This window comes from Pongo abelii, chromosome 1 (genome assembly GCF_028885655.2).
Source record: "Pongo abelii isolate AG06213 chromosome 1, NHGRI_mPonAbe1-v2.0_pri, whole genome shotgun sequence".
NCBI lineage: Eukaryota > Metazoa > Chordata > Mammalia > Primates > Hominidae > Pongo > Pongo abelii.
Window position 1 is genome coordinate 176971765 of NC_071985.2, and position 72089 is coordinate 177043853.

At 39.8% G+C, this 72089-nt stretch overlaps 1 long non-coding RNA gene across 2 annotated transcripts; it reads left to right on the forward strand.

Annotated features, from left to right (window-relative positions):
• The first annotated feature begins 3942 nt into the window (after positions 1-3942).
• Positions 3943-43804, forward strand: LOC134760893 (uncharacterized). 2 transcript variants are annotated; one of them, XR_010138947.1, is made up of 4 exons: positions 3943-5748; positions 9855-10046; positions 23029-23078; positions 43356-43804. It is a non-coding gene; the product is annotated as an uncharacterized LOC134760893 (long non-coding RNA). The 2 variants fall into 2 exon arrangements; XR_010138946.1 differs by lacking the exon at positions 9855-10046.
• Positions 43805-72089: the final 28285 nt, after the last annotated feature.

Sequence of the window (72089 nt, forward strand, 5' to 3'; positions counted from 1 at the left end):
TGAGATTACAGGCATGAGCCACCATGCTCAGCTTGTACCTCTTTAAATTTTGCATTCTAGGCAACTCTCTTCCCTCATTCTTGTCCCAACCCTGAGCGTTATCTTGATAAGGTGGCTCTCTTTACCTGAGGGTGAATCTCAGAAAGGGATTTAGTTAAGAACTGTCGGTTGCCGTTTCTAGCAGTTGAGGGAATGGGTTAGTCCTGGAAGAAGGAATCTGGGCAGCATGCTACAGTATCCACTAAACCTCTGTGGAAATGTTTGGCAGTCTTTAACAAAGCTAAGATACACTTAACTTATGATCCTATAAGTCTATTCTTAGGTATATTTCCAAGAGAAATGGAAACCAAATTGTTCATAAAAATACCTGCACAAGAATATCCAGAGCTGCCCCAAACTGGAAACAACCCTTTTGCCCAGCAAAAGATAAATGGAGAAACAAATATATTCAAACATTTTAACACTGCTCAATAATACTTGAATTTCATGGGTAGAGCTCTCAAACACTATGCTAAGCCCCAAAAAACTGGGTAAAAAAATACCCAGAATTCTGTATGATTCAATATGAGGTGCTAAATAAGCAAAACTAATTTATGATTGAAAACAAATTTTGGGATGACTATCTCTGACATGGAAGATTGTCTGGTAAAGGGCATGAGAAAGCTTTCTGGGCACAGGAATGCTCTATATTTCTTTAGAAGTGTCGATTACACAGATGTACACATTTGTCAAAAGTCATCATACTCTTAATATTATACATTTTACTACATGTAAATCTAACTTAAAAAAACCCATTTTTGTCTAATTGGGAAGATGCAAATTTTTAAAGCTTTGATTTGGCTAAGAGGTTAGGATTCAGATTAAAAGGATTTTATAGCATTTCTCACACATATTAGAACATATTAGTGATACTGCCCAACCAGGGAAATAGAGAAAGTTACTTTCTTTCCATTCATTAACCTGTTTTCAGGTTAGTAAGTATTAAAGACTGCCTCTGTATGGCACCTGATCTCCTAAAGTACAATTTTTACAAATTTGGAAACTAAACTTTGAGCAATTATAGATAGCCATAGAAATTCAAAGTCTGCTCAGAGTAATTAAGGCTTTGATATCAAAAAAGGACTTCTTGGTGTGATGAAGCGCCATAGAACATGGACAATGTATATAAAGAGAGCCAGAACAGGCTAGATGATAGACTTTTTTTTTTTGGCTCTAAGTCCGTTTTCTTTTCTTTTCTTTACTTTTCTGAGACAGGGTCTCACTCTGTTGCCCAGGCTGGAGTGCAGTGGAATGATCACAGCTCACTGCAGCCCCACCTCCTAGGATCAATCAGTTCTCCTACCTCAGCCTCCCAAGTAGCTGGGACCACAGGTGTATGCCACCACACCCAGCAATTTTTTTTTTTTTTTGTATTTTTTGTAGAGATGGAGTTTTGCCATGTTGCTTAGGCTTGCTAATTTCTTAAACCAATTCAACTGTCAATATCATTTGTAGGATGGTTATATATAATTGTTTTTAAATTAGCCACATAGAAAATAATAAGTACTTCTATTCCATAGTGTGGTTTGGCCACTCCGAAAAAGTCAATTTTAAGAAATATTACCAGGAACGTCACTGGTGAGTAAACTATCTTTGATTATTCTTAAAAAGGTAGCAGACAAAATCACACAAAAATCTCTTACAGAATGTGTTATTTAATAAGATTTATTTCTGTCTGAATTCATTTGTTTGTATTGCCTTGAGTTTTAAAGAATTTTAATTTAATAAAGTAAAAACGAACCAAAATGATAATATTATATAAAATTTCCCAAATTTCACTAAATTCTCATCCCACAAATCACCCCATTTTATTTCCTGTTGTTAGTGTCACTGAGAATTCTTCTCAAAGTAACCATGACTATTTGTATTTTCTATGGCTAAATCGGGCAGCAGGAGGGAGAGGGAGATGGTTTGTCTAAAAGCTTTCTACAAAAATGTGCTCCAGCTTTAACAAGCATAGGAGTTCTCATTGGAGAGTGGTCAGCTGCATTTGAAAAAGTAACTCCTTTGTAATTTTTTTGTTAATTTTGTCAGAAAAGTTGATTTTCTTTCCATTCGTTAATTTATTCCAACTTTTTATGCTTAAAATATTTATTGAGCACCTACTATGGGCCTCTATAATACATGGTATGCATTTTACACCATATTGTATATGATATTGTATTTGCTGATACGGTATAAAGAAAAATAAGTCATCATTGACTGAATTCAAGGCACTTGCATTCTATGGGGAGAATAAATTTGAACACAGCAAATCAACACAATATTAATTTACTTTAACACATTACTGTTAGGGTTACTTTGAAAAATGATGTTAGAGCAGAAAGAACAAAATCTGAATTTTGATGAGAGTAGGGAAATGTCCTAATTTAAAGATTCATACCTATATCATTCATTCTTTCATTTCAACCCCCCAGTTAATTAGCAGCATGGATTATGTGTTAGGTTTTACCCTTCTCCTTCAACCTCCATCTTCTTTTCTTGCAGCTCTCTTGGGTATTTCTGAAAAACAGAAAATGCACTTAACCAAAAGATTGTGCTACTAAGTTTAATTAATTTGAAACACTTTTGTTTTTATGTTTGTCCCGTAGAGCTGGCAAAGTCTTCTTTATGAATGTCATGAAATCTCAGATTTAGCTGGAGTCCTCCACCTGATATTTGGAGATGACACTGAGGAGCATATTTCCATCAGTTTTTATCTATGCACAGTGATTCTCCTGACAGAGATCAAGCCCATCGTTTCTGGTGCTTCATCTTCTGTTTTTAAGGAATCCACTTTCTCTATCAGTAGCTGCTGGTCTGCCTTTTAGTGCCTGAGTGTGACTGAAATTCTCAGATTTCATACTGTGAGACTTTCCCTTACTTAACCAGGAGAGAAAAGTTTATTTCTTTAAGCTCTCAGTTTTCATTGTTCTTTCTTTCTCTTGGATTTCTCCCAGTTTCTTCCTTTACTGCCAGACATAGGGTTATTACTTGCCTCCAGTGGAGGCATTTCTCACCCCAATCTGCTGATTTATTGTCCCTTCAATTTTTTTCCATAGCACATTCGATAAAATTAATAATTGCAATCAATCAGGCTCAGGCTATGTGCCAGGAATTGGCCAGTTGTTTTTATAGACAATATATTTAATCCTAACAATGATCCTGCAAAGTAGCATATTATTACCTATGTCTAATGGTAAGAAAGCTGAGACTCAGAGAGGTTAGGTAACTTGTTACAAAGTGAGCAAACAGATAACCAAGACTGGAACCCAGATCTCTTGACTCCAAATGTTAGATTTTTCCCAGTCTACCATTTTGCTTTGTCTTGAAGCATAGTGCCAGGAACTTGTTAGGTATTTAATAGGTGTTTGTCAAATTAATGTATAACTACATATGTGGAATCTCCTATATACCTTTTTTCTATAGTGAAATTCTAAAAGTATCTGTAATTGGTAGCTGGTAATGGTCTTGCTCACTAGCTATAAACAGCTAGAAACAATGAGTAATATATATGATACATCTGTTTTCACACATTGGATGATACAGGATCATGTTCCACGAGAGAAGGTAAACAAATGGGGTGAGCCCTATAATCAACTCAATTTTCAGTCTAGGAGCACTTTCTGGAATGTGGCATAGGGAGGGGAAACCCAAGCAAAGCTTGAAAGTTTCACTGAGTTGAGAAAACAAAGAGAGGAGTTTGGGAAGGCCTAAGTGACTTGAACTGCAAGGTAGAGTATCAGAGAAAAGGGAGATAAGCCCAGAAAGAGATCCAGAAATATACATAGGAGTCCCTGTGAGCCTTTGGCTGGATATTATCCGGTGCATGCATAGAATGGGACTCTCTGAGGTCAAGTGAAGAACAAGTATCTGGCAAAGAATTCCTAATGAGGGAGTGTAAGCCAAATAATTCCTAGAGCCAACAAAGGGCTGGGAGTTCTGACCAATCAGAATACAGAAATCTTGTTGACCCTCTAGGGCATTCTGCAGAGATTCAAGAAGGTTCATGCCATGGTAGCAGAGTAAAGGACAGTCTAAATCTAGACTTACTCTAACAAGGTTTAAAAACAATATGTGAAAGCAAAAGCTGATTCACAAGCAACTTAAATGTTGAACAAAACAAGCTGTCACATTCTTTAAAGGAAGACAGCAAAATCTAGATATTTAATAATGTAAAACTTACAATGTCCAGCATCCAATAAAAAATACTAGATATGCAAAGAAACAGAAAAATGTCACCCATATCTGGAATAATAATCAGTCAGTAGAAATGAATCCAAAAGTTATAGAGATGATGTAATTAGATGACAAGAACTCTAAAATTGCTATTATAAATATTTCGAAGTATCTAAAGAATAATATAAACACAATGAGTCAAGAAATAACCAAATGGAAATTCTAGAGATGAAAAATGAAGTATCTGAAATACAATATTCATCTGATGGACTTAACAACAGAACAAAAGATTAGCAAACTTGCAACTAACCAACTGAAGACATGTAGATAAAAGAGGCATAAGACAAAAAATAAACAGAGCCTCAATTACCTTGAGAAAATATGAAATAGTATAATATGTATATAATTAGAGACCCAGAAAAAGGAGGGAAGAAAAATTATTTAAGAAATAATTGCCATTTTTTTCCCCAAGGATCTCAACAGGACAAACACAAAGAAAATATCAAGGTGCATCATAGACAAATTATTGAAAATCAGCAATAAGGAGAAAACCTTAAAAACAGCAAGATAAAAAGATGCATTATGTGTAAAATTAAAAAAGAAAACAATGATTGCTGAGTTCTCATCATACCAATGCACAAAAGACAACAGAACAATATCTTTAATGTGTGAAAAGTAAGAAAAAAATGTCAAACTAAATTTTACATTCAGGAAAAATATTCTTTGAAAATAGAAGACAATGAGATTTCTGATTTGTGGTTATCACTCCATTCTCATAATAAGAAAAAATCTGAAAAAACTGGAAATCCACAACTCTTCTTAAAATTGAGGTAACAGGGCAAGCCACTACCTTGAATCTTAGAGACAGGAGGATACAAAGAATTCAGCTTAAAGAAAGAAGGAAGCCTTGGAGGAGAAGCCTGGTGCTGGAGCCTGTACCACTTTCCACAACATCAACTGTGCTACTGTATAATAACGGGGCATTATAGCCAAAAGAACTGTAAGCCTCAGACCCTATTTAAGGAAGAGTCTCCAGGGAAATCTAAAAATAACAGGGAAGACTAAAACAAGGACACCCAGAGAAAATGTTAGCCTCTGATATGTACAGCTATAGCAACTGGCAAACACAATGTAACTCCTAGCCAGATCAACATTAAACCTCACACAAAAGGTCTATTTACTTCATTTCCTTCTAATTGATACATCCTCTCAGGCTGTCAACAAGAAACTAAAGATGTGAAAATGCAAAAACTCTGTCTGAAGAGAGAAAGCATGCATTAGACTCAGACTGGCAGAAATTTTGAATGATCAAACCAGATATTTAAAATAACTATGATTAAAATGCTAGCAGAATGGAAAAAGTAAACAACCTGCACAAATGGAAGGCAAAACAAAGACATTTTCAAATAAGCAAAAGGTGATAGAATGTGTCATCCACAGACCTGCACTATAAAAAACAGTAGAAGAAGTTCTTCAGTATGAAAATGAATGATACAAGATGGAAACTGAGATCTACAAAATGAAACATCATTGGAAATAGTAAATACATGGGTAAGTATAAAACATTTTTTTCTCATTTAAAAAGAGTATCTTTAAGGGCAAATTAATTATTTAAATAAAAATAATAACTGCATTGTACAGTTAATAACATATGCAGAGGTGAAATATATGATGAGGATCACAAACTAAGGCAGGCAGAAATGATAGTTTACTCTTTTAAGTTTCTTACATTATATATTATTTGATATTTGATGAATATTATTTGATGGTAGTCTGTGTTAAAAGAGGCATACTGTAAATCCTAACGAAACTACAAAATAAATAAAACTAAATGTTATTGTTAATAAACCACTAGAAAAGATAAAATGTAACACAGATCCTGCATAATTCATCCAAACAAAATCAGAAAAAGTAGAAAAAAGAAACCACAAAACCAGGTGGGATAAACGGAAAACTAACAAGATAGTAGATGGAAACAAAACTTATTGGTAAAATGGTAAAAATATATCCGTATTCTAAAAGAAAATAACCTAAGTGAAATTGCCAACATTTTATAAAACCATTTATTCACTGAACATCAAAAATGGAGAGCTCTTATCCAAGTCTAAATTGATTTAAATTGAGGATGCTGTCCATCATAGTCTTCTCATTTTCCAGGGTTAGTTCTGGATGGTACTGCTGCCTCCAAGCAGCATCAAGATTTAGGAGGGCTAACAGTGATCGGACATAACAATAGGTGAGCTTTGGGTCTCTTTACTGGAGTACTGGCCAAGGGCAAAGGAATGTAGATAAATATTAACTATGTAATAAATGATCCATTATAGAAACAAAAACCAAAGCAGCTATATCCATGTTCTATCTTGCATTTTATGTATATATGTGTGTGTATATATATATAATATAAACAAATTATTTTTTTCTTTTTCCCTTACTCTTAATATTTTATATGAGCAGTGTTGGTGGTAGTTGCCTTTTTAATTTAGTTTTTTTAGGTCATAGAATATCTAGGTAGAATTGTGAATCATGGAAGTGGTGGCTGACAGGGCTTTATGCTTCTCAGTTTTTGAAAATGATGAGAGAATTTTTGTATGAGGAAGAGGTACATCACGTTGTGCAGGGCCATGATTCTGTTATCAATGGAAGTTAAATATGGCTAAAAGGGTGAGAAAGAATCTGAGTAACTAAAGGGCTAGACTGCACCAACTGCTGACTGCTGTCAGCTCCTTTCCAAGTTTTCCATGCTCTGTTCTGTATCACAGGGGCTAGGCTTCTGCAAACTACACTTCCCAGACTTCCTTGATGGTGGGCTTCCCTTTCTATTTCACCGGTGGGAGGTAACAGCAGCAGATTGCAAAGCAGAGCTAGAATTGGGGCAGGGAGACAGATAGAGAGGAAGGTCATTGCTCTTCTCTTTATGCTTTTGCTGTTGCCACTGGCAGAACTGAGTGGTATGTACTCCAGCCACCTTCAGTAGATCTGGCCGCAGTAGATCTGGTGGGTGATTGCTAGTGATGGCCAGAGGTCATGGGCTTCAGTGATATCAGTAAGTCGGGCAGTTGTGATTACAGCAGCATAAGCAGTAGCTGCTGTATGACCCCGCAGCAGCAGAGTTGGCAGTTAGCATTCCTAGGCTCTGCTAACACCACGGCTCTGCTAACACCAGCCCTACGGGTGGTAGCAGCTTCCTGAAGTTACTAATCTCTGGGATTATTTACAACCCCCTTTTGGCTTCCTTTGCTTTCAAATGCTTTTGGAACCAAGTGCCTGCATCAAATCCTCCCTCTCAACCCTTGTTTGAAATAACTAGTGTAGTTTTCATTTTCCTGATCAGACTCTCCCTGATTTAGGGGACAGGAGAGATTTAAGCAAATATAAGCTCCTTCTAAAGGGTTTCCTAATATCTCCACTGCAGGATAGGCCAACTCGTGAGGTACTTACCACACCCCTGTCTCTTTGGGCATGTCAGGTCCAGCTACCCCCAACTCTCAGGTCTTTGAGTATGTTCAAACAGACAACACGTGCCTAGGATTCAAATTGAAGCTGGGACATGTTCAGTAGGTATTAAGGTGGTTTATATTAACCTTAAATGTCCCTTTTAGTTGTAATATTTTCGAATAGTGGTTTCCATCCTGTGGATCATTGTGGGATGTTAGAGATTTTTTTTGGAAGGGATTCATAAATCCATGTGGGCACAAGAATTTGTATACTGGAAAAAACGTAGTTTCTCGAAATATTATCTTTTGTAAAACAAGTGTATGAATATAGTTTTAGGATTAGTAAAATATAAATTTATGAAATACAAATTTATGTATATAAATGAATACACAGCTGTTTTTGGTAATTGCAATTTGAAAAATCAACATAGACTAATAATATTATTTTTTCTTCTTGTGATGGGGGTAAATACAAAAATTATTTTATTTTTAAAAAGAAGCACTTTTACCTGAAAGGGTTGTAAACCATTATACTAGAGCTCTGACTTTCAAATATGGCATAGTTTCAAATTCAAGTGACTCATTTTAAAAGTTCTAAAGCCTGCAGTGTTTGGAGGACAATTTTCTGGAACCAATCTTTGCTTAACAAGAGTTTACTTTTTTAAACTATGATATTACTAAGTAACTCGGATTTAATATACTTAGGTCATTTAGGAATTCCATCACAAACGGGCTTTTATTGGCAAGATAATTAATTTTATGGACATGCATAGTTTTTGTTTCCTCCTTAACAGAAAATTTTAATTATATCTTAAGAATCCAGGGAGCAAATTTTGAGAATAGCAGTAAAATACGACTTTAAGGTGAGCTTAAGTTATAGTCCCTGGTTTTCTTCCAGCTGTCAACACAAGTGCTGCCATTTTAGGATGTTAGATTAACTAACATGATTACTTCTGCCATAAAAATTACTAGTGACAATGCATCGTGGTTGAAAGAAGGGAACCTAACATTTATTGGTGGCCTCCTAAGAGCAGGATGCCAAACCAGGTTATATATATGAAACTTAACAGAAGCTCCAAAATTGCAATAATTTGTCCAGGAACATGTAGTTAATAGCTAGCCAAGGCAGAATTTAAATAGATATTTGTTTGGTTAAGAGCTAGATTTGAAACCAAATGCCTGGGTTTGACCTCAATTCCTCCAATAATGATCTATATGACCTTGGTCTAGTCATTACCTCTAGCTTCAGCTTCCTTATCTGTAAAATGGGAACAGTTACACTGCCTCTATCATAGGGTGGTTTCAGAATTCAATGTGACGGCCAGGCGCGGTGGCTCACACCTGTAATCCCAGCACTTTGGGAGGCCGAGGCGGGAGGATCACAAGGTCAGGAGATCGAGACCATCCTGGCTAACATGGTGAAACCCCGTCTCTACTAAAAATACAAAAAATTAGCCAGGCGTGGTGGCTGGCGCCCGCAGTCCCAGCTACTCTGGGGGCTGAGACAGGAGAATGGCATGAACCCGGGAGGCAGAGCTTGCAGTGAGCCCAGATTGCGCCACTGCACTCCAGCCTGGGCGACAGAGTGAGACTCCGTCTCAAAAACAAAAACACAGAATTCAGTGTGACAATGCACATTAGGCACAAAGCATATTGACTGACACATAGTAACTACTCTAAATGTTAGCTCTTACTATTTTTATAATGCTCCCATTTTCCTTAAAATTAGAGTTAGTAAAATTGATGTTTAGACCTAAGTCTATCACTAACAACTAAAGTTGTGTGAGTTTCAAAAAGTCACTTTAACCTCTAAACTTCAGTTTTTTAATCTGTAAAATGGAGATAATTAATAATTATTTTCCAGCCTCTTTTGAAGGATATTATACAAGAATTAAATGAGATTAAGGAGGCAAAAAAATAAAATGCTTTGTGCACAATTGTGAGTTTATAAATATATAAATATACATTATACTAAATATATAGTTGTTTTTGAGAGGTTCACCTTGGCTTAGAGTTTATCTGATTTAAGAATAAGGTGTTGCCTCATTTAAGGTTTTGATTTATTTACATATTTTCATATGTAATTTTAAATGTCTTCAGGAAAGGGTGTGCATGCTCTGTTTGAAACCCATTGCCGGTTTCAATATTTCTTCCTCTTCCCAGAGAAAGGCTCAATTTAGCAGCAGAGCAAACTGGACGTTTTCTCACCATTTGTTTCACCAGAGAAAGGAAGGGACAGCAACTTGGAGTCTGGAGCTGACGCAGAGGATGTTTCTTGATATCTTCAAATTGAACCTGTCTCACTTGACAGATTTATGCTGCCAGAGTGGTTCTTCTAGTAAGAAGCCCCTTGTCATCAGACACTGCATTTCACTTGGTGATTTTCCAGACTCCTCAAATCTTTTATGGAAAGAGGTAGATCATGGATATAAATATAAAAAATAAAAATAGCAACTTGCCTTTCAATTGAGTACAACAATTTATTCAGCATAGTAAAAATGAATTAAATTTGTGGAAGTTATCCCATTAGATTATCTTTTAAATGATTAATATAAAGCCAGAAGATGTACTTCAATTCCAAAGGCATAACCTGTTAATCTCAAAATTCTACAATTTCTCTTTATCTCTCCTTTTTTCTTGACCCCTTGGGTTCATTCACCGTCCTTGCTTTTCCAGGCTGCTGCCATTCTTCTAAATACACTTTCTCTAGTCTTCTAGCACCTTCACATTCCAGTGTCCACCTTGTTGCCTTGTTGCCAGAGAGACCTTTTTCAGATACACATCTGAGTATGTTATTCTCTTTCAATTTCTCCCCATTACCGTCAACCACAAAGTGCACACCTTTTGCATAACAGTGCTCACAAGAAATACTAGCTTCCTACATCCTTTCATTGCCTAACCTGGCTCTTAAAGCCTCCACAGTCTGTTTTCCATCTGCTCTTATATTTTTATTTTCTTCTGCCCTTTTCCACTTTACAAGTTCCCAGCTATCCAGGACATCTTTATGTTCCCCAAGGATGAGTTAAACGTTCATATTTCCATGCCTTTTTTCATTTTTTTCCTATCTCTTCCCGGACTAGAAAGTTTGTATTCATCTTTTTAGAATCAGCCACCTTGTGCTGCATCCTTTGTGAAGACTTATTTGCCAGTCCCTGACAACCCCCCTTTCCCGCCTGTAGATTCAGCTCCCCTACCTCTGCGCTTTCATAGCATCTAGTATTTACACATCTCTAAGAGTACACTTGGATATTAGCCTGTAGCATTTGCGCACATGGCTGTCTCTCTCAATGGACTGTGAGCTCCTTGAGGGTAGAGACTGCCTGTCTTATTTTATTTTTTGAGTCATTAGTGACAAATATAGTGCCTGGTACATGGTGCTAGTAGACTGTAATGGCTCAACAGTTAAACTACAGATTCAAAAAGACCTGAGTGGGAAGTCCAATGTTAGTACTTACCAGCTAAGTAATATTGGGAAAGTCACCTGATTCCTCTTGATTTTAACTTTTTTCATCTGTAAAATGCAGACAATAACAAAATACCTATCTTATAAGGCTGTTGCAAAAATTAAATGAGTTAGTATGTGTAGACCTTTCCTTTTTTTTTTTTTTTTTTTTAGACGGAGTCTCGCTCTGTTGCCCAGGCCGGAGTGCAGGGGCGCGATCTTGGCTCACTGCAGGCTCCGCGCCCCGGGTTCATGCCATTCTCCGGCCTCAGCCTCTCGAGTAGCTGGGACTACAGGTGCCCGCCACCTCGCCTGGCTAATTTTTTTTTGTATTTTTAGTACAGACGGGGTTTCTAGGCTGGTCTCGATCTCCTGACCTCGTGATCCTCCCGCCTCGGCCTCCCAAAGTGCCGGGATTACAAGCGTGAGCCACTGCACCCAGCCCTGGTATGTGTAGAACCTTCAAAGCAATGTCTGGCATAGTAACTCTGTACTTTGTATTGGCTTTTGTTTATTATTATTATTATTGTTGTTGTTATCTCTTACAATTGTTGGGAAGATTACATAAGATTGCTCATACATGGGAAATGTTTAGCATGGCAACTGGCTTGGAGTACATGTTCAATATAGTTTAGATGTTTTAATCATTATTTTATTATTAAGAATTGTTGAAGAGATGATCTTCCTGTTTTCTTGTCTGTTGCCCTTTAGACACCATCTCTGGAAGTTCCACTAACTTCAAAACTCACTACATCCAAAATTTATCTCACAATATTCCCCTAAAACCTGTTCATGTAAAAATGCTCGGCAGAGCAGCTACATAAATATTTTCTTCCTCTCGTCCTGTCCCCTTCCCTCTCTTCTTCCTCCTTCTCCATCCCTTTCTGCTTTTCTCCCTAATTATCCCATCACCTTTATCTTGGTGTTCTAAAATTACTTTAATCTCTTGCCTCTCCTTCCCCTCAACACAATATTTCACTGATTCCCATGATATTTTTGAAAGGTGTCTGGGTTGCATGTATTTCTGTGTCATTCTTATGGCCCTTTCTTTGCAGAGTTTCACCTGCCACCTGGATCGTTTCCTATTTTTCTGCAGCCACTTCAGGGCGGGGACCCAGTATCACGAAGCTGCAAGGTAAAAAGGATCAAACCTTAACTGCCTGCATGTGCTCACAGGAACATAACTGAGTGAGGCTCACCAGCAACCAGGAAGTGAGCTGAGCCTAACATAGGGGAGAGATCCTGTCTCATCTGCAGAGAAGAGCTGCTATATAGGAAAGTATCTGCTCATTGCTGCCGTGTGGGAATGCTGGTATTGCTGGACTTTCTGATATTTTAGGAGAAACTGCTGATCTGTACATGAAGTCTGATATATAAATGATGATACTATATTTATATATCTATGGATAAATAAATAATGTCAACTGGTTCCAGAAAACAACAACAACAACAACAACAACAACAAACCACTGTGTGGGCTAAACAAGCCTGCTGATTAGATTTGGCACATTGACAGAGAGGTTAAGGTGCCTAAGTGCCTGAAAAACTTTTGTGTTTTTGTTTATGAGAACAACTTCAGCAAAGTTTCAAGATACAGAATCAATTTACAGAAATCAGTAGCATTTCTATACATCAACAACATCCAAGATGAAACCCAAATCAAGAATGAGGTCCCATTCACAACAGTCTCACACACACAAAATACCTAGGAATACAGCTAGCCAAGAAGGTGAAAGATCTCTACAACAAGGTTATAAATCACTTCTCAAAGAAATCAGAGATGACATAAACAAATGGAAAAATATTACATGCTCATAGATAGTAAGAATAAATATTGTTAAAATGTCCATATTGCCCAAAGCAATTTATAGATTCAGTGCTATTCCTAGCAAACTACCAGTGACATTTTTCACAGAATTAGAAAAAAAAAAACTATTCAAAAATCCTATGGAACCAAAAAAAAAAAAAAAGAGCCTGAATAGTGAAAAATATGTTAAGCAAAAAGAACAAAACTGAAGGCATCACATTACCTGACTTTAAACAATATTACAGAGTTACAGTAACCAAAACATCATAGTACTGGTACAAAAACAGACACATGGACCAATGCAACAGAATAGAGAGCCTAGATATAAAGCCACACACCCACAATCATCTGATCTTTGACATCTACAAAAACAAGCAATCGGAAAAGACATCCTGTTGAACAAATGGTGCTGAGATAACTGACTAGCCATATGCAGAATATTGAAACTGGACCCCCGCCCCCCCCTTTTTTTTTTTTAACCGTATACAAAAACCAACTCAAGATGGATTAAAGACTTAAATTTAAAACCTAAAACTATAAAAAACCTAGAAGAAATCCTAGGAAAAACTGTTATGGACATAGGTCCTGGCAAAGATTTCATGACAAAGATGCCAAAAGCAATTGCAACAAAAAGAAAAATTGACAAATGGGACCTAATTAAATTAATGAGCTTCTGTACAGCAAAAGAAACAATCAACAGAGTAAAGAACAACCTACAGAATGGGAGGAAATATTTTCAAACTGCATCTGACAAAGTTCTAATATCTAGAATCTATAAGGAACCTAAACAAGATAACAAGCAGAAAACAAACAATCCCATTAAAAATTGGGCAAAGGACATGAATAGATGCTTTTCAAAAGAAGACATACACACAGCCAATAAAAATGAAAAATGCTCAACATCACTAATTATTAACGAAATCCAAATCAAAACCAAAATGAAATATCATCACACACCAAACAGAATGGCTAATATTAAAAGGTTAAAAAATAACAGATGCTGGTGAGGCTGTGGAGAAAATAAAACACTTACACATTCTTGGTGGGAATGTAAGTTAGCTCAGCCATTTTAGAAAGCAGTTCGGCAATTTCTCAGATAACTTAAAATAGAACTACCATTTGACCCAGCAGTCCCATTATTGGGTATATACCCAAAGCAATGTAAATCTTCTACCATAAAGTCACATGCATGCATATGTTCATCACAGCACTATTCACAATAGCAAAAACATGGACTCAAATGCTCTTCAACAGTAGACTGGATGAAGAAAATATGGTACATATACACCATGAAATACTACACAGCTATAAAAAGAACAAGACCATGTCCTTTGCAGGGACATGGATGGAGCTGGAGGTCATTATCCTAAGCAAACTAATGCAGGAACAGAAAACTAAATACTGCATGTTCTCACTTACAAGTGAGAACTAAACACTGAGTACACATGAACACAGAGAAGGAAACAACAGACTTTGGGACCTACTTGAAGGTAGAGGGTGGGACCAGGGTTAGGATTGAAAAACTACCTACTGAGTACTATGTTTAACACCTGGGTGATGAAATAATCTGTATAACAAACCTCCATGATATGCAATTTACTTATATAATAAACCTGCACATGTTCCCCTGAGTCTAAAATAAAAGTTAAAAAAAAAAGAATCAAGATTTTAGAAAATAAAATGTTTGATGATGGCCTAATAGGAACAGCTCCGGTCTACAGCTCCCAGCATGAGTGACACAGAAGATGGGTGATTTCTGCATTTCCATCTGAGGTACTGGGTTCATCTCACTAGGGAGTGCCAAACAGTGGGTGCAGGACAGTGGGTGCAGCGCACCGTGCATGAGCCGAAGCAGGACGAGGCATTGCCTCACTTGGGAAGTGCAAGGGGTCAGGGAGTTCCCTTTCCTAGTCAAAGAAAGCGGTGACAGACGGCACCTGGAAAATCGGGTCACTCCCACCGTAATATTGTGCTTTTCCGACGGGCTTAAAAAAAGGCGCACCAGGAGATTATATCCTGCACCTGGCTCGGAGGGTCCTATGCCCACGGAGTCTCGCTGATTGCTAGCACAGCAGTCTGAGATCAAACAGCAAGGCAGCAGCGAGGCTGGGGGAGGGGTGCCCGCCATTGCCCAGGCTTACTTAGGTAAATAAAGCAGTCGGGAAGCTCGAACTGGGTGGAGCCCACCACAGCTCAAGGAGGCCTGCCTGCCTCTGTAGGCTCCACCTCTGGGGGCAGGGCACAGACAAACAAAAAGACAGCAGTAACCTCTGCAGACTTAAATGTCCATGTCTGACAGCTTTGAAGAGAGCAGTGGTTCTCCCAGCACGCAGCTGGAGATCTGAGAATGGGCAGACTGCCTCCTCAAGTGGGTCCTTGACCCCTGACCCCTGAGCAGCCTAACTGGGAGGTACCCCCCAGTAGGGGCAGACTGACACCTCACACGGCCGCGTACTCCTCTGAGACAAAAATTCCAGAGGAACGATCAGACAGCAGCATTCGCAGTTCATGAAAATCTGCTGTTCTGCAGCTACCACTGCTGATACCCAGGCAAACAGGGTCTGGAGTGGACCTCTAGCAAACTCCAACAGACCTGCAGCTGAGGGTCCTGTCTGTTAGAAGGAAAACAAACAAACAGAAAGGACATCCACACCAAAAACCCATCTGTACATCACCATCATCAAAGACCAAAAGTAGATAAAACCACAAAGATGGGGAAAAAACACAGCAGAAAAACTGGAAACTCTAAAATGCAGAGCGCCTCTCCTCCTCCAAAGGAATGCAGCTCCTCACCAGCAACGGAACAAAGCTGGACGGAGAATGACTTTGAGGAGTTGAGAGAAGAAGGCTTCAGATGATCAAACTACTCTGAGCTACAGGAGGAAATTCAAACCAAAGGCAAAGAAGTAAAAAATTTGAAAAAAATTTAGACGAATGTATAACTAGAATAACCAACATAGAGAAGTGCTTAAAGGAGCTGATGGAGCTGAAAGCCAAGGCTCGAGAACTACATGAAGAACGCAGAAGCCTCAGGAGCCGATGCGATCAACTGGAAGAAAGGGTATCAGTGATGGAACATGAAATGAATGAAATGAAGCAAGAAGGGAAGTTTAGAGAAAAAAGAATAAAAAGAAACAAACAAAGCCTCCAAGAAATATGGGACTATGTGAAAAGACCAAATCTACGTCTGATTGGTGTACCTGAAAGTGATGGGGAGAATGGAATCAAGTTGGAAAACACTCTGCAGGATATTATCCAGGAGAACATCCCCAATCTAGCAAGGCAGGCCAACATTCCGATTCAGGAAATACAGAGAACACCACAAAGATACTCCTCGAGAACAGCAACTCCAAGACACATAATTGTCGGATTCACCAAAGTTGAAATGAAGGAAAAAATGTTAAGGGCAGCCAGAGAGAAAGGTCGGGTTACCCACAAAGGGAAGCCCATCAGACTAACAGCAGATCTCTCAGTAGAAACTCTACAAGCCAGAAGAGAGTGGGGGCCAATATTCAACATTCTTAAAGAAAAGAATTTTCAACCCAGAATTTCATATCCAGCCAAACTAAGCCTCAAAAGTGAAGGAGAAATAAAATCCTTTACAGACAAGCAAATGCTGAGAGATTTTGTCACCACCACCCCTGCCCTAAAAGAGCTCCTGAAGGAAGCACTAAACATGGAAAGGAAAAACTGGTACCAGCCACTGCAAAATCATGCCAAATTGTAAAGATCACCAAGGCTAGGAAGAAACTGCATCAACTAACGAGCAAAATAACCAGCTAACATCATAATGACAGGATCAAATTCACACATAACAATATTAACTTTAGATGTAAATGGACTAAATGCTCCAATTAAAAGACACAGACTGGCAAATTGGATAAAGAGTCAAGACCCATCAGTGTGCTGTATTCAGGAAACCCATCTCACATGCAGAGACACACATAGGCTCAAAATAAAAGGATGGAGGAAGATCTACCAAGCAAATGGAAAAACAAAAAAAGGCAGGGGTTGCAATCCTAGTCTGATAAAACAGACTTTGAAACAACAAAGATCAAAAGAGACAAAGAAGGCCATTACATAATGGTAAAGGGATCAATTCAACAAGAAGAGCTAACTATCCTAAATATATATGCACCCAATACAGGAGCATCCAGATTCATAAAGCAAGTCCTGACTGACCTACAAAGAGACTTAGACTCCCACACAATAATAATGGGAGACTTTAACACCCCACTGTCAACATTAGACAGATCAACGAGACAGAAAGTCAACAAGGATACCCAGGAATTGAACTCAGCTCTGCACCAAGCAGACCTAATAGACATCTACAGAACTCTCCACCCCAAATCAATAGAATATACATTCTTTTCAGCACCACACTACACTTATTCCAAAATTGACCACATAGTTGGAAGTAAAGCTCTCCTCAGCAAATGCAAAAGATCAGAAATTATAACAAACTGTCTCTCAGACCACAGTGCAATCAAACTAGAACTCAGGATTAAGAAACTCACTGAAAACCACTCAACTACATGGAAACTGAACAACCTGCTCCTGAATGACTACTGGGTACATAATGAAATGAAGGCAGAAATAAAGATGTTCTTTGAAACCAATGAGAACAAAGACACAATGTGCCAGAATCTCTGGGACACATTCAAAGCAGTGTGTAGAGGGAAATTTATAGCACTAAATGCCCACAAGAGAAAGCAGGAAAGATCCAAAATTGACACCCTAACATCACAATTAAAAGAACTAGAAAAGCAAGAGCAAACACATTCAAAAGCTAGCGGAAGGCAAGAAATAACTAAAATCAGAGCAGAACTGAAGGAAATAGAGATACAAAAAACCCTTCAAAAAATTAATGAATCCAGGAGCTGGTTTTTTTGAAAGGATCAACAAAATTGGTAGACCACTAGGAAGACTAATAAAGAAGAAAAGGGACAAGAATCAAGTAGATGCAATAAAAAATGATAAAGGGGATAGCACCACTGATCCCACAGAAATACAAACTACCATCAGAGAATACTACAAACACCTCTACGCAAATAAACTAGAAAATCTGGAAGAAATTGATAAATTCCTGGACACATACACCCTCCCAAGACTAAACCAGGAAGAAGTTGAATCTCTGAATAGACCAATAACAGGCTCTGAAATTGTGGCAATAATCAATAGCTTACCAACCAAAAAGAGTCCAGGACCAGATGGATTCACAGCCGAATTCTACCAGAGGTGCAAGGAGGAACTGGTACCATTCCTTCTGAAATTATTCCAATCAATAGAAAAAGAGGGAATCCTCTCTAACTCATTTTATGAGGCCAGCATCATCCTGATACCAAAGCCAGGCAGAGACACGATCAAAAAAGAGAATTTTAGACCAATATCCTTGATGAACATTGATGCAAAAATCCTCAATAAAATACTGGCAAACCGAATCCAGCAGCACATCAAAAAGCTTATCCACCATGATCAAGTGGGCTTCATCCCTGGGATGCAAGGCTGGTTCAACATACGCAAATAAATAAATGTAATCCAGCATATAAACAGAACCAAAGACAAAAACCACATGATTATCTCAATAGATGCAGAAAAGGCCTTTGACAAAATTCAACAACCCTTTATGCTAAAAACTCTCAATAAATTAGGTATTGATGGGACGTATATCAAAATAATAAGAGCTATCTATGACAAACCCACAGCCAATATCATACTGAATGGGCAAAAACTGGAAGCATTCCCTTTGAAAACTGGCACAAGACAGGGATGCCCTCTCTCACCACTCCTATTCAACGTAGTGTTGGAAGTTCTGGCCAGGGCAATTAGGCAGGAGAAGGAAATAAAGGGTATTCAATTAGGAAAAGAGGAAGTCAAATTGTCCCTGTTTGCAGATGATATGATTGTATATCTAGAAAACCCCATTGTCTCAGCCCAAAATCTCCTTAAGCTGATAAGCAACTTCAGCAAAGTCTCAGGATACAAAATCAAGGTACAAAAATCACAAGCATTCTTATATACCAATAACAGACAAACAGAGAGCCAAATCATGAGTGAACTCCCACTCACAATTGCTTCAAAGAGAATAAAATACCTAGGAATCCAACTTACAAGGGATGTGAAGGACCTCTTCAAGGAGAACTACAAACCACTGCTCAAGGAAATAAAAGAGGATACAAACAAATGAAAGAACATTCCATGCTCATGGGTAGGAAGAATCAATATCGTGAAAATGGCCATACAGCCCAAGGTAATTTACAGATTCAATGCCATCCCCATCAAGCTACCAATGACTTTCTTCACAGAATTGGAAAAAACTACTTTAAAGTTCATATGGAACCAAAAAACAGGCCGCATCACCAAGTCAATGCTAAGCCAAAAGAACAAAGCTGGAGGCATCACACTACCTGACTTCAAACTATACTACAAGGCTACAGTAACCAAAACAGCATGGTACTGGTACCAAAACAGAGATATAGATCAATGGAACAGAACAGAGCCCTCAGAAATAATGCTGCATATCTACAACTATCTGATCTTTGACAAACCTGAGAAAAACAAGCAATGGGGAAAGGATTCCCTATTTAATAAATGGTGCTGGGAAAACTGGCTAGCCATAAGTAGAAAGCTGAAACTGGATCCCTTCCTTACACCTTATACAAAAATTAATTCAAGATGGATTAAAGACTTAAACTTTAGACCTAAAACCATAAAAACCCTAGAAGAAAACCTAGGCATTACCATTCAGGACATAGGCATGGGCAAGGACTTCACGTCTAAAACACCAAAAGCAATGGCAACAAAAGCCAAAATTGACAAATGGGATCTAATTAAACTAAAGAGCTTCTGCACAGCAAAAGAAATTACCATCAGAGTGAATAGGCAACCTACAAAATGGGAGAAAATTTTCGCAACCTACTCATCTGACAAAGGGCTAATATCCAGAATCTACAATGAACTCCAACAAATTTACAAGAAAAAAACAAACAACCCCATCAAAAAGTGGGTGAAGGATATGAACAGACACTTCTCAAAAGAAGACATTTATGCAGCCAAAAGACACGTGAAAAAATGCTCATCATCACTGGCCATCAGAGAAATGCAAATCAAAAGCACAATGAGATACCATCTCACACCAGTTAGAATGGCAATCATTAAAAAGTCAGGAAACAACAGGTGCTGGAGAGGATGTGGAGAAATAGGAACACTTTTACACTGTTGATGGGACTGCAAACTAGTTCAACCCTTGTGGAAGTCAGTGTGGTGATTCCTTAGGGATCTAGAACCGGAAATACCATTTGACCCAGCCATCCCATTACTGGGTATATACCCAAAGGACTATAAATCATGCTGCTATAAAGACACATGCACACGTATGTTTATTGCGGCACTATTCGCAATAGCAAAGACTTGGAACCAACCCAAATGTCCAACAATGATAGACTGGATTAAGAAAATGTGGCACATATACACCATGGATTACTATGCAGCCATAAAAAATGATGAGTTCATGTCGTTTGTAGGGACATGGATGAAATTGGAAATCATCATTCTCAGTAAACTATCACAAGGACAAAAAATCAAACACTGCATGTTCTCACTCATAGGTGGGAACTGAACAATGAGAACACATGGACACAGGAAGGGGAACATCACACTCTGGGGACTATTGTGGGGTGGGGGGATGGGGGAGGGATAGCATTAGGAGATATACCTAATGCTAAATGACGAGTTAATGGGTGCAGCACACCAGCATGACACATGTATACATATGTAACTAACCTGCACATTGTGCACAGGTACCCTAAAACTGAAAGTATAATAATAATAATAATAAAAATGTTTATGAGAACAAATGCATCCAGGTCTTTTTAGCCTCCTATCTACTTCCCAGGCCTTTATTCAATTTATTTCTTCCTCCTGGATTTTTCTCTATTATTTAATCTCATCTTCAAAGCCCTTCTTTCATAACTTTTATACCAGTTGAGAACTTTCTCTATGGTGAGAAGGTGAATTGATAAGAAGGAAATCTAAGGAGATAACTGGTGAAGTAACAGACAAAACCTGGTAGAAAATAGAAACAACAGTTCCTGAAATATTTTGAAATATCTAGTCTTCTGTTTGGTACTATTGCACTCGGAGGAGAGTTGCAGCTAACTTTTATGTTAATTGAATTATAAAGCATTTTACATTTCATTAGTGTCTAACTAGATTGTGGGTTCCTCAATGGCAAGGAACTGGCATTAAATACGAATTATATCCAGGGCTCCTATAGATCACCAGATAACTGGATATATAAACATCAACAAATAATTAACTACAAGTCAGTTAGGACTGACCACTGGTTAGTTTTAGTTAGGAGGAGAATCATATTAATACACAATTGATATAACAATATTAGCTTTAGTTTATTAGCTTTAGTTAGGAGGGGAATCATATTAATGTGCAATTGAAAAAACAATCTTTCAATATAGGGCTAAGGCTTTTGCTTTGCCTGTAGATCTACTGACTGGAATGGCCAGTTGACTATTTCTCTCTTTTTAATTCTTTTTCTCTTTAATTTTTAAATTTTATTTTATCATGGTAAGAACCCTTAACATGGGATTTACCCTCTTAACAAAATTCTAAATGTACAATACAGTATTGCTGTATATTCCTGTATAGAGATAATGTTTTACAGCAGGTCTCTAAATTTCTTCATCTTGCATAACTGAGACTTTATGCTCATTGATTAGCAACTCACAATTTCCTGCTTCCCTTAACCCCTGACAACCACCATTCCACTCTCTGATTCTATGAGTCTATTTTAGATACCTCATATAAGTGGAATTATGCAGCCTTTGTCCTTCTGTGATGGGCTTATTTCACTTAGCTTAATATCCTCAAGGTTCATCCATGCTGTTGCATATTGCAGGGTTTCTTTTTCTGACGGCTGAATATCAGTCAGCTCTTTTGAGTGATTGTACCCATAACCTCTACAATTTTAAGGTTCTTTAAAGTGAAGCAAGCTATAAAGGCACTTGGAGGGAATTTGAATGTTTAGGCTCTTAGATTTTTATAATTTTCCTCCAATGTTTTACCATGGTCTTTTTCATGACTAATTTGACAAGTGTCTTTTACCAAGTTGACTTTAATTACTGGTCTTGATACAGTGGTATTAACTATTTGTATTGAGATAGTTGTATGAACTTTATCATATAAATACAAATGTCTTTATAAAAACTCATGTTTTATCGTTTCTCAGCCTTTTGGCTAAGATCAAGTGTAAAAACTCACATTTTATTAGCTTACATGATATTTCATTCAATCTTATTACATTAAAATATACAACAAAGGACTATGAGGACAAATACAACTGACTTTTGCTTAGCATATCACTGTACTGCTGGGAGATAAGATTCTGGCATGCTGAACACTAACCCAACAGCACTAAACACCCTCTATTCTGTAGGCATAACTTTAAATTTTTTTACAAAATGAAAGGAAGCTATTGGATATTCTATCAGATCATTAGGTGAAGGTTCAGGTAAGAGAGTATGTACACGACTATTGGTTGGATTCAAGCAGCGCTTATTGGGTTCTTTACAATAGTAATATTTTCTCACCCATGTATATGTTCAGTGCAATTTCCAAGGTGCATTTTCTTATATTATCATATAAGAATCCCTATGAATAAAACTTTTTTCCCTTTTGACAGATAAGGAATATAATTTTCAGAAAGGTTAAAGTGACATCCCTAAGATCATGCAGCTTGAAAATAACAGAGTGGAGTCTAGAAACCTGTTCTGGTCTGACCTCAAGTCCAGGGCTCTTTCTGCTCCCCTAGTACTTCCTCTCTATACCAGGCAGTTGGCTAAATGAGCCTTAAAGACCTGTTCAGTTCTAGCATGCTCTGATTCTATGATATATTAGCAATATCCTATATACATCATCCATTGTATTGCTAGGAGTTAGCTGTGCCTTCATATCTCTGTGGCCACTGGCAAGATATGGAAAAGAGGAGATTAAGTGGAGGGGCCAATTGCTTTCAGATTGGTTGGGTAAATGTTTCACAACATCTTTGGGTTTGTCCCTCTCTCCTTTGATGAATGGCTCTCGCCTCTTTTTGACATATTGATCTTGAGTGCTGGGTATTTTTCTCTTACCAGATTTGCTGCCAGTTTTCCATCCATCCCCCGGGGCTGAGATGAGGTGAGAGGTAAGTTGTTTGTAAGTATGACTTGACTGAGCAGTGCAACCAGGCTGAACGTTTAGAAAGCCCTTCTGTACTTGGAGCCTGCTTTCATGTCTTGAAAATCCTGATTTATTTCAGGACAGGGAAAATCTGAGCTGGCATGCAAAGTGGAAATTAAAATCTTAAAACTATGTATGAAAATTGAATATTCCAAATGGCCTGGTTTAAACATCACTCCGCATCGTTGATCAAATGTAAAAGTTCTTGAAATGAAACAGGGATTTATGACTAGGTATAGGACTGGAGAAAGGCTTGACGAATATTTATGGGTAACTTCAAGGAATTCCACTCACTGCACTTTAGTCTGATTTTTGTACCCTCAAGCCTCTGCTTTGGATTTCAAGCCTGCAAATGCTTATAAATTTAAAAATATTTTGGTTTGGCTGTATTCTTTTAACTTCTGAATTTTGTCAAGGAGTGGAAGAGAGACTATATATATTTATTTCCACACATTTATCACACTGCATATAAGTATATGCATATATTTTTCTTTAGATTTATGTCTGTGACTTTGAGAAGAGAAACCTTGCTTTAATTGTCTCTGCACAACCTGACCTAATATAGTGCCTGGAAAATAGGAGACCCCTATACGTGCTCTACTGACTCATATTTGTTAGTTACATTTGTTGAACACCTCCTTGTGCTAGGCCCTGTGCAAATTACCGTGGGATGTACAGAGACAAATGGAGAGAGCAGGAATTTAAAAAATGACCTTAACTTTAAAACGTAAAGGAATAAAATTTTAAAATGCAAAGCATAAAACCATCCAGCCTTACAAATCAATTCCTTTTTTGTAAGCTTCAGTCAACAGCCCTGCAGGTGAGCAAATGTTGATCATTTCATATACATATCTTAGGTTTGTAAGGAAGAGGCAGGGATGTCTATTTGAATTTTATTCTCCCTTTGGCTGGAGATGAATAAGATTTACACATACAACCTTTGTTGTTGGACAGGTTGGTGACAGTGGTGTAAGCGTCATCAACGAAATCCAAGACACGGTTTTAGGTACTTCCACATAAATTATCTCAAAAGTTCTGTAAGATTGGGAATTTTACTTATTTATTCATTTATTTATTTTTAGATGGGATCTTGCTCTGTTGGCCAGGCTGGAGTGCAGTGGCATAATCTTGGCTCACTGCAACCTCCACCTCCTGGGTTCAAGCAATTCTCTGCCTCAGCCTCCTGAGTAGCTGGGATGAGAGGCAGCTGCCACCACGCCTGGCTAAATTTTGTGTTTTTAGTAGACGGGGTTTTACTATCTTGGCCAGCCTGGTCTTGAACTCCTGACCTCGTGATTCACCCCCCCCACCCTTTGCCCTCCCAAAGTGCTGGAATTACAGGTGTGAGCCACTGCGCCCAGCCAGGAATTTTCTTATATATTTTTTAAATGCTGTTCCTCTTCCTGAAATACTTACCTTCTACCTTCCATCTGTTAAACACTCTCTGTCTTTCAGGTGACAGCTCCAGGGGTGCCCCTTGTATGATGCCTCCTCTTCTAACTGCATGCTGGTTCATAGTCTCCTTCCTTTCTACTCATGTAATGCTTTGCATATTCCTCAAGCATGGCACATATGCCTCTGCATGGCAAATAGTCTTTTCTGAAGGTTGGACTGTGAGCTCCTCAAAGCAGCTTACTCGTTCACAGTAAATACCATTCTTCCATGCAAGTGCTCAAACTGGGGCTCTGGGAGCTTTTCCTGCCACCTTTCCAACCTTGCTACTACTCATGCAATGAGTCATCAGGTTCTTTGCATTTTACCCCTAAATACAAATTGAAGCCTCCAACTCTTTCCACTGTGGCCATTTAGTTCACGTCAACCTTGTGTCTCTTCAGAGAGCTCCTGGCTGGCCCCACTATTTTAACTCTCCTAAAACTCTCTCTTTTTTCCCTGCTGAAAACTCTTCTGCAAATCCCCATTACAGCTAAAATAAAATCCACAGATCTTAACATCCCCTACAGATCCCTGCATGATCTGGTTCCTTCCTGCCTATCCAGCTGTATCTTGGACCTCAGCTCCCTGACCTCCAAACGCATTGGCATCTTCTTTGTCAAGTGCATTTGTACATCACATTTCTTCTGCCTAGAATGTTCTCTGTCCCACTCTTCACATAGCTAGCTCCTGCTATCTTCAGATCTTAGCTCAAATGCCACAATCACAAGTGGGCTTTACTGGACCCGTGAGATTTTCTTCAGAGGAGTTTATTTTTTTCTTTATAGTATCTATCAGAATTTTTATTTACTTATCTATTTATTTTTGCTTAAAGTCTGTCTTCTTCCCTGGAATGTAAGACCCATTGGGAGAGAGATGCATCAGTCATTGTTTTTTTTTTTCATATATATATATACTATATATATATATACACACACATATATATATACACATATATATAGAGTACTAACTTAGTACTCTATATATATACATATATGTGTACATATGTGTACATATATGTATATATATATATAGTACTAAGTTAGTGCCTGAGAGTACAGGAGACATTTACTAAGTATTTATTAAAAAATTAAATAAAGCAATGGATAAAAATAAAATTCTTCAAGCATGACTATCACACCACTGCTATTGAATAGACCCCTTATTTGTATTTAGTGTGTTTCTCCCTAGTAGAGGTAATTAAAATATATATTTAGTTTTTGTTTTTTTCTCCTATAGATAGGTCATATATGAATATATATATCATATATATCACACATATATATGATATATATATCTCATATGTATGAGATATATATATTATATATATATGAGATATATATGATATATATATATATACTTTCTGTATATGGGCAGACTTTTACTCTGTTGCCCAGGCTGGAGTGCAATGGCGTGATCTCGGGTCACTGGAACCTCCACTTTCTGGATTCAAGCGATTCTTCTGCCTCAGCTTCCTGAGTATCTGGAACTACAGGTGCCCACCACCATGCCCGGATAATTTTTGTATTTTTAGTAGAAATGGGGTTTCACCATATTGGCCAAGCTGGTCTCAAACTCCTGACCTCCAGTGATCCACCTGCCTTGGCCTCCCAAAGTGCTAGGATTACAGGCGTGAGCCACCGTGCCCAGCCTATATTTTTATAGGTTGTGAATATCCTTTTATTCTCACCTTTCCCTCACCTAACAGTAACTGTAAGGTGCTAATTGGCCCACCTATGAGCACCTAAAACGCTCCATCTGAAAATGCCCACCTCCTGCCCATGCACCTGTAAGTTGTCCATCCCTGCACTCTCTGGCCTCCCACCCTCTAGGGGAGGCCTGCTTCCTTCACTTTGGTGAGAGCTGCTGAGCAAGCCATTGTAGCCCCATTTTATATACAAGGAAACTGAGGCAAGCATACAGTGAAACAATTTGGCTGAGCTAGAACAGAGTCTCAGGACTACCTGTCAAAGAAGATAGATGGACTAGTCAAGGGAAGTTAGGGAGGAATTCAAACCACATGCCTGGCCTAGGCTGACAGTGAGGCTTAATGCAGGTAACCACACTTCACATCTTGTGCCAGGTTTGAAGTGCTCTGGTGATCTGCAAAGAGAGCCTCAACACAGCCAACTCACTGCCAGAAAAGAAATTCTCACTCAGAATATTTGCCAAACAACATTTTTATTTGAAAGAAACCAAGCCAAATAAAAACACATAGTATTTTCTTCTCATGCCTTTCCTTGCCTGGGATATTTATTTATTTACTTTTCTTTCATCCTCCTGACCACCTCTGACATTGTTTTTATTTTGAGGAGATTTAAAAATAACTTCCCTGTACTCATTCATCTTGCTGTCCTGAGATAGAGGGAATTTTCACATTTTCCAGCCAGTTTTAATGTAGCAGAAACAATCAGAGGTGCTGCTGTGACTTTTTGGTGTATTAGAAAAGGGGAGGGCTGGGGCAGGTGGGCTTGGCCAATAAAATACAGCTGGGGAACAGGAAACTGCAGAGAGATTTCCCAGACTTGCCCTGTGCTGGAGCCCCATTGTGCTCTCCTGTGAAGCTGCACCAGGCCTCTGGGCTGAATTCCCACCTGGGCTTGAGAGGGCCCTCCCATGTTGGTCCTTCTTGCTCCCTAGTGCAAGACTTCCTTTGCCCACAACGACACTGCCTCCCATGTATAGGACAGTGCTATCGCTGTGACTCATTTCTGCATCTTGATTGCTGAGATCACTGATCAGGCTTGTGAGAAAACAGCATCAAATCTGAAGAGTTGTGTCCTCCCCGCACCACTCCCCGCGCCCCCACCATTATTTGCTCACCTTTGAAGGTAATCCAGAATAGGAGTCCCTCTGAAGCAAACAGAACATCCATCAAAGACCCTAAAGAACATAAGGTAATTGGCCGGGTGCGGTGGGTCACATCTGTAATCCCAGCTCTTTGGGAGGCCGAGGCGGGTGGATCACGAGGTCAGGAGTTTGAGACCAGCTTGGCTAACATGGTGAAACCCCATCTCTACTAAAAATACAAAAATTAACTGGGCATGGAGGCATGCGCCTGTAATCCCAGATACTCAGGAGGCTGAGGCAGGAGAGTCGCTGGAACCCAGGAGGTGGAGGTTGCAGTGAGCTGAGATTGCGCCATTGCACTCCAGCCTGGGTGACAGGGCGAGACTCCATCTCAAAAAAAAAAAAAAACAAAAAAAAAAACAGGAAAGAAAAAAAGGAACATAAAGTAATTTATTACAGCTTGATTTCTCTTTATTTCATTGTTCCAAGCATGATTCCCTCCACTCCATCTGCAACCTGATGTCCAGATCATCTTCCCAGTCATCCTCCCTGAAAGGCATTTCTCAGAATGTCATACAAGCTACTTCCATGGTTTTTCTGTGGGCCTTTGCTTATTGCTGTTTCCTTGCCCTTGAATGGCCTTCTCCAGGGTTTTTGTGTTACTGCCCATTCCTCTAGGCTCAATTCAAATTAAACCTCCTCCACCATAAAGCCTTCTTGGAGGAAATGAAGTGTAAAAGCCCATGCTCTAGAACTGGGATTACCTGGAGATAGTCATTATTATTATAATTATTATATACATGTTCATGGTGATGATGATGGTGGAGGTGAATTCCAAGTTATTCACTTGCTAGCTGTACAACTTAGAGGTATTTGCTTAGTCATTGTCTCAGTTGCCGTATCTGTAAAGTGGGAATAATATTTATGTCTATTTCATAGGACTTTTGAGAATCCTTACTGTGTTAAAAGATGTGAAGTAGTTAGATTAGTTAAGTGCTCAATATCATCTTCTCTATAAAATCAAGCTGATTTGGACTTCCATAATAATTCTTACAGCCTTCATGCATTTCTTAAATAAATACTTTTCAGGGTTACATGTGCTAGGCACTCTGCTAGGTACTCTGTGAGGAAGATAATCACAGTGTAGGATGCCATGTTTATAGTATTGTATGTTTGACTCCTGTCCTTGTTCTCAGGCCGCAAAGACTGTCTATGAAGATAGGCAATTCCATTCATTCTGAAGTCCTCACATAGTAGTTATTCAGTGAATGTACCCTGGGTTGGGTTAAATTTTTCTATGGATTAAAGATCTTTCATAGAGATGGGCCCTGAAGGAGCCATATTTTACCAACTGATCATCCCTCATCTCATAGGAGAGGTGTATGTGTTTAATGGCATTACTTACTTTGAATAGAGACATATATCACTTAAAGATAACATCAGATATCACATGAAACTCAAAGATTCTGTAAAAGAATAGCACATCAATAACACAACTACTAACACCACTATCACCATCACTATTGCTATCACCATCACCACCATCATTGTCACCCTCACAACCATCACCAACATATACACCAACACCACCATCATTACAATACTACCACCACCCCCACTACCATCATCACAACTATCATCATTATATATACCACTATCACCATCACCACCATCATTATCACTACCACCACCCCCACTACCATCATCACAACTATCACCATTATGTATACGATTATCACCATCACCACCATCATGATCACTACCACCACCCCCACTACCATCATCACAACTATCACCATTATATATACCATTATCACCATCACCACCATCATTATCACTACCGCCACCCCCACTACCATCATCACAACTATCACCATTATGTATGCCATTATCACCATCACCACCATCATTATCAATAACAACATCCCCACTACCATCATCACAAGAATCACCATTATATATACGATTACCACCATCACCACCGTCATGACACCACTACCACCAACCCCACTACCGTCATCACAATTATCTCCATTATATATACCATTATCACTATCACCACCATCATTATCACTAATACCACCCCACTACCATCATCACAACTATCACCATTATATATACCATTATCACCATCACCACCATCATTATCACTACCACCATCCCCAATATCATCATCACAACTATCACCATTATATATACAATTATCACCATCACCACCATCATTATCACTACCACCACCACCACTAACATCATCACAACTATCACCATTATATATACCATTATCACCATCACCACCATCATTATCACTACCACCAACCCCACTACCATCATCACAACTATCACCATTATGTATACCATGATCACCATCAACACCATCATTATCACTACCAGGACCCCCACTACCATCATCACAACTATCACCATTATATATACCATTATCACCATCACCACCATCATTATCACTACCACCACCCCCAATACCATCATCACAACTATCACCATTATATATACCATTATCACCATCACCACCGTCATTACACCACTACCACCGCCCCCACTACCATCATCACAACTATCACCATTATATATACCATTATGACCATCACCACCAACATTATCACTACCACCACCCCCACTACCATCATCAAAACTATCACCATTATATATACCATTATCACCATCACCACCATCATTATCACTACTGCCACCCCCACTACCATCATCACAAGTATCACCATTATATATGCCGTTATCACCATCACCACCATCATTACCATCATCACAACTATCACCATTATATATGCCATTATCACCATCACCACCACCATTATCACTACCACCACCCCCACTACCATCATCACAGCTATCACCATCATATATACCACTATCACCATCACCACCATCATTATCACGACCACCACCCCCACTAACATTAGCACAACTATCCCCATTATATATACCATTATCACCATCACCACCGTCATTATCACTAACACCACCTCCACTACCATCATCACAACTATCAGCATTATATATACCATTATCACCATCACCACCATCATTATCACTATCACCACACCCACTACCATCATCACAACTATCCCCATTATATATACCATTATCACCATCACCACCATCATTATCACTACCACCACCCCCACTACCATCATCACAACTATCACCTTTATGTATACCATGATCACCATCAACACCATCATTATCACTACCAGGACCCCCACTACCATCATCACAACTATCACCATTATATATACCATGATCACCATCACCACCATCATTATCACTACCACCAGCCCCACTACCATCATCACAACTATCACCATTATATTATACCATTATCACCATCACCACCATCATTATCACTACCACCACCCCCAATACCATCATCACAACTATCACCATTATATATACCATTATCACCATCACCACCGTCATTACACCACTACCACCGCCCCCACTACCATCATCACAACTATCACCATTATATATACCATTATGACCATCACCACCATCATTATCACTACCACCACCCCACTACCATCATCAAAACTATCACCATTATATATACCATTATCACCATCACCACCATCATTATCACTACTGCCACCCCCACTACCATCATCACAAGTATCACCATTATATATGCCATTATCACCATCACCACCATCATTATCATCATCACAACTATCACCATTATATATGCCATTATCACCATCACCACCATCATTATCACTACCACCACCCCCACTACCATCATCACAGCTATCACCATTATATATACCATTATCACCATCACCACCATCATTATCACTACCACCACCCCCACTAACATCATCACAACTATCACCATTATATATAACATTATCACCATCACCACCATCATTATCACTACCACCAGCCCCACTACCATCATCACAACTATCACCATTATATATACAATTATCACCATCAACACCATCATTACACCACTACCACCACCCAAACTACCATCATCACAACTATCACCATTATATATACCATTATCACCATCACCACCATCATTATCACTACCACCACCCCCAATACCATCATCACAGCTATCACCATTATATATATCATTATCACCATCACCACCATCATTACACCACTACCACCACCTCCACTACCATCATCAGAACTATCACCATTATATATACCATTATGACCATCACCACCATCATTATCACTACCACCACCCCCACTACCATCATCAAAACTATCACCATTATATATACCATTATCACCATCACCACCATCTTTATCACTACCACCAGCCCCTCTAAAATCATCACAACTATCGCCATTATATATACCATTATCTCCATCACCACCATCATTATCACTACCACCACCCTGACTACCATCATCAAAACTATCACCATTATATATACCATTATCACCATCACCACCATCATTATGACTACCACCACCCCCAATACCATCATCACAACTATCACCATTATATATATCATTATCACCATCACCACCATCATTACACCACTACCACCACCTCCACTACCATCATCAGAACTATCACCATTATATATACCATTATGACCATCACCACCATCATTATCACTACCACCACCCCCACTACCATCATCAAAACTATCACCATTATATATACCATTATCACCATCACCACCATCATTATCACTACTGCCACCCCCACTACCATCATCACAAATATCACCATTATATATGCCGTTATCACCATCACCACCATCATTACCATCATCACAACTATCACCAGTATATATGCCATTATCACCGTCACCACCATCATTATCACTAACACCACCCACACTACCATCATCACAGCTATCACCAATATATATACCATTATCACCATCACCACTATGATTATCACTACCACAACCTCCACTAACATTAGCACAACTATCACCATTATATATACCATTATCACCATCACCACCATCATTATCACTACCACCACCCCCACTACCATCATCCCAACTATCACCATTATATATACCATTATCACCATCACCACCATCATTATCACTACCACCATCCCCACTACCATCATCACAACTATCACCATTAAACATACCATTATCACCATCACCACCATCATTATCACTACTACTACCCACACTACCATCATCGCAACTATCACCAGTATATATAACATTATCACCATCACCACCATCATTACACGACTACCACCACCACCACTATCATCATCACAACTGTCACCATTATATATACAATTATCACCATCACCACCATCATTATCACTACCACCACCGACACTACCATCAGAAATGTCACCATTATATATGTCATTATCACCATCACCACCATCATTATCACTACCACCACCCTGACTACCATCATCAAAACTATCACCATTATATATACCATTATCACCATCACCACCATCATTATCACTACCACCACCCCCACTACTATCATCACAACTATCACTATTATATATACCGTTATCACCATCACCACCGTCATTACACCACTACCACCACCCAAACTACCATCATCACAACTATCACCATTATATATACCATTATCATCGTCACCACCATCATTATCACTACCACCATCCCCAATACCATCATCACAACTATCACCATCATATATACCTTTATCACCATCACCACCGTCGTTACACCACTACCACCGCACCCACTATTATCATCACAACTATCACAATTATATATACCATTATCACCATCACCACCGTCATTATCACTAACACCATCTCCACTACCATCATCACAACTATCAGCATTATATATACCATTATCACCATCACCACCATCATTATCACTATCACCACCCCCACTACCATCATCACAACTATCCCCATTATATATACCATTATCACCATCACCACCATCATTATCACTACCACCACCCCCACTACCATCATCACAACTATCACCATTATGTCTACCATGATCACCATCAACACCATCATTATCACTACCAGGACCCCCACTACCATCATCACAACTATCACCATTATACATACCGTTATCACCATCACCACCATCATTATCACTACCACCAGCCCCACTACCATCATCACAACTATCACCATTATATATACAATTATCACCATCACCACCATCATTACACCACTACCACCACCCAAACTACCATCATCACAACTATCCCCATTATATATACCATTATAACCATCACCACCATCATTATCACTACCACCACCCCCAATACGATCATCACAACTTTCACCATTATATATACCATTATCACCATCACCACCGTCATTACACCACTACCACCGCCCCCACTACCATCGTCACAACTATCACCATTATATATACCATTATGACCATCAGCACCATCACTATCAATACCACCACCCCCACTACCATCATCAAAACTATCACCATTATATATACCATTATCACCATCACCACCATCATTGTCACTACTGCCACCCCCACTACCATCATCACAAGTATCACCATTATATATGCCGTTATCACCATCACCACCATCATTATCACTAACACCACCCCCATTACCATCATCACAGCTATCACCATTATATATACCATTATCACCATCACCACCATCATTATCACTACCACCACCCCCACTAACATTAGCACAACTATCACCATTATATATACCATTATCAGCATCACCACCGTCATTACACCACTACCACCGCCCCCACTACCATCATCACAACTATCACCATTATATATATCATTATGACCATCACCGCCATCATTATCACTACCACCACCCCCACTACCATCATCAAAACTATCACCATTATATATACCATTATCACCATCACCACCATCATTATCACTACTGCCACTCCCACTACCATCATCACAAGTATCACCATTATATATGCCGTTATCACCATCACCACCATCATTACCATCATCACCACTATCACCATTATATATGCCATTATCACCATCACCACCATCATTATCACTAACACCACCCCCACTACCATCATCACAGCTATCACCATTATATCCACCATTATCACCATCACCACCATCATTATCACTACCACCACCCCCGCTAACATTAGCACAACTATCACCATTATATATACCATTATCACCATCACCACCATCATTATCAATACCACCACCCCCACTTCCATCATCACAACTATCACCATTATATATACCAGTATCACCATCACCACCATCATTATCACTACCACCATCCCCACTACCATCATCACAACTATCACCATTAAACATACCATTATCACCATCACCACCATCATTATCACTACTACTACCCACACTAACATCATCGCAACTATCACCAGTATATATAACATTATCACCATCACCACCATCATTACACGACTACCACTACCCCCACTATCATCATCACAACTATCACCATTATATATACCATTATCACCATCACCACCATCATTATCACTACCACCACCGCCACTACCATCAGAAATGTCACCATTATATATGCCATTATCACCATCACCACCATCATTACACCACTACCACCACCCCCACTATCATCATCACAACTATCGCTATTATATATACCATTATCACCATCACCACCATCATTATCACTACCACTACCCCCCACTACCATCATCACAACTATCACCATTATATATACCATTATCACCAGCACCACCATCAGTATCACTACCACCATCCCCACTACCATCATCACAACTATCACCGTTATATATACCATTATCACCATCACCACCATCAGTATCACTACCACCATCCCCACTACCATCATCACAACTATCACCATTATATATACCGTTATCACCATCACCACCATCATTATCACTAAGACCACCCCCTCTACCATCATCACAACTATCGCCATTATATATACCATTATCACCATCACCATCATCATTATCACTACCACCACCCCCACTACCATCATCACAACTGTCACCGTTATATATACCATTATCACCATCACCACCATCATTATCACTACCACCACCCCCACTACCATCATCACAACTATCACTATTATATATACCATTATCACCATCACCACCGTCATTACACCACTACCACCACCCAGACTACCATCATCACAACTATCACCATTATATATGCCATTATCACCATCACCACCATCATTATCACTACCACCATCCCCAATACCATCATCACAACTATCACCATCATATATATCTTTATCACCATCACCACCATCGTTACACCACTACCACCGCCCCCACCATCATCATCACAACTATCACCATTATATATACCATTATCACCATCACCACCATCATTATCACTACCATCACCCACACTACCATCATCACAACTATCACCATTATATATACCATTATCACCATCACCACCATCAGTACACCACTACCACCACTCCCACTACCATTATCACAACTATCACCATCATATATGCCATTATCAGCATCACCACCATCAAGAAACCACTACCACCACCCCCAATACCGTCATCACAAATATCACCATTACATATACCATAATCACCATCACCACCATCATTACCATCATCACAACTATCACCATTATATACACCATTATCACCACCACCACCATCATTATCACTACCACCACCCCCTCTACCATCATCACAAGTATCACCATTATATATACCATTATGACCATCAGCACCATCATTATCAGTACCACCACCCACACTACCATCATCACAACTATCACCATTACATATACCATTATCACCATCACCATCATCATTACACCACTACCACCACCCAAACTACCATCATCACAACTATCACCATTATATATACCATTATCATCATCACCACCATCATTATCACTACGAAAATCCCGAATACCCTCATCACAACGATCACCGTTATATATGCCATTATCACCATCACCACCATCTTTATCACTAACACCACCCCCACTACCATCATCACAACAATCACCATTATATATACCATTATCACCATCACCACCATCATTATCACTACCAGCACCCCCACTGCCATCATCACAACTATCACCATTATATATACCATTATCACCATCACTACCATCATTATCACTAACTCCACCCTCAGTACCATCATCACAACAATCACCATTATGTATACCATTATCATCATCACCACCATCCTAACACCACGAACGCCACCCCCACTACCATCATCACAACTATCACCATTACATATACCATTATCACCATCACCACCATCATTATCACTACCACCACCCCCACTACCTTCATCACAACTATCACCATCATATATACCATTATCACCATCACCACCATCATTATCACTACAGGCACCCCCACTACCATCATCACAACTATCACCATTATATATACCATTATCACCATCACCACCATCATTATCACTACCACCACCCCCTCTACCATCATCACAACTATCGCCATCATATATACCATTATCACCATCACCACCATCATTATCACTACCACCACCCCCACTACCATCATCACAACTATCACTATTATATATACCATTATCGCCATCACCACCATCATTACACCACTACCACCACCCAAACTACCATCATCACAACTATCACCATTATATATACCATTATCACCATCACTACCATCATTATCACTAACTCCACCCTCAGTACCATCATCACAACAATCACCATTATGTATACCATTATCATCATCACCACCATCATAACACTACTACCGCCACCCCCACTACCATCATCACAGCTATCACCATTCACCATCACCACCATCATTATCACTACCACCACCCCCACTACCATCATCACAACTATCACCATTACATATACCATTATCACTATCACCACCATCATTATCACTAACACCACCCCCACTGCCATCATCACAACTATCACCATTATATACACCATTATCACCATCACCACCATCATTATCACTACCCGCACCCCCACTAACTTCATCACAACTATCACCATTATATATACCATTATCACCATCAGCACCATCATTATCACTAACAGCACCCCCACTACCATCATCACAACTATCACCATTATATATACCATTACCATCATCACCACCATCATTATCACTACCACCACCCCCACTACCATCATCACAACTATCTCCATTATATATACCATTATCACCATCACCACCATCATTATCACTAACTCCACCCTCAGTACCATCATCACAACAATCACCATTATGTATACCATTATCATCATCACCACCATCATAACACCACTACCGCCACCCCCACTACCATCATCACAACTATCACCATTATATATACCATTATCACCATCACCACCATCATTATCAGTAACACCACCCCCACTACCATCATCACAACTATCACCATTACATATACCATTATCACCATCACCACCATCAGTATCACTAACACCACCCCCACTACCATCATCAGAACTATCACCATTATATACACCATTATCATCATCACCACCATCATTATTACTACCCCCACCCCCACTACCTTCATCACAACTATCACCATTATATATACCATTATCACCATCACCACCATCATTATCACTAACACCACTCCCACTACCATCATCACAGCTATCACCATTATATATGCCATTATCACCATCACCATCATTATCACTACCACCACCCCCCCTACCATCATGACAACTATCACCATTATATATACCATTATCACCGTCACCACCATCATTATCACTACCACCACCCCCACTACCATCATCACAACTATCACCATTATATATACCATTATCACCATCACCATCATTATCACTACCACCACCCCCACTACCATCATCACAACTATCACCATTATGTCTACCATGATCACCATCAACACCATCATTATCACTACCAGGACCCCCACTACCATCATCACAACTATCACCATTATACATACCGTTATCACCATCACCACCATCATTATCACTACCACCAGCCCCACTACCATCATCACAACTATCACCATTATATATACAATTATCACCATCACCACCATCATTACACCACTACCACCACCCAAACTACCATCATCACAACTATCCCCATTATATATACCATTATAACCATCACCACCATCATTATCACTACCACCACCCCCAATACGATCATCACAACTTTCACCATTATATATACCATTATCACCATCACCACCGTCATTACACCACTACCACCGCCCCCACTACCATCGTCACAACTATCACCATTATATATACCATTATGACCATCAGCACCATCACTATCAATACCACCACCCCCACTACCATCATCAAAACTATCACCATTATATATACCATTATCACCATCACCACCATCATTGTCACTACTGCCACCCCCACTACCATCATCACAAGTATCACCATTATATATGCCGTTATCACCATCACCACCATCATTATCACTAACACCACCCCCATTACCATCATCACAGCTATCACCATTATATATACCATTATCACCATCACCACCATCATTATCACTACCACCACCCCCACTAACATTAGCACAACTATCACCATTATATATACCATTATCAGCATCACCACCGTCATTACACCACTACCACCGCCCCCACTACCATCATCACAACTATCACCATTATATATATCATTATGACCATCACCGCCATCATTATCACTACCACCACCCCCACTACCATCATCAAAACTATCACCATTATATATACCATTATCACCATCACCACCATCATTATCACTACTGCCACTCCCACTACCATCATCACAAGTATCACCATTATATATGCCGTTATCACCATCACCACCATCATTACCATCATCACCACTATCACCATTATATATGCCATTATCACCATCACCACCATCATTATCACTAACACCACCCCCACTACCATCATCACAGCTATCACCATTATATCCACCATTATCACCATCACCACCATCATTATCACTACCACCACCCCCGCTAACATTAGCACAACTATCACCATTATATATACCATTATCACCATCACCACCATCATTATCAATACCACCACCCCCACTTCCATCATCACAACTATCACCATTATATATACCAGTATCACCATCACCACCATCATTATCACTACCACCATCCCCACTACCATCATCACAACTATCACCATTAAACATACCATTATCACCATCACCACCATCATTATCACTACTACTACCCACACTACCATCATCGCAACTATCACCAGTATATATAACATTATCACCATCACCACCATCATTACACGACTACCACTACCCCCACTATCATCATCACAACTATCACCATTATATATACCATTATCACCATCACCACCATCATTATCACTACCACCACCGCCACTACCATCAGAAATGTCACCATTATATATGCCATTATCACCATCACCACCATCATTACACCACTACCACCACCCCCACTATCATCATCACAACTATCGCTATTATATATACCATTATCACCATCACCACCATCATTATCACTACCACTACCCCCCACTACCATCATCACAACTATCACCATTATATATACCATTATCACCAGCACCACCATCAGTATCACTACCACCATCCCCACTACCATCATCACAACTATCACCGTTATATATACCATTATCACCATCACCACCATCAGTATCACTACCACCATCCCCACTACCATCATCACAACTATCACCATTATATATACCGTTATCACCATCACCACCATCATTATCACTAAGACCACCCCCTCTACCATCATCACAACTATCGCCATTATATATACCATTATCACCATCACCATCATCATTATCACTACCACCACCCCCACTACCATCATCACAACTGTCACCGTTATATATACCATTATCACCATCACCACCATCATTATCACTACCACCACCCCCACTACCATCATCACAACTATCACTATTATATATACCATTATCACCATCACCACCGTCATTACACCACTACCACCACCCAGACTACCATCATCACAACTATCACCATTATATATGCCATTATCACCATCACCACCATCATTATCACTACCACCATCCCCAATACCATCATCACAACTATCACCATCATATATATCTTTATCACCATCACCACCATCGTTACACCACTACCACCGCCCCCACCATCATCATCACAACTATCACCATTATATATACCATTATCACCATCACCACCATCATTATCACTACCATCACCCACACTACCATCATCACAACTATCACCATTATATATACCATTATCACCATCACCACCATCAGTACACCACTACCACCACTCCCACTACCATTATCACAACTATCACCATCATATATGCCATTATCAGCATCACCACCATCAAGAAACCACTACCACCACCCCCAATACCGTCATCACAAATATCACCATTACATATACCATAATCACCATCACCACCATCATTACCATCATCACAACTATCACCATTATATACACCATTATCACCACCACCACCATCATTATCACTACCACCACCCCCTCTACCATCATCACAAGTATCACCATTATATATACCATTATGACCATCAGCACCATCATTATCAGTACCACCACCCACACTACCATCATCACAACTATCACCATTACATATACCATTATCACCATCACCATCATCATTACACCACTACCACCACCCAAACTACCATCATCACAACTATCACCATTATATATACCATTATCATCATCACCACCATCATTATCACTACGAAAATCCCGAATACCCTCATCACAACGATCACCGTTATATATGCCATTATCACCATCACCACCATCTTTATCACTAACACCACCCCCACTACCATCATCACAACAATCACCATTATATATACCATTATCACCATCACCACCATCATTATCACTACCAGCACCCCCACTGCCATCATCACAACTATCACCATTATATATACCATTATCACCATCACTACCATCATTATCACTAACTCCACCCTCAGTACCATCATCACAACAATCACCATTATGTATACCATTATCATCATCACCACCATCCTAACACCACGAACGCCACCCCCACTACCATCATCACAACTATCACCATTACATATACCATTATCACCATCACCACCATCATTATCACTACCACCACCCCCACTACCTTCATCACAACTATCACCATCATATATACCATTATCACCATCACCACCATCATTATCACTACAGGCACCCCCACTACCATCATCACAACTATCACCATTATATATACCATTATCACCATCACCACCATCATTATCACTACCACCACCCCCTCTACCATCATCACAACTATCGCCATCATATATACCATTATCACCATCACCACCATCATTATCACTACCACCACCCCCACTACCATCATCACAACTATCACTATTATATATACCATTATCGCCATCACCACCATCATTACACCACTACCACCACCCAAACTACCATCATCACAACTATCACCATTATATATACCATTATCACCATCACTACCATCATTATCACTAACTCCACCCTCAGTACCATCATCACAACAATCACCATTATGTATACCATTATCATCATCACCACCATCATAACACTACTACCGCCACCCCCACTACCATCATCACAGCTATCACCATTCACCATCACCACCATCATTATCACTACCACCACCCCCACTACCATCATCACAACTATCACCATTACATATACCATTATCACTATCACCACCATCATTATCACTAACACCACCCCCACTGCCATCATCACAACTATCACCATTATATACACCATTATCACCATCACCACCATCATTATCACTACCCGCACCCCCACTAACTTCATCACAACTATCACCATTATATATACCATTATCACCATCAGCACCATCATTATCACTAACAGCACCCCCACTACCATCATCACAACTATCACCATTATATATACCATTACCATCATCACCACCATCATTATCACTACCACCACCCCCACTACCATCATCACAACTATCTCCATTATATATACCATTATCACCATCACCACCATCATTATCACTAACTCCACCCTCAGTACCATCATCACAACAATCACCATTATGTATACCATTATCATCATCACCACCATCATAACACCACTACCGCCACCCCCACTACCATCATCACAACTATCACCATTATATATACCATTATCACCATCACCACCATCATTATCAGTAACACCACCCCCACTACCATCATCACAACTATCACCATTACATATACCATTATCACCATCACCACCATCAGTATCACTAACACCACCCCCACTACCATCATCAGAACTATCACCATTATATACACCATTATCATCATCACCACCATCATTATTACTACCCCCACCCCCACTACCTTCATCACAACTATCACCATTATATATACCATTATCACCATCACCACCATCATTATCACTAACACCACTCCCACTACCATCATCACAGCTATCACCATTATATATGCCATTATCACCATCACCATCATTATCACTACCACCACCCCCCCTACCATCATGACAACTATCACCATTATATATACCATTATCACCGTCACCACCATCATTATCACTACCACCACCCCCACTACCATCATCACAACTATCACCATTATATATACCATTATCACCATCACCATCATTATCACTACCACCACCCCCACTACCATCATCACAACTATCACCATTTTATATACCATTATCGCCATCACCACCATCATTATCACTACCACCATGGCCACCCCAACACCATCACCTCTACCACCGTCATCACAATAAACGTGTACAATAATAATAAGGACAAAAATTTAATAGACATTTTTGATTTTCAAGGTTACGCAGTAACATTATTATATAGGAATTATTTTTATTCACATTTGATGACAGAAGTAAGTTTCAAATGCCATCACTTTTTAAATTTGTGTATTTTTTCTATTTTAGAAATAGTAATATCAATGATTTTGCAGGGTATATCCTGTTTGTTCCTCCAGATCCACTTTTCACCTTTCTCCTTACCTGCTTTGTGCTTCGGGAAACTGACTTCAACAGACAGCATCATCTGGGCTTCTTTACCCTGTAGTGTTCAGCTGAGTTCAGCCAATGGAATACCCTAGTAGAAGACTGGAAGGATAGAGGAGAGAAAGATTGGAATATTTATTCCCATCTCATACTACAGTTTTTGTCGTGATGGTTCTTCCTATTGGACAGCTTCCACCTATAACTACAGTTCTCTCCTGGTTCCAGAAACTGCTTTCTCTACTTCTGACCTAGGAGTAGCCACAGCTCCCAGCTGTTGTTAGACCCCAAGGTGTATTTTGTCATCTCTTGTTACTTCCTTTAACCCTGCCACAGCTCTGAAAATAGTCCAGTAATTAAATACTTTTTGAGCTATTTCTTCGAGTATGCCACCTGTTTGTTTTGTGCCTGGACCCTGAGTGATACAGTATAATAGATAATGTTCAATACAATATACAATGTAAAATACAATAGATAATACAATTCCTAAAAACAAAAAGGAAGAAAGGAAATAAAGAATAAAAAAAGAAACAAAGGAGGAAAACCGGATTTCTACCACCAAAATGAAATTATTATTATAATTATAGTGTATTTACTTTTAGCTTTTTAAATGCAATTTTTATGTAGTCGTTACTGTGGTATATATGTATTTATGCTTACTAAGTAGTTATTTTTAACATTGCCTGGTCTCTATCAACATCATTTTTAATGATTGGATAATGGACTATTTGGGGGTGTTTTAATTTATTTTTCAAGTTACAAATGATGCTGTTTCTATATTTTGGTTATATCTATGACAGATTTCCTGAAGCATGATTTTTAGATCAAAGGAAATGAATACTTTTTGACTCTCAATCATATTCTCAAATTTCAAATCAAAGGATTCTATTTTAGAGGGTAATATAAGTCTCATTTTTTAAAGCAAACCTATTATCCCTAAATGTCTATTTTTAAAAATTAAAAATATTTAACAAAAATGTTTTCTATTAAAAAAGGAGAGATTTAAAACATTAAGTTATTTTCATAATTGTTTTGTTTCATATGGCTTTTGCTACTAATTTTTTTTCTACATTCAGTGTAAGCTTCCTTTTACAATTAGGTTAACATTATTATTTTTTGCTCTTTTGGTGACTTTCTTAAAGTTTTTCATAGTCTAAATGCATATTTAATTAATAATCAAAGGTAAAAGCAAACAAAAGTTTTGATATTTTGTGCACCATAGGTTTTTTTGGCATTAATTTTGATTCTTTAAAAATATTGCATTACAGTCTTATTTATCTTGCTGACATCTCTCAAAATTTTGCTCTGGAGGCAAGTGCCTTGCTCGCCTCACCCTCATCTTGGCTCTAAGGCTGGTGTCTCACTCATGTTAGCACCTTCAGTCCTTAGCATAGGTTCAGCCCCTCCAAGGTATGTGATGCATCCTGACTGTTTGCTTATTGGGGCAATTTATTATGCTATGTCTTACATATAAAGTGTTTTGGAAGAGGGACTCACGAGCTGATTGACATGAATCATTTCCCTGTCCATAGAAACAGACTTTCCCATGCCCTCTGCTGCCTACTGTCTGGGTAAATGAAGCATTTCTGAGGTGACGGCTTTTGTAAATGTGCCTTAGAGCCCTCTGTTTGATTATCCATTTCATTATGATTGCCTTCCTTTACACAAATACTATCTAAATATTATGACAAGAAATAAAAACAAAACAAGATGAAAAAGGAAAACCAACCATCCATTCTTCTTTCTTCAGGATTAAGCATTGAGCAAAAGTATAAAACAATTACAATTTTACCTAATTGACTGCAGCTGTGCAAACAGACCAGAACCCTAGGAGGCTGATGTTCCCTCACCCCTTCCCAACCCTCACCCCATGAACATTTTGATAACTGGGTTTGTTTCACTTTTGCCCAAGGTAAGGTATGGATAGGAAGAATAAAACCATGTTCACTGGATGAGAAGGGAAGGGATGTATCATTTTGTAAGAGTCAAATGGAGCTTGTGCCCATGGGATTTGATTCTTTTGTGGTTCCAATCTCCAAAACTCCCTTGTCAAGAGGAAAAGGTCATCTGGTCTCAAAATAGACTAGAGAAGGTCAGAGCAACAGTCTGTCTTTCTAGGCTTTGTCTTACATAGAGAGGAGGGAATTTTGTGATACCTGGTCAGTTTGTGTCAGTCTCTTTAAATTTGCTGCGATTGCATTATATCCTTGGAAGTATGTGTGCTTATCCTCATTTTATAGATTAAGAGATAGGAGCTTAGAATGGTGAATGGTTGAAAGTTAACTTCTCTAACTAGTTCTGGGGAATTTGGGATTTGGACTTCCATGGCTTGACTCTGAAGTCCATGATCAGACATGGTCTTTTATGACATTATGTTCCATAACCAGTATTATCTGCAGGGCTCCTTGAATCCTGGCTTCTACCTTTTTCCCCTCACTTCTGTCACCTACGTACTTGCAAAACCTCCAGCATCCTCCTCCATTCTCCTACTCTTAACTACCTCATTCTTGGATCCTTGTTATCTGCTTCTCTCAGCAGTGGCCTCCCTTGACATCTGAGGTTTTTTTTTTTTTTTTCTTTTTTTGTATTTTTATTTATTATTATTATTATTATTTCTTTTATTATTATTATTATTATTATTATACTTTAGGTTTTATGGTACATATTTTTTATTATAAAACTTCAGAGGTTTAGGCTGGGCGCGGTGGCTCACGCCTGTAATCCCAGCACTTTGGGAGGCCGAGGCAGGCGGATCACAAGATCAGGAGATTGAGACCATCCTGGTTAACACGGTGAAACCCCGTCTCTACTAAAAATACAAAAAATTAGCCAGGCGTGGTGGCTGGCGCCTGTAATCCCAGCTACTCGGGAGGCTGAGGCAGGAGAATGGCGTGAACCCGGGAGGCAGAGCTTGTAGTGAGCCAAGATTGCGCCACGGCACTCTAGCCTGGGCGACAGAGTGAGACTCCGTCTCAAAAAAAAAAAAAAAAAAAAAAAACAACAACAACAACAACAAAAAAACAAAACTTTGGAGGTTTAAGGCTGAAAGGGGCCACCAGCAAGAGCCTTCATAAAGGCAGAAGATAATGAATGTTGTTCGTTTTCGTAAAATCTTTAGCACTCCACATGAATACTTGGAAGACCTTAAGAAGGTGCCAAATAAATGCATGTTAGATAAACATATTTTAAAAAGACACACAAGGACCTTGCTTTCTAAAAATAATGAAATTGTTATATTGATGTCATAAATTTTTACTATAATTCTTATTAGTGATTTCTCAGATTCTACGTGATATACTTAAGATTTTCCAGTTGTACTTTAGTAACAGAATCTTGGATCTCTGACTGCAACAATGTTTATTTTTAAAATGCAAGAAAAGCAGATATGATAAATAAAGAAAACTTTCAAAAGGATTGGTTCAGAGTAAGTCAGAAAGGCTGAAGTGTGAAAATGTATCTGTGTCAGGCACTGAGTATTGTGTAAGTCCAGGGCATAAAGAGCAGAGGTCAAAGCTGCTGAATTTGGAATCACAAGTCTTGGTTCTACATGAAACTCTGATCAGCCCCTTGATCTTAGACAAATCCCTTGCTCTCTCTTAGCCTAAACTTTCTCTTGTTTTAAAATGATGTGATTGAGACATCTGACAGATATCTCTGGTCTTTTGAACTCTAAAGTCATTGGTTCTCTGAAAGTGAGTGCTCATAACTATGGAGTTTATATTCTCAGAGAGGCATATGTCAGTTTTGGAGGGTAATAATGTACAATCATCTCCTGTAAACTGATTCTCTTCATATACATCACAGAGCTGCTGTGGTGGTAGCTTTTGCCATGTCTTCATCCAAGAGACACCTTGAACAGTGCCTTGCATCCTCAGTCCTGGGGATGTGTTTGTGTGGAAATGTGACTTGCAGGCGATTGAACTGAACCCAAAGGAATGTTTCAGGTTTGCTCTTGGCAAAGTCCTCCTTTCCTTGCTCCCTAATGAAGAACTGGAGGGCCAAGAGAGGCCTCACATAGCTCTTCTTGGCTGTTGCCTCCCTCTTTAAACAATGCTGGATGCATTCTCTAGAAAGAAAAGGAAACATGGATTGAATTTCCCTCAAATGCACTGTGGTCTAGGAGTGGATTGGAGGCTGGTGGGGTGGGGGGTGGTGGGCAGAGAGGAAGGCTTTGGTGCAGCACACCAGGTAACTTAGTAAAACCTGGGTACCCTGAGAAGCGGTGGGGTGAACGTCAGGGGTCAATAACTAGCTGTGACTAGGTGTGCTCCATACTGGCCACAGTAGGACAGACCTTTATAGAGGACCCTTGGAAATGAAGGAGTGAGTAGAATGATGTTGTATTGGGAAACAGGGAAAAGATGTGGTCACTGAGTCAGGCAGAGGCTTCCAAAAGTTTTGAAGAGTCCTCAAAAGTCCAAATGTCAAGGGATGTTTTTTCTGAGGAAAGCAGGTCTGGCTCTATTTTGTGCCTTGTGCCATGGGATTGAGAGTTTGGGATTTAATTTAGTTTAATCAGAACAACATCAAACAGTGTGTACAAATCCTACTTCTCTTGCCAAACTACTCAAGGCTCACTAAATGGAGAGTCATGATGGGGCTCTCTCCTTGGCATTGGAGAAACAATTGCATATAGCAACTTGGAGGGCAAGAAAGGGAAGATGGAGACTGTTTGAGAGTAGAAGTGCACCATTGTGCTTTTGTGCATGATGTGCTTTCCCTTACAAAGTCCTCTCATCCTTCTTTCTCTTTGTGACCAACTCCCTCTGCCCCTTCAGTGCCTGAGCTTCCTGCCATGATACCCAGGCTTGCAAGATCATGTTCCCTCAGGAGTGGCAAGCTGTACAAAGCTTTCTTGCTACATGTACGTGAGGACTTGAATTAATCTGTAATTTTATATGTGTATAGCTTCTTCTAGACACTGGCGAGCATGTGGTACTGCTGTCTCTTGATCCTGATCCTAGATACCTGTTTCTGTCCTACTGGTCCAGAGTGAAATCTTAAAAACTGAGCACTTGACTGTTGGCCTGACTCATTCCTAGTACTAATATGTCCTTTTCCCTTGGGGAAACTGGTGCCTGACTTCCATCATCTCCTTTAGAATGAGTGGTTTTAGTTTACTTGAGAACCAAGAACAGCAAATGCTCTGAAGCCTGAATCACATGATGCCTCTTTCCTTTGAATCAGATTCTCCCTGGTTTTAAACTTAAGATTACACTGAATCTTGCCCATCTCCATTTGACTTGATTTTGAATTGCCAGGTCCACTGGGCGAGGGGCTGATTTTGTTGGTCACAGTCTTCTTTCCCAGTTTCTAAATTTGTTTATTCCTTTTAGTGATGGGAGCTCCCAACATGCCATGTCATAAATGAAAACATCATTTAAGACTTACTCTAATGTTACTTCTTTTGTGGAGTCTGTCCTTCCTTATTTAAGAAAAAATAGTGGCTTCCTTTCACTTGCTTCTCACGTTCATTTTGCATTTATTATGTTGTATTATAATTGTGACCTCTTCGAAGGGCAGAGACTAGACATGCTTTGTAATTGAATTGTTATAGTGATACAGTCCTATTTTCATTCCTTGATATCTCCTAGAGTGTATGGCAAGACAAGGGTGCTCAATAAAAGTTTCTGGAGCAGATGAAATATTTATTTCCGTGCCCTACTCTTACAAATGAGAAGGTGGCACTCAAAGAAGTTTGATGACTTAACCAGATCCTCAGTGAAATCCTTTAGGGCAAAACCATGTTTAATTTATCTTCATACTTCCAATGCCCATCACAGCACCTGGCATGTATTAGACAATCAATATATGTATTGTATTGAATTGTAAAGGAATTCTGAAGACCACAAATCTACTTAGTGTCAGGGCTAGGGCTATAAACACGTATTGGCATTTAAACTCTCAGGCTATAGTAAGATTAAATTGTAACCAAGATGTTCGAGGTATTAAAAAAAGAGGTGACATGACAACATCTCTTAAATTTTAGTTTTGGCAGATAGTTCTTATCTATTCTTCCTTTTTACAGGATATCCCTTTTTATTGTCCTGTCCAAATCATACAACACTTAAAATATGTGCTTGGCTTAACACTGAGCAAGCCATTTCCTTTCTTTTTGATAAATATTCCAGATTGTGAAAAAAATTTGCTCTAAGTAGCAATTCTACAATGAGATTTATTCAGGAGAGGACATCTATAAAAAGTTTTTTCATGTTTCCCGGATAACTTGGGAACCTATGTTTTCTGAAAATACTGGATATACACAGATGCTAAGAAATGTCTCAAGTGAGCAGAGTAAAATACAATGGTTATAGATGCTAGAACTGCAAGGGGCATCAGAAAGGAAAAATGAATTATCTTGCTATGTTACCTCCTGCACACGAGAGGGCTCTGCACAAACTGTAGTTGCCTGCTTTTCTACTTGGAGATCACAGGTTTAGTTAAGAGACTGGTAATCTTTCTGTAAAGGGCCAGACAATAAATATTTTAGTCTTTGCCCACCAGCTGATCTCTGTTGCAACAACTTGACTCTGCTGCTTTTACATGAAAGCAACCACGGACTACGTGCATATGAATACGTGGCTGTGTTCCAATAAAACTTTAGTTATGAGCCCTGACCTTTGAATTTCACATGACTTTCATGTACCATAAAATGGCATTGTTATTTTAAAATTTTTTAACCATTTAAAAATGTAAAACTTCTTAGCTCACAGGCTATTCAAAAACAGGCAGGCCAAATTCAGTTTGTGGGCTACAGTTTACTGACTCCAGGTCCAGTTAAATAATGGTAATAATAATGATAATAATAATAATAATAATAACAACAACAACTTCCATTTGATGAATCCCTATCTTGTGACAAGCACTATATACATTTTACCACTCATTTTTCAGTGAGGTGGTAAACAAACATTCAGAGAGGTTAATCTGGTCAATGTCACAAAGCAAGTAAGTAGAAGCACTGAGAACCAAATGCAGATTTGTCAGTCATGGAATCCATGCTTTTCACCGTTATGCCATGCTGCCTCTTAATTTAAAATATGCAGTTTTACAAAGCTTACTGATCAAATTGTGTCTCATATTTGCAGGCTTTTGTTAATAGAGCACTCTAGAAGGAATTAAGATGAGATTCAAGTGTTGGTACCAGCAATGCCAATAACTCCCCATGTGACTTTGGGGAAAGCTCTTGAGTTTTCTGAGTTCTCTCAACCATAAGACAAAGGGATTGGAAGAGGGTATAGTGATTTTCAAGGGCAGTGGCAATTTTGTCCCTCAGGGACACTTTGTAATATCTAAAAACATTCATGCCTTCATTTGCCACTGATAACTTGCAGGAGTGTGCTATTGACTTCTAGTGGGTAGAGCCCATGGATGGTGCTAAACATCCTACAATGCACAAAACAACTCTTCCCCCTCCACCCCACCCACACACACACAACAAAGAATTATCCAATCCAAAATGTCAATAATGCTTAGATTGAGAAACCATGGACTAAGGTTTGAGGAGCTAATGTACCAATTATCTCCTCAATTTCTAAGAACTTGATTTTTTAAATTCATTTCATGAATTCATTTGGATTCATTTAATTAAAATCCAACTCATTTCTCCTCTGTGAATCATAGATTCCTTTTTTATAAAACAAGAGGATTAAACAATATAATCCCAGAGATTCTTTCCAGCTTTAAAAAGTTCAAGCGTATGATTAATAGGGTAATATTAAAAATAAATGTTGTTCTATTAATTCCAAGATAACACGAGTCATTTTTATATTTTTGTCTCATTAACTAGTGCCGCCCAACTCCCTCATCCTCATAGGGCAAAGTTTGTAAATTTGAAGTTCATGGCCTGAACTCAGCCTGCAGATGTGTTTTGTTTGGCCAATAGAGTGTATTAGAACTTTGAGAGTTAGTGGCCAACATTTAAAAGACTGGATATTTCCAATCAACATCCACATTTCCGATTTTTTTTTTAAATCATAAGATCTAGCAACTCTGGACTTGATTCTTGCATGGCAATGGCTAGCTGAGGCTGAATGAAGCTATTTCTTTAGATGGGGCCTAGTTCTCCTTTAAACAGACTTCATAGCTCACAAATTTGAACTATACCTGGCCATCTTCATTTATTTACATGACTTCTGTCCCTACCTGCCTGGCTCCTCAAGGTAGCTGAATTTGCCCCTCCTGTCCTAGAATTCTCCATGTGCTCATGGAATGCCCAGAAATGCACATGGTGGGCACTTAGAATTGTGGAGTTTTAGAATAAATGAAATACATGTTAAGCCCTGCAATTGAGTCCAAGTAAACAAGAGGATAGGAACAGGATGAGGAGAAAAGTCTTTGCAGCAGCTTGTAAAAACATCTCAAGAGTTTTAACGGACAGTATGAGGCAATGGCGTTCTGTGCCTGCCAACTAGCTAATGTGATCCCTGGCTATATTATTAAGAGTGCAACATTCTGATGGGACATAGGGCGGTCCTGCTCTTCTCTCTGCTGCTCAGATGCATTTGACTCATCATGATTATTTCTTGGCACTACACTTGAAATGATTTTAATAAGGAGTTGAACAATGAATTGGTGAGATGGCTTGGAATCTCTTCACCGGGGCCACTGATTCTGGAGAAGAGAGGGCTCATGAGGCACAGGGTGAAACTTTTCAAATGTTAGCATAGGTGTCCCGAGGAGGAGGTACAGATAAACACCATGACCTTCAACACGCGCTTCCACCCCTCTCTTTGAGCTTCAGTTTTCTCATTTTTATAATAAGGGGATTTGATTTTTAATCCCCTGAATAAAAATTAATCTTGAATAACGCTATATAGCTACACAAAATAAATGAATTTACAGCTGCTTTGGTTGGGGGGTTTAGGAGGCCTAGAGCCTCGACTACTTAGCTCTTCTTTTCAGCCCTACAAGTTTCACAACTGAGAGACCTCTGCAGAGCCATGGAGTTTGAAAAACCCTGATCTAGATTTCTAAAATTCCTACTAATTCCAAAGCTTTTATATATCACTCAGACTGTGTTTTCTGGCTGTGAAACAACAAGGAAGGCTTTTGGAATAAGCTTAGGGATGAGATGCACTATTAAAGGCAGGGGTGGGTAATAGAGAGTCCCAGTGGAAGAAACAGTAAGAGTCATGGAGAACTACACAGACTGGCTGAAACCTACTTTGCCTAAAGTGAGTCAATCCCCACTCCATGAAAACTGTCTACTAACAAATGATGATGGCAGCTTTGTCTTTGTTTCTTTAGATGCTTTTGAAGTCTGGCTGTTGTTGACAGTGTGGTTTTCTCTTTAACACCAAGTCCACCTCCCCACCCCCTTGCATTTTGTGGTTGCTATGAAGTTTGAGGATTACCCCAGTGCAGGAGGTGGGTCCCCATTGGGTTAAGTAGTCATGGTGATCCATCTTTCTTCACAGTGATTGGTTCAGGAGCCCAGGCCCCAGTCAATCAAAGTGTTTAGAATCCCTGTAATGAGGATTGTTAAGGAATGAATGTATCACCCAGCTTGGGCAATGAAAGCTGCAAGGGGATGTTGGCTGAGGCACCCTTTAGGAAACGTTTCTTCATTTATATGAAAGAAGCAAATGAAGAGATAGTTTATGTCTTTCTCTGGATATTAGAATGTGGTCATGTGTGCACGAACGGCCTAGAGTTGCTGCAGCCATTTTAGTGATAGCCTGAATAGAAAGTTGGCCTGTGGAGAAAGACTGAGTCAAAAGAACTTCAGGATAGTGGAGCCGTCAAATCTGAAACCTGCTGACCTTCTGGACTCGTAGGCATGTAAGCCAATAACTTCCCTTCTTTCCTCATTATCTTTGCCGGTTTAATTTAGGTTTTCTGCTTCTTTAAGCTTAATGAATCTCAACTGATACACCAGCTCTTCCAAGCCAGAAAGGTTTCTTTTCGGTGACAGTACATGGGAATAGTGAGGCATGTTGAAGAATGGATCAGACACATCTTATGTCCCACCTCAGAGTCTCTTGGCCTTACCTGCCTTTTGAATCCCAGATTGCCTATTCTACCCCAGCTGCTGCAGCTGTCTGAATCTGTGATAACTCACAGTGTTAAACTTTCTAAGGCCAACCAACACCACTCCTGAAATCAATAGTGGCTCACAACACTTTTGGACTCATACAAAGACCAAGCTGCGGGCATGAGATCTGGCTTCCTGAGCAGCTGCTATAGGAGCTAGGTGATGCAACTTAGGATTGTGAGGGAGTTAAATCTCTGGAAGGTAAACTTTGAGCAATGGAATTTAGGAGATGTGAAGGACCTGGCAGACACATTTCCATTCCTCCATGCAATAGACTGAACCAAGGAGCATGTTCCTCCCGGAACAGCCCATGTGGAAATATCTCATATAGGTAGACTGATGCCCCTGCTGAAATGCAACACCTTGCATTTATAGTTCTGCTTCAAACTTCTCTGCCTCACTTCCCTAAGTTCAACTTTGCAGCCATAAAAACATACCTCCTAAATAAAGCATTAGCACTCAATACTTACCTCAGGCTCTGTTTCTAGGAAAGCCATTAAGCTAGAAAGGGAAAGATCAAAGAAGAAATAAATGGTGGAGAGTTTAGACTATTGCCTGGGTGTGGTTTTGGTATTTAGAAAATCAATCTTAGATTAACAATCTGGGTGGAATGCACACTGTATATTATATACTGGTTAAGAGCTCAGAATGTATAAATCCCAACTCTGCCCTTTACTAATTGTGTGATCTTGTTCAAGATACTTAAGAATCTAACTTGTCTAATAGGGCAATTGTGAAGATTAAAGAACATAATGCATATAAAAACATTTATCACAAGGTTTCTCAACCTTAGCTCTATTGACATTTTGGGCCAGATAACTTATTTTTGTGGGGGACTGTCCTGGGCATTGTAGCATGTATGTTAATATCTCTGGCCTCTGCCCACTAGATACAAGAACCTGACCCAGTTGTGGCCATAAAAAAATGTTTCTATAAATAGCCAAATGTCCCATGGAGGCATAATTTCCCCTATTTGATAAAAACTGGCCTATCCTTAGCTGACAGCCATCACCAAATTCTGTACATGTAAGTGAGGTCACCCTCGACCTTCTAGCTCAGCCAGCAATCCTGCTGAATGCACCCGTATGAATGAACTCCTCCAAAACTACCAGAAGAACCACCTAGCCAAAACATAAAATTATGAGAAATCATGAATTACTGCTATTTTAAAGCCACTAACACTTGGTTGATTTGTTATACAGAAATAGAAAACTAAAGTGAATTGGTAACTAGAAGTATAATGCTGCCATAACAAAAATCTCAGCTATGACATTGGCTTTGGAACCAGATGGTGGATAGGGGCTGGAAAGAGAAGAGAGAAGAGAGGTTAGAGGAGCAGAAAAGAAACTGTGATTGAAGACAAAAAAGAGGTGGGGGACAACCTTGGTATAGACTGGCAGAATTATAGTAATTTGGAAGATAAAAAAAATGTATCGATTGAACTTGTTGGATTAGTCTAAAGAAATATTCAAGCAGAAGGATAAAAATACTAAATTTTTAACTTTAACTCCATATAATACAGTATGAAAAGAGAGATTAGCTAATTAGAGAACTGTAGCATTTGCAAGCAGAATTAAGAGAAAATATAAGAGAACAAGTATTTGCTGGGTTGGAAAATAAAACTGTTTTATATTTTATGTCTCTCCAGCTGGCAAAAGATTATCAAAGTAAAAAATGGCTTCAGGGCAAAGATCAGATCAAACCAAAGGTGTAGCTATAATATCTTTTGTTAAGATCTCATAAGATTTAAGATGCCTAATCCTTTTAGCTAGAAAAATAAACTTCTAAGCATCTCAGTGGCATTGTCCCAAAAAAGCCTAACTTTTCCAAAGTGGATAGAGGTCTGTCTCAAAAAAAAGAATTGTGGATTTGGCTTTTGGGCACATGGAGTGAGTGCTGTTAAGATGAAAGGGGAGAACGACAAAGATTTTAAGAGAATTATGTTGCAATAGAATTGGTAACCTGAATTTTGGTACCTTGAACTGAAAGGGATGAAGACAGTTCACATGACAAGAGGCTTGTGAGAAGCAGAGCACACAGGCTTCTTGAGAAAGCTACTCAGATATAAGCAAGAGTCATTTCCTTTGGAAAAAGAAGGGCCTTTTAGAAAGCTAGACAAAGAGCTCAGAGAGCAAGATGAAGATCCGAGGAGAAGAATGAGCCCACTCCAGGGGTAAAGAACCTGTTCCCAATCGAGGAACATTTTCTGCTCTCAATGCAGGAAGCCTGACAAATGCGACATCTAGATTTCAAAATTGCAGTGAGTTAGTGACTTCTATGTGTCTCCCATTATCCCATTAGGATGGGATTGTCTTTTATAGATCATTTTTCCCTAACTCAATGTTATATGTTGGGTGTGCCTGGGAAAGATACCTCGTCTTTTTAATTTACAGGGCTCTGGAGTTGCTACTGTTCAAGGTTTGCTGTGCCTGAAACCCACACTTAAGAAACTTCATTTACATACAGACCTGAAGAACATCATAAAATTCTGGACTTTGAACTTGATGCCATAATCTGTGAGATAACAAACCTCCAAAATGGCCCCCTATGGAGTTTTATAGTGTCCTCCCATACTGAATAGGGCTGGCCTTGGTAGTTAATGAACTACTAGAGAAAAAACTATGTCTGTCTTTCAAAGCAAGGCAACAAATGACACTTTAGATTTTTCTTTGCTTTCTGTCATATCACTCACTCTGGGAAAGCCAACTTCCAACCTTACAGGGAGGTCAATGTAGAGAGGAATGGAAGTGTCTTGTCCACAACCATGTGAGTGTGCCCTCTGGATAGTGGATCCTCCAGTCCTATTCAAGCCTTCATATGACTACAGCTCTGGCTGACATTTTGACTGAAACTTTGTGGGACACCCTAAGAGAGAAGCACTCACCTCCTGAATTTTTGACTAACAACAGTGAAAGATAATACATGGTTATTGTTCAATTTTAACAAGGACAGCTACATTTTGGAATTATTTCTTATGCAGCAATAGGTAACTGAAACAATTGGGATTAGACTTTTGGAGGTCTTAGTTTGGAAGTGAGAGTATTTTACATGTGGGAGGAATATGAATAATTTGTGGCAAGAGGGCAGAATCTATAGATTGTTTAATGGCCACAAATTCCTCTCCTCCCAGTATGCATGCATGCCCCCTTTTCAATGTAACATTTCTGGCTCTCCTATCCAGAGATGGACCTTTGTTTTTAAAAAAAGCATGTTATTGAGGCTGGGTGTGGTGGCTCACACCTGTAATCCTAGCATTTTGGGAGGCCTAGGCAGATGGATCACTTGAGGTCAGGAGCTCAAGAGCAGCCTGGCCAACATGGTAAAACTCCATCTCTACTAAAAATACAAAAATTAGGCAGGTGTGGTGGCAGGCGCCTGTAATCCCTGCTATTCAGGAGGCTGAGGTGGGAGAATCACTTGAACCCAGGAGGCAGAGATTGCAGTGAGCCGAGACTGTGCCATTGTACTCCAGCCTGGGCAACAGGGCTAGACTCTGTCTCAAAAAAAAAAAAAGAAAAAGTTATTGAATCTGGACATTCCAGTGACTAACTTTTCTTTTTTTTTATTATTATTATTATTATACTTTAGGTTTTATGGTACATGTGCACAATGTGCAGGTTAGTTACATATGTATACATGTGCCATGCTCGTGCGCTGCACCCACTAACTCGTCATCTAGCATTAGGTATATCTCCCAATGCTATCCCTCCCCCCTGCCCCCACCCCACCACAGTCCCCAAAGTGTGATGTTCCCCTTCCTGTGTCCATGTGTTCTCATTGTTCAATTCCCACCTATGAGTGAGAATATGCGGTGTTTGGTTTCTTGTTCTTGCGATAGTTTACTGAGAATGATGATTTCCAATTTCATCCATGTCCCTACAAAGGACATGAACTCATCATTTTTTATGGCTGCATAGTATTCCATGGTGTATATGTGCCACATTTTCTTAATCCAGTCTATCATTGTTGGACATTTGGGTTGGTTCCAAGTCTTTGCTATTGTGAATAATGCCGCAATAAACATACGTGTGCATGTGTCTTTATAGCAGCATGATTTCTAGTCCTTTGGGTATATACTCAGTCATGGGATGGCTGGGTTGAATGGAATTTCTAGTTCTAGATCCCTGAGGAATCGCCACACTGACTTCCACAAGGGTCGAACTAGTTTACAGTCCCACCAACAGTGTAAAAGTGTTCCTATTTCTCCACATCCTCTCCAGCACCTGTTGTTTCCTGACTTTTTAATGATTGCCATTCTAACTGGTGTGAGATGGTATCTCATTGTGGTTTTGATTTGTATTTCTCTGATGGCCAGTGATGGTGAGCATTTTTTCATGTGTTTTTTGGCTGCATAAATGTCTTCTTTTGAGAAGTGTCTGTTCATGTCTTTCGCCCACTTTTTGATGGGGTTGTTTGTTTTTTTCTTGTAAATTTGTTGGAGTTCATTGTAGATTCTGGATATTAGCCCTTTGTCAGATGAGTAGGTTGTGAAAATTTTCTCCCATTTTGTAGGTTGCCTGTTCACTCTGATGGTAGTTTCTTTTGCTGTGCAGAAGCTCTTTAGTTTAATTAGATCCAATTTGTCAGTTTTGGCTTTTGTTGCCATTGCTTTTGGTGTTTTAGAAATGAAGTCCTTGCCCATGCCTATGTCCTGAATGGTAATGCCTAGGTTTTCTTCTAGGGTTTTTATGGTTTTAGGTCTAACGTTTAAGTCTTTAATCCATCTTGAATTGATTTTTGTATAAGGTGTAAGGAAGGGATCCAGTTTCAGCTTTCTCCATATGGCTAGCCAGTTTTCCAAGCACCATTTATTAAATAGGGAATCCTTTCCCCATTGCTTGTTTTTCTCAGGTTTGTCAAAGATCAGATAGTTGTAGATATGTGGCATTATTTCTGAGGGCTCTGTTCTGTTCCATTGATCTCTATCTCTGTTTTGGTACCAGTACCATGCTGTTTTGGTTACTGTAGCCTTGTAGTATAGTTTGAAGTCAGGTAGCGTGATGCCTCCAGCTTTGTTCTTTTGGCTTAGGATTGACTTGGCGATGTGGGCTCTTTTTTGGTTCCATATGAACTTTAAAGTAGTTTTTTCCAATTCTGTGAAGAAAGTCATTGGTAGCTTGATGAGGATGGCATTGCATCTGTAAATTACCTTGGGCTGTATGGCCATTTTCACGATATTGATTCTTCCTGCCCATGAGCATGGAATGTTCTTCCATTTGTTTGTATCCTCTTTTATTTCCTTGAGCAGTGGTTTGTAGTTCTCCTTGAAGAGGTCCTTCACATCCCTTGTAAGTTGGATTCCTAGGTATTTTATTCTGTTTGAAGCAATTGTGAGTGGGAGTTCACTCATGATTTGGCTCTCTGTTTGTCTGTTATTGGTGTATAAGAATGCTTGTGATTTTTGTACATTGATTTTGTATCCTGAGACTTTGCTGAAGTTGCTTATCAGCTTAAGGAGATTTTGGGCTGAGACAATGGGGTTTTCTAGATATACAATCATGTCGTCTGTAAACAGGGACAATTTGACTTCCTCTTTTCCTAATTGAATACTCTTTATTTCCTTCTCCTGCCTAATTGCCCTGGCCAGAACTTCCAACACTATGTTGAATAGAAGTGGTGAGAGAGGGCATCCCTGTCTTGTGCCAGTTTTCAAAGGGAATGCTTCCAGTTTTTGCCCATTCAGTATGATATTGGCTGTGGGTTTGTCATAGATAGCTCTTATTATTTTGAGATATGTCCCATCAATACCTAATTTCTTGAGAGTTTTTAGTATGAAAGTTGTTGAATTTTGTCAAAGGCCTTTTCTGCATCTATTGAGATAATCATGTGGTTTTTGTCATTGGTTCTGTTTATATGCTGGATTACATTTTTTGATTTGCGTATATTGAACCAGCCTTGCATCCCAGGGATGAAGCCCACTTGATCATGGTGGATAAGCTTTTTGATGTGCTGCTGGATTCTGTTTGCCAGTATTTTATTGAGGATTTTCACATCAATGTTCATCAAGGATATTGGTCTAAAATTCTTTTTGTTGATTGTGTCTCTGCCCAGCTTTGGTATCAGGATGATGCTGGCCTCATAAAATGAGTTAGGGAGGATTCCCTCTTTTTCTATTGATTGGAATAGTTTCAGAAGGAATGGTACCAGTTCCTCCTTGTACCTCTGGTAGAACTCAGCTGTGAACCCATCTGGTCCTGGACTTTGTTTGGTTGGTAAGCTATTGATTATTGCCACAATTTCAGCTCCTGTTATTGGTCTATTCAGAGATTCAACTTCTTCCTGGTTTAGTCTTGGGAGGGTGTATATGTTGAGGAATTTATCCTTTCTTCTAGATTTTCTAGTTTATCTGCGTAGAGGTGTTTTTAGTATTCTCTGATGGTAGTTTGTATTTCTGTGGGATCAGTGCTGATATCCCCTTTATCATTTTTTATTGCATCTATTTGATTCTTCTCTCTTTTTTTCTTTATTAATCTTGCTAGCAGTCTATCAATTTTGTTGATCCTTTCAAAAAAAACAGCTCCTGGATTCATTAATTTTTTGAAGGGTTTTTTGTGTCTCTATTTCCTTCAGTTCTGCTCTGATTTTAGTTATTTCTTGCCTTCTGCTAGCTATTGAATGTGTTTGCTCTTGCTTTTCTTGTTCTTTTAATTGTGATGTTAGGGTGTCAATTTTGGATCTTTCCTGCTTTCTCTTATGGGCATTTAGTGCTATAAATTTCCCTCTACACACTGCTTTGAATGCATCCCAGAGATTCTGGTATGTTGTGTCTTGGTTCTCGTTGGTTTCAAAGAACATCTTTATTTATGCCTTCATTTCGTTATGTACCCAGTAGTCATTCAGGAGCAGGTTGTTCAGTTTCCATGTAGTTGAGTGGTTTTGAGTGAGATTCTTAATCCTGAGTTCTAGCTTGATTGCACTGTGATCTGAGAGATAGTTTGTTATAATTTCTGTTTTTTTACATTTACTGAGGAGAGCTTTACTTGCAGGTATGTGGTCAATTTTGGAATAGGTGTGGTGTGGTGCTGAAAAAAATGTATATTCTGTTGATTTGGGGTGGAGAGTTCTGTAGATGTCTATTAGGTCTGCTTGGTGCAGAGCTGAGTTCAATTCCTGGGTATCCTTGTTGACTTTCTGTCTCGTTGATCTGTCTAATGTTGACAGTGGGGTGTTAAAGTCTCCCGTTATTAATGTGTGGGAGTCTAAGTCTCCTTGTAGGTCACTCAGGACTTGCTTTATGAATCTGGGTGCTCCTGTATTGGGTGCATATATATTTAGGATAGTTAGCCCTTCTTGTTGAATTAATCCGTTTACCATTATGTAATGGCCTTCTTTGTCTCTTTTGATCTTTGTTGGTTTAAAGTCTGTTTTATCAGAGACTAGGATTGCAACCCCTGCCTTTTTTTGTTTTCCATTTGCTTGGTAGGTCTTCCTCCATCCTTTTATTTTGAGCCTATGTGTGTCTCTGCACGTGAGATGGGTTTCCTGAATACAGCACACTGATGGGTCTTGAGTCTTTATCCAATTTGGCAGTCTGTGTCTTTTAATTGGAGCATTTAGTCCATTTACATTTAAAGTTAATATTGTTATGTGTGAATTTGATCCTGCCATTATGATGTCAGCTGGTTATTTTGCTCATTAGTTGATGCAGTCTCTTCCTAGTCTCAATGGTCTTTACATTTTGGCATGATTTTGCAGTGGCTGGTACTGGTTGTGCCTTTCCATGTTTAGCGCTTCCTTCAGGAGCTCTTTCAGGGCAGGCCTGGTGGTGACAAAATCTCTCAGCATTTGCTTGTCTGTAAAGGATTTTATTTCTCCTTCACTTATGAAGCTTAGTTTGGCTGGATATGAAATTCTGGGTTGAAAATTCTTTTCTTTAAGAATGTTGAATATTGGCCCCCACTCTCTTCTGGCTTGTAGGGTTTCTACCGAGAGATCCGCTGTTAGTCTGATGGGCTTCCCTTTGATGGTAACCCGACCTTTCTCTCTGGCTGCCCTTAACATTTTTTCCTTCATTTCAACTTTGGTGAATCTGACAATTATGTGTCTTGGAGTTGCTCTTCTCGAGGAGTATCTTTGTGGCATTCTCTGTATTTCCTGAATCTGAATGTTGGCCTGCCTTGCTAGATTGGGGAAGTTCTCCTGGATAATATCCTGGAGAGTGTTTTCCAACTTGGTTCCATTCTCCCCATCACTTTCAGGTACACCAATCAGACGTAGATTTGGTCTTGTCACATAGTCCCACATTTCTTGGAGGCTTTGCTCGTTTCTTTTTATTCTTTTTTCTCTAAACTTCCCTTCTCGCTTCATTTCATTCATTTCATCTTCCATGGCTGATACCCTTTCTTCCATTTGATCGCATCGGCTCCTGAGGCTTCTGCATTCTTCACGTAGTTCTCGAGCCTTGGCTTTCAGCTCCATCAGCTCCTTTAAGCACTTCTCTGTATTGGTTATTCTAGTTATACATTCTTCTAAATTTTTTTCAAAGTTTTTAACTTCTTTGCCTTTGGTTTGAATATCCTCCCGTGCTCGGAGTAATTTGATCATCTGAAGCCTTCTTCCCTCAGCTTGTCAAAGTCATTCTCCGTCTGGCTTTGTTCCGTTGCTGGTGGGGAACTGCGTTCCTTTGGAGGAGGAGAGGTGCTCTGCTTTTTAGAGTTTCCAGTTTTTCTGCTGTGTTTTTTCCCCATCTTTGTGGTTTTATCTACTTTTGGTCTTTGATGATGGTGATGTACAGATGGGTTTTTGGTGTGGATGTCCTTTCTGTTAGTTTTCCTTCTAACAGACAGGACCCTCAGCTGCAGGTCTGTTGGAGTACCCGACCGGCCGTGTGAGGTGTCAGTCTGCCCCTGCTGAGGGGTGCCTCCCAGTTAGGCTGCTTGGGGGTCAGGGGTCAGGGACCCACTTGAGGATGCAGTCTGCCCGTTCTCAGATCTCCAGCTGCGTGCTGGGAGAACCACTGCTCTCCTCAAAGCTGTCAGACAGGGACATTTAAATCTTCAGAGGTTACTGCTGTCTTTTTGTTTGTCTGTGTCCTGCCCCCAGAGGTGGAGCCTACAGAGGCAGGCAGGCCTCCTTGAGCTGTGGTGGGCTCCACCCAGTTCAAGCTTCCAGGCTGCTTTGTTTACCTAAGCGAGCCTGGGCAATGGCGGGCACCCCTCCCCCAGCCTCGCTGCCGCCTTGCTGTTTGATCTCAGACTGCTGTGCTAGCAATCAGCGAGACTCCGTGGGCGTAGGACCCTCAGAGCCAGGTGCGGGGTATAATCTCCTGGTGCACCGTTTCCTAAGCCCGTCGGAAAAGCACAGTTTTCGGATGGGAGTGGCCTGATTTTCCAGGTGCTGTCTGTCACCCCTGGAAAGGGAACTCCCTGACCCCTTGCGCTTCCCGAGTGAGGCAATGCCTTGCCCCTGCTTCGGCTGGCGCACAGTGGGCTCACCCGCTGATGGGCGCCCACTGTCTGGCACTCCCTAGTGAGATGAACGCAGTACCTCAGATGGAAATGCAGAAATCACCTGTCTTCTGCGTCGCTCATGCTGGGAGCTGTAGACTGGAGCTCTTCCTATTTGGCCATCTTGGCTCCTCCCCCACTAACTTTTCTAAATAGAATTGGCAGAAGTAAATTTATGTGACTTCTAAAACTAAGCCTTGCAAGGCCTTGCTGCTTCTTCCTTTGTCCTCTTGGATGGCTGCCCTGAGAAGGCATCTGAGGAAAGTCAGGCCAGTCACCTAGAAGGTGAGAGGCCACATGGAGAAGAACTCAGGCACCCCAACAGATAGCCAATAGCCTCTCCCAGACTTGTGAATGATGCCAACTTCCAGCCCAGGCAGATCTTTAGCTGAGTGTAGCTATGCAAGCAAGCCTTGGCATATTTGCCAGAGGAACCTTCAAGCCAACCTACACAATTAGTTGCTATTGTTATGGGGTTGTAAGTTAAGCAGCAAAAGACAATTAAAACAAACTTTATTGTAACAATTTATATAAAGTATAGCCTTGAACTCGTTGTTTCTCAATAATATCAAAAGCTTTATTTTAAGAAATTATTGTTGATGACATCTTGGAATATTGTAGAATAATGGCACTTATGTTCTGTGTAGACACAACTTAAAACAGAATTACTGGCCCTTTTTTTTGTGGAATCAACCTCATGCCCTGTGTACTTGCTCCATATTGTCTATCCAATACAAAAAACACATACCTGTCTTATTCAATTGTCTGTTGGTTTAACAGGATACCTGAGATTTGGTAATTTATAAAGGAAAGAAGCTCATGCCGCTCATATTTCTGGAGGCTGGGAGGTCCCAGATCCAGGGCCAGGCATCTGGTCCACTTCTGATGATAACCTGTGAGAGATGAAAACCCACTCCCACAAGAAAGGCACTATCCCTCTTAATGAACTAATCACCTCCTAATGATATTGCCTCTCAGCACTGCCACACTGGAGACCAAGCTTCAACATGAGTTTTGGTGGGGACAAATCATATTCAAACAATAGCAATGTCCAAATCTCTAATATTTAGTTATGCATTTTATGGGACAATTTACTTAAAATTGAATTTTTTAAATTTCTTGACTAATCCAACACATTTGCATTTGCTCTCCTTCTCTTACATATACAACTTTATACTTGGTTTAAAGCAGATCATCACAGAGGCATGGATATTATTTCTTATTTAATTTGATTCTTACAACAACCCTATGATGTAGGAAGGATAGATATTTTAAATCTTCATTTTATAGATGAGGGAAACTCAGTAATACTAGATCCTTCAACCCATGATGTACATTTAAGGTAAAGGGATTTACTTGCATTCATTCTTTGCATTTTGTTCCTTTTCTGCTACAACGGTGTCTAGGTAATTACTAAGGGCCTCCACATTTAACATTCAGTGATTTGAATGGACTCACTGTACACTATGCTATAATTCATCTGGTGGGAAACTGAATGCCAAAAGACTGTTAGCTTTAGTAAGTGGTTACTGAGTTGCTTGGTTTTCTAGGCAGTTTGGTGGTGGGAGATTCTGTTTCAATGTCTGTCTGGGGAGGCAAACAAACAAAGCTTTAAACCCTGTTGACACGTGTGTCCTGGGTGACTCAAGATCCTGACAGGAAGATAGTCTCTGGCATCCCGTTACCTTACGACTGGAGCAATGTTCCACTGGATGTGGAATTCCTTGGAGAGGAACAATGTGGTTAGTTAAATTACGGGCAACTGTCTTTAGGATGCAAATCAGGAAGGCAGTCGGCTCAAGGTAGACACTTACGGGAATGGGTGGTTTTAAGAGACTCTGAGTCAGGTCTGAGGGAATGAATGGAGGATATGTGCCATGGGAAATCATATTATATGCTCTGCAAAGTGAAAAGCAATAAATAGACCACTTTTATCTTTTCCCCTTTACCACATACTCAAATTCACACCACATACCTACAGATATATTTATTTTCCAGCACTATAGGATTCTTGCCATTCTTTGAACGCAGATCCTCCCATAAGGTATTTCATAGTCTAGGTAGAAAGGCATATAGCAAATATAATAATGGCACTGCCATTTAGTGTCTGTGTTACCCAAGGTAAATAACTTATTCTTTCTGAGTCTAAATTACCTCATCTGTACAATGGTAATGATAATATTATTTACCTTACATGGTTTGTGAAGAATAAAACATTTACAAAATGTCCAGCATATAAATAACACGGACTAAATATTTCCTGTTAAAAACAAAGTTACTTGCAAAAATCTAACAGCCTCAAAATATAGAACTAGAACCACGTTCCAGTGGATGAACTAACATATACTGAGTGCCAATTATGTGTGATATACTTTGCTAGGCTCTTTCGTACACACTTTTTACATGTAATCCCCATGAAACCCTCGGGACAAAAGTATTTCACAAATCAAGTTTCAGAGAAAGCAAATAACATGAATAAGGCCTTGATGACGTACCATTTTGGCATTTGATTTACATAGAAAAATCTTAAGGACCACAAGAAAAAAAAGAATTTTTTTTTTTTTTGAGACGGAGTCTCGCTCTGTCACCCATGCTGGAGTGCAGTGGCATGATCTCGGCTCACTCTAACCTCTGTTTCCTAGGTTCAAGCGATTCTCCTGCCTCAGCCTCCTGAGTAGCTGGGATTACAGGCACTCACCACCACACCGGGCTAATAATGTTTTATGCATAACACAGCATACACACAATTGATCAATTCTACCCCATTAAAATTAGAGATTTCTATTTACTAAAGATATCATAAACAGGGCTAAAATTAAAATCCAAAGCTGGAACATATTTGTTATATATACATGACAAAGGATTAGTATCCATAATACACATACACACACACACACACACACACACACACACACACACACACACACACACATTCTCCTAAAAATTCTTAAGAAAAAGATAAACAACTTGAAGGGCAAATAAGCAAAAAATATGAACAGGACTTTTACATAAGAGAAAACATATGTGTTTCATAAAGTTATGAAGATGTTCAAGCTGATTGGCAATTGAGGAGATGCACATTGAATACCTTTTCATGACCACTAGATTGACAATAAAAAGTTTGACAATGTCACTATTCCCAAGGATATGAAGAAGGAAATTATCAAACTCCATGGGAGAGAGTGTGAGTGAGTATACTAAGCTTAGAAAGTAGTTTTGCATTGCTTAGAACAGAAGAGTGGCGCTACCTTATGACTCAGCAAAGCCAATTCTAGATATGTTCCACTGATAAATTTCTGTCCAGCTGCACACAAAAACAGGGTCAATATGTTTATAACAGCATTATTCAGAATAGCAAAAACAACAACAGCAACAAATCCAAATGTCTACCTGTGGTAGACAGATGAATAAAGTATGGTATAGCAACGCCTTGTACACCAATGAAAATGAATAAACCACAGCTATACTAGCAACATAGATAAATCTAAAAAAAAGTTAAGCCAAAAAAGCAAGTCATTGAGGAATACATTCTGTATGATTCACTACATAAAGTCCAAGACCAGGAAAAATAAATGGACAAAACAACAAAAAAGAAAGTGATTAACATTAAATTTAGCTTAAAAAATTCCTCTAGTGTGGAGGGGGAGATGATATTAGGGATGACCATACATGAGGGTTTTAAAGTTCATGCACTCTTTCATATGTGTGATGTGTTTCAAATGAAAAAAAGATTAAACAAACACTACCTCATTTCACCTCCCAAATCTCTAGTGTTGAGTAACAAAAGACACAGAATGAAATTTATAATACCATATGATTTATATAAGTTAAAGACATATACACACCCAAGCCAACACTACATATTTTACAAGTAAGCATGAATATTTAAGGACATATTTCAAACTCATTAACATGAAGACCTGTGGCAAGAAGGGAACTAGGAATCAGACAGGGGGAAAAGATAGAATGGGTCAAGAAAAGTGCCATGCATGAATTGTTTTTAAGTTATGTAGGGTTATTTATTCCAACTGTGTTCCCAAAAGGATTTCAGGAGGCAGAAAACATGGCAAAAAGATTATTGTACTTCTCCGAAACACGTTCCGCATCTTTGAGCCATTTAATTTTCTAGATTCCACGGAGATCAACAGGAACGTTCTATATTGTAAAGGAATTCAAATGATTTTGACAAGGAGCAGTTTATTTTCTGAAAGCTAAGCTGGGTATTAGGGAATGGCAGGCCTTGGAATTAGAGAGGGAAGCTGAGGACAGAACGTGTGTTGGGCATGACTAGAGCATTTCCACGCTTCATTCCTATCCCACGAGCTCTACCTGTTTGTCCTCACCCTGTCAGGACTGAAGGGAAGGAGAAAGCAGGTGCCCCCTTTCCCAGGCTAATATTACACAATTGATCATACAGAATGGAGTCCCTTGCCAAGCTAGATGGAATGCAGGTTTTTTGGTTGCCCTGGTGGAGCCACAGCTGATTGCTCACTACAGATCCTGCACTTTATCCCAAGGGTTTGTTTCTTCAGCTACTCTGAGGCTTCAAGCAAAGAAGAAATGAAGTAGGATGGTCCAGATTTCAGGACCACCACCTGGCCCACATACCTGCTACACAGACAATTTGCAAGAAGAGATAACTAAAGGAGTGAGGATTCCTAGGAGTGAAATCAATGGCATGGAAAACATAAGCAGATAGATGGGAAAGGAGAAACCTCTTTCTTGTTATTTCCAAGATAGGAGTAACAGATATAAGACATGAAGATAACTTCATATATATACAACTTATATAAATATGAAGGTAACTTTATAGATAGGGCAGGGAGGGAGTTCATGATGAATGCTTCAATTTTCTTGCAAAAGTAGACAGTTATAGTTGGGTACAAAACTTTGTGCTAAGTGCTAAAAAGGCTAAATCACAGAGCCTTGACCCCAAAAGTTTGCATTCTACTTTCAAATGCTCAACTTACATGTATATATAGGGCAACCTATGCATGTCTAAGGATACTAAGAAAAGAGGTGCTCAGAGGAAGGACAGAAACAATCAGTGTGGCTTGGCATAGTCAGTGATGGTGTTAGACACACCCTTGGTGCTCCATTTGCCCTTGCCTTTCATCCACCTCTAACTTCAACTACAGTTGCAGGCAGTTCAGAATCACTTCCCTCTGCCAGAGTCCCTGTCTTTCAGCTTCTTCCTTCAGGGTCTTCTAGACCCTGGGAGCATCTTCAGCCTGCTGGAGGGCACAACCTGGGGGAGATGTCACACCTGTGTTCTCTAGTTTGTAGAGAGTAAAGTCTATACACTTCCAATGGGTGAGTAGCTGTAAATCTTTGCCTGCAGGCTCTCTCTGACAGCAAGACCCCACTCTGTCTATATGCTGGGAATGAAGGAAGTGCCAGGAAATGAAACTCCCACCCCCAACCCATGGCATAAACCTCAAGTGATGACTTATGAAAGTGGTGGATAAAGTCCCTCCAGCCAATCTCTCTGCAGGGATAAATCTGAGGCATGTTTCTACACTGGCAACTCCCCAGCAGGATTCAGCTCCAGCTGCCTATAGTGGTAACTTGCCTGCTCTCACACCCTTGATTGCCTTCCTTCCTTCACACTATCAAGTTCCCACTCTCCTACAGGTGCTTCCTTGCATCACCTCTTAAATGACTTTCACTTGAATACTTGTCTCAGGCTCTGCTTCTAGGACAACCTAAATAAACTAAGACAGTACTGTGGGGACAACCCTCATTCAGGAACAAGGGAAGGGGAACAAGGAGTGAAGAAGCCTATGGATAAATGCTCCAGTTTCCTATACAACTGGTGGATAATTGTGGAAGGCATGCCTTACATTTCTCAGGAGGTCCTGGCAATGGCGACCTTGACAATATACCTTATATTGGTTTTTCCTTTCCCATTTCACTCATCACACACTCTCACTTCTGCTTCTTGGGATTGCTGTCAAGTAAATGACCAGCATCTGGGTCTCTGACTCAGGCTTTTGTTTTCTGAGTAACTCAAACTAAGGCAGAAAGCTTTGTGGGAAAGAAGGTATGAAATGAGCTGGAACATTAACTATGGATAAGAGAGGATGCCAGGCAGGAAAAGAAAATGACCAAAGGTAGGGAGGTAGAACCGGCTAGAGCATTTTCAACATGCCAGCTCCTCAGAAGGCTCTTGGTGGTAAGCTGTGAGGAGAACACCAGAAAGGTAATTGTCTTCCTTTCTTAGCCTCTTGAGAAGAAACTGCCTCGCCTGAATTAGCTGGCACTGACAATACGTATAATGCTGCCGCATGTGCTTATACCCTGCGTCTGAAAGTCCTCCGGATGCCCTGTTTCCTGTCTGTCTTCAAAGTCGTCTGGACCATTTTTATTGTAGCTTCATATTTTTTCTCTGTTCTTTGCCACTCACTTGGCCACCTGGTGTAGACTCACTCCCCCTCCTGTGAGAAGGACAAGGCCAGTAGGATGCTGGCTCTTGGCAGTCAGGTAACCATACAAGCTAGGGAACATGGGTATAGCATCACACCAGGCTGCACTCACCAGCAGGCTGAAGATGTTTTCAGGGACGAGGCTCTGGCTCATTGGGAAGGGGTGCCCCAGCATTGGCCCATGGACTGTGCTCTCCCTGCTCCTGGCTTCCCCCTTCAGAGGAGAGGAGCTAACTGGGAGGTAAGGATGATATCAGGCCTCGGTCTGCTGAGGATCAGAGAGCTAAAGGGTTAGCTAGGAGGAAATCCAAGCTAGCCAGCAGAGCCTCCTGGGATGCTGGACAGGTGGCCACAGGAGGTCAATATGAGTCTGTGCAGGATGCTGGAATTGGTGTGGTCATTGTTAACACAAAGTAAGATCTTTAACAAGCCACAGGTGGCGGGGGCACAGTGGCTCATGCCTGTAATCCCAGCACTTTGGGAGGCCAAGGCAGGTGGATCACCTGAGGTCATGAGTTCGAGACCAGCCTGGCCAACATGGCGAAACCCCATCTCTACTAAAAATACAAAACTTAGCCAGGCATGGTGGTGGGCACCTGTAATCCCAGCTACTCAGGAGGCTGAGGGAGGAGAATCACTTGAACCCGGGAGGCAGAGATTGAAGTGAGACGAGATTGCATCATTGCACTCTAGCCTGGGTGACAGAGCGAGACTCCATCTTATAAAACAAAACAAAACAAAAACAAACAAACAAACAAAACCAAAAACAAGCTATAGGTCTCTAGTTAGAGGGCACTTCTGCACAGTGTTCCTTCTTTCCCCTCACGGGCTGCTGGCACACAGAGGAAGGTAAGTGATATTCCTAGTAATGTAATGACTGCACCTGGACTTCTGCTTCAAAGCTTGTCTCAGGAATTGCAAGTTATACCATCCTGCTTTTCCTCATCACCTGGTTCTGCTCAGACAATCTGCCTGCTCAGTGAAGCATGAGCTCCGGAAGATTTGCTTTGCTTCAGCTGATTTGGGGAATCACTGGGGGTTTTCCCTGCACATTTATTCATTGTTAGGGCTTCCTCCCATCAGCCTTCCTAGATGGCTGGATCTTGTCCATGTACTGCGAGATATTCCAGAATGACTTGCTGGGAAAGAGAAATGGCTGCATCTCACAGGCGGAATGTCCAGTGATGTGGTGGTGTGGGCCTGTGTTATAGCACCCATGAGGAGCTGCCAAAAAGACAGGTAAGGGCATCAGATCCCATCTGGGTCAGGAGATGGAGCGAGCTCTGGGGCTGACACTCTCTGTGCCCTTCCTTGTCTCCTCTCTGGGCCTCAACTTTCCATCTACAAAACGCAGATGATCTCAAAGAGCTTTTCTAGGAATGCACAGTCATGTTTTATGGGGGGACCCATTCCAGGATTGCTCCAACTCATATTGATTTTGCAATCTCTATGCTCACTAAATACATTCTTCATTCAGGTCTCAAATGTCTCTGGCCTGGAAGAAGACAACAGCTTTTTGATTGGTCTCCTTGTCTTCCATATGCCTCCAATTTTTCTCTTCACTTCTGTTAGAATGACATTTATAAATTAGAAATATGATTATGTCTTCCCAATAATTACAAAAAAATCTAAATGGGGTGACACATGTGAGGCCTTTTAATATCTGAGCTTACTGCCATCTTCCAGCCTCTGTTCCCAGCCCTTTCTCCCAGGGCTTTATGTTTCAGCTAGTCTCAAAACCTCACTTTTCCCTGAAGGCATCATTCTGCCTCTCTTATCTCCATTTGGAATAGCAGTATTGAAATCAAAGAGTTTTTAGAGCCAGGAAAACCTGGCATGAGACTTAGCTCTGCCATTTACTACCTTTGTGAATCTGGACATGCTGTTTCTTTTCTGAGCTCCAGCTTAATTGTTTCTAGAATATGATTGAAGAGAGAGTTAATGATAAAGGCCTATGTTTTAGTTCATGAAAGGCAGTCAATAAGTTTCTAGAATTATTACTATAATTATTATCTTTTTTTGATAATTCCCTACTTTTCCTTTAAAACCCAGCTCCAGTGTTAGCTCTTTGGTGAGGCTTCTCCAAGTACCAGACAAAGGACCTTGCTTTTTCTTAGACCTCTGTTCAAAGTTGTTAGAATACTCACCATCTTGTATTTTTATTGTCTATTTATGTGTTTGTCTTGCCTGCCTGACTTTGAACTCCTTGAGGAGAAGAACTGTATTTCATTTGTCTCTTCATCTCTTGTGCCCAGCACAAGGCATGTCAGGTGCTCAGCGAATGCTGAATGAACAAATGACTGTTTTCATTCTTGGTTAGAAAGAACTTTCATTAAAACCCAGAGGAAGGAAATGTGGAGGCTTGTTTAGTCTGCGTTGCCTGATTAACTAGGTACACCCATGCTCTCTTGATTCCCCTACTGGTCTGTTCTTTGGCAAATATCAGAAGGTCATGTGGCATCCTGTCTCCCTTATCTAGGTGGGTGTGATGCAGCCAGGGAAGCCTCCACACCCTGTATCCAAATAGACCGGCTAGCTCCAGACATAGGGAGGGCTTGGAAAACAAATTCAGCACTTGTCTCTGGGAGGTCTGCAGGGGTAAATTTAAGAATCAAAGCTCATCAAAAATGCCTGGTAAAACTTGTCTGCACATACTATTGTGCTGCCAGGTATAAAGGGATATACAGAAAGTCCAAAGATCCTGGAAATAAAGGTTTCATTAGAGCTACAACTGATGGGTTCATATGGAAAGAGAAAAAGGAAAATGGGCCTGAAATAGGAAAATGAGGAAAGATTTTAGAG